At 36.5% G+C, this 64980-nt stretch overlaps 6 protein-coding genes across 14 annotated transcripts; 4 read left to right on the forward strand and 2 right to left on the reverse strand.

Annotated features, from left to right (window-relative positions):
* Nucleotides 1-2777: 2777 nt before the first annotated feature.
* On the forward strand, nucleotides 2778-7390 carry LOC109004224 (RNA polymerase sigma factor sigE, chloroplastic/mitochondrial-like). Of its 2 annotated transcripts, none has more exons than XM_035686709.1 (6): nucleotides 2778-3030; nucleotides 4204-4971; nucleotides 5078-5224; nucleotides 5812-6048; nucleotides 6215-6478; nucleotides 6933-7390. In XM_035686709.1, the coding sequence occupies exons 2-6, from the start codon at nucleotides 4264-4266 to the stop codon at nucleotides 7128-7130; spliced, it is 1554 nt and encodes a 517-aa protein (XP_035542602.1). In that variant the 5' UTR covers nucleotides 2778-3030; nucleotides 4204-4263; the 3' UTR covers nucleotides 7131-7390. The 2 variants fall into 2 exon arrangements, with proteins under 2 accessions (XP_035542602.1, XP_035542601.1); XM_035686708.1 differs by having other exon boundaries at nucleotides 2778-3022.
* A 4026-nt stretch (nucleotides 7391-11416) lies between these two features.
* LOC108982726 (bidirectional sugar transporter SWEET3-like) lies at nucleotides 11417-14296 on the forward strand. 2 transcript variants are annotated; one of them, XM_018954183.2, is made up of 6 exons: nucleotides 11417-12030; nucleotides 12134-12170; nucleotides 12302-12524; nucleotides 12781-12897; nucleotides 13120-13239; nucleotides 13315-14296. In XM_018954183.2, exons 1-6 carry the CDS (start codon nucleotides 11994-11996, stop codon nucleotides 13657-13659), a joined length of 879 nt encoding a protein of 292 aa, XP_018809728.1. In that variant the 5' UTR covers nucleotides 11417-11993; the 3' UTR covers nucleotides 13660-14296. The 2 variants fall into 2 exon arrangements, with proteins under 2 accessions (XP_018809728.1, XP_018809729.1); XM_018954184.2 differs by lacking the exon at nucleotides 13120-13239.
* An 808-nt stretch (nucleotides 14297-15104) lies between these two features.
* Nucleotides 15105-17290, reverse strand: LOC108982725 (pentatricopeptide repeat-containing protein At2g13600-like). The gene has a single exon (XM_018954182.2). The coding sequence runs from the start codon at nucleotides 17245-17247 to the stop codon at nucleotides 15106-15108; it is 2142 nt and encodes a 713-aa protein (XP_018809727.1). The 5' UTR covers nucleotides 17248-17290; the 3' UTR covers nucleotide 15105.
* A 9577-nt stretch (nucleotides 17291-26867) lies between these two features.
* Nucleotides 26868-34615, forward strand: LOC108982724 (polypyrimidine tract-binding protein homolog 2-like). Of its 3 annotated transcripts, XR_004798566.1 has the most exons (12): nucleotides 26877-27146; nucleotides 28036-28280; nucleotides 28845-29054; nucleotides 29190-29250; nucleotides 30262-30324; nucleotides 30411-30484; nucleotides 30836-30931; nucleotides 31258-31315; nucleotides 31657-31761; nucleotides 32060-32141; nucleotides 33264-33376; nucleotides 34005-34573. XR_004798566.1 is itself a non-coding variant. In XM_018954178.2 (11 exons), the coding sequence occupies exons 2-11, from the start codon at nucleotides 28095-28097 to the stop codon at nucleotides 34356-34358; spliced, it is 1341 nt and encodes a 446-aa protein (XP_018809723.1). In that variant the 5' UTR covers nucleotides 26868-27146; nucleotides 28036-28094; the 3' UTR covers nucleotides 34359-34615. The 3 variants fall into 3 exon arrangements, 2 of the variants coding, with proteins under 2 accessions (XP_018809723.1, XP_018809726.1); XM_018954178.2 differs by lacking the exon at nucleotides 29190-29250 and having other exon boundaries at nucleotides 26868-27146; nucleotides 34005-34615; XM_018954181.2 differs by lacking the exons at nucleotides 26877-27146; nucleotides 29190-29250 and adding an exon at nucleotides 28686-28743 and having other exon boundaries at nucleotides 28170-28280.
* A 2012-nt stretch (nucleotides 34616-36627) lies between these two features.
* On the forward strand, nucleotides 36628-53661 carry LOC108982624 (ATP-dependent zinc metalloprotease FTSH 11, chloroplastic/mitochondrial). 4 transcript variants are annotated; one of them, XM_035686358.1, is made up of 17 exons: nucleotides 36629-37490; nucleotides 39306-39459; nucleotides 43489-43581; nucleotides 43766-43851; nucleotides 44005-44128; nucleotides 44642-44761; nucleotides 45198-45248; nucleotides 46645-46706; nucleotides 48878-48935; nucleotides 49374-49499; nucleotides 49568-49648; nucleotides 50355-50484; nucleotides 50617-50765; nucleotides 51318-51599; nucleotides 51849-51986; nucleotides 52077-52130; nucleotides 53121-53661. In XM_035686358.1, exons 1-17 carry the CDS (start codon nucleotides 36790-36792, stop codon nucleotides 53265-53267), a joined length of 2556 nt encoding a protein of 851 aa, XP_035542251.1. In that variant the 5' UTR covers nucleotides 36629-36789; the 3' UTR covers nucleotides 53268-53661. The 4 variants fall into 4 exon arrangements, with proteins under 4 accessions (XP_035542254.1, XP_035542251.1, XP_035542252.1 ...); XM_035686359.1 differs by having other exon boundaries at nucleotides 51897-51986; XM_035686360.1 differs by lacking the exon at nucleotides 49568-49648.
* Nucleotides 53662-54400: 739 nt separating this feature from the next.
* LOC108982625 (abscisic acid receptor PYL3-like) lies at nucleotides 54401-57379 on the reverse strand. Of its 2 annotated transcripts, XM_018954065.2 has the most exons (4): nucleotides 57119-57339; nucleotides 56920-57022; nucleotides 55601-55816; nucleotides 54401-55188 (listed from the first exon to the last, which is right to left on the reverse strand). In XM_018954065.2, the coding sequence occupies exons 1-4, from the start codon at nucleotides 57130-57132 to the stop codon at nucleotides 54970-54972; spliced, it is 552 nt and encodes a 183-aa protein (XP_018809610.1). In that variant the 5' UTR covers nucleotides 57133-57339; the 3' UTR covers nucleotides 54401-54969. The 2 variants fall into 2 exon arrangements, with proteins under 2 accessions (XP_018809610.1, XP_018809609.1); XM_018954064.2 differs by having other exon boundaries at nucleotides 56920-57379.
* Nucleotides 57380-64980: the final 7601 nt, after the last annotated feature.

The raw sequence follows: 64980 nt of genomic DNA on the forward strand, positions 1-64980 counted from the left end.
TTCGAGCAATTAGATAGGTTGGACTATTCCTAGACCTTTAGCCCTGTCATCAAACCTTTCACCATCATAATTATCTTGGCACTTGCTGTTCACCGCAATTGGCACCTCAGGCAATTAGATGTATCAAACGCCTTCCTATATGGGACCTTGGAAGAGGAAGTCTTAATGGAACGGCCACCTAGTTTCATTGATGCATCATTTCCCAATCATGTGTGTAAACTACATAAATCTATTTATGGCTTAAAATAGGCACCTAGAGCCTAGTTTCATCGCCTCTCTCTGAATTTACTCCAACTTGGTTTCTGTGAATCCCACGTTAACTACTCTTTGTTCACTCACCACAGTCCTGGAGTGCATATTTTTATACTTGTTTATGTGGATGATTTGATCGTGACATGCACACACTCATCTTTGATTATTAATCTTATTTCTTGCTTAAAGAAAGACTTTGATATGAAAGATTTGGAATCACTCCATTACTTTCTAGGCCTTCAAGTCACTAGGGATCAATCGGGTCTTTATTTATCACAATCCAAATATATTTGAGATGTGCTACACAAGGCCAAGATGGCTAGTGCTAAATGCTGCTCTACTCCTTTAGCCATAGGTACCAAGCTTTCATAAACCACAGGTAACCCTCTACAAGATGTAGGGCTGGGCTCCGACTCCGACGGAGTCGGAGTGCTCGTTTCCGACCTCCAACTCCGACAAGAGTCGGAGCCAAATTGGAGCTCCGACTCCGACTCCGATCGGAGGTCGGAGCTCCGACCTCCTATAGGAGCTCCGACATAAGATCGGAGCTCGACGTGCGCTCGACGTGCACTCGACGTAGCGCTCGAGCGGAGCTCTTTCAGAGAGGTTCGCTCGACTTCCGCTCGACCTATCGCTCGAGCAGAACTCTTCCAGAGAGGTTCGCTCGACTTCCGCTCGACATGTCGCTCGAGCCAATGTTCAATACAACGTGTGCTCGACTTGCGCTTGACACCTCGCTCGAGCGCAAGTGTACAGTAAAAAAAATTTCAAAGTCGGAATCGGAGCTTCTTGGAGCTCCGACTCCGAATAGATATTCGGAGCTACTCCGAATTCCGACTCGGAATTCCGATGACTCCGACGAAGTCGAAGTCGAAGCGGAAGTCAGACGGAGTCGGAATTTTCGAAATTTTGCACACCCCTAACAAGATGTCACCAGCTACAAACAAGTTGTGGGTGCTCTTCAGTATTGTACACTCACACGTTCTATGCTAGCATTTGTGGTTAATCAACTCTGTCAATTCATGCATGCACCCACTTCTTTTCACTGTTTTGCAGCAAAGTGTGTGTTGTGCTGCTTAAAGGGCACTCTTCATCACAACCTCCACTTTGCAAAAGGATCCCTACAACTTCAGGCCTTCAACGACTTTGATTGGGCAAGTGATATGATCGACCGTCATTCAACAAAAGGTTATGCAATGTTTCTTGGTCCTTGCCTAGTGTCTTGGAGTGCCAAAAAGCAGCATGTCGTCTCCCACTTTAGTACAAAATCAGATAACCTTGCCATGACCTTTGCAACAGCAGAACTCTACTCGATTCGCATGCTTCTCGCTAATCTCCAAGTTCCACTCAACTCTCCTCCTATTCTTTGGTGTGACAACTTTGTAGACCTCTTTCTTGTAGCAAATCCAATTTTCCATGCAATAACAAAACACATTGAAGTGGACCACTTCATTCGTGAGAAGGTTGCTCAGAAGGACATCATTTTTAGATATTTGTCCACTCATGTTCAATTGGTCGACATATTCACCAAAGGCCTTACTTCCTCCCGCTTCCTCTATCTTAGGGACAAGCTTCAGTCCATGAACTCCCTATCAGCTTGAAGGGGATATTAAGACAGTAATCCCAGCAGATCACGCAACAACAAAAGATGTAGCTAGATCTTGCTCCAGTGTCAATTACAAAAGATGAACACAGATTTGATGATGATAAGGATAGAGGCTAGTTGTTATAAAGATAACTCCTTACCTTATATTAGGATCAATCTAATACTTTTATATATAGATATAAGATTTATGTAACCACTATAACAATCCAATACTTGTATACTTCTATCTATATCAATCAAATATACACAAAGCAGTAAGCTACTGCATTCCTCTTCAGCATTATTTTGTTAAATCTTACGAATAGTACATTCCATGCACGCTTGATCGGCAAATTTATGTTATATTTCAAATTATATGAAACATCCAACTTCATTTTTTTCAATGGAGAAAACAAGAAACATGAAGTTTGATAAACAAGCATGAAGTTAGAGCTCTAAGGAAATAGAATTGCTTATTACAATTAAATATAGATATCATTTATTTGATCAATATTATATCGAAAAGCACATATATATATATATATAATAAATCATTAATACAATATATATAGATATAATTAGACTAAGATATACCCATATTTAAAATTTTGGGTTTGGGTATGCAAAAAGAAATGAAGTAATTACAAATCAAAGGGAAAATGCAACCACGGTGATGGTGATCCTCAGCCACGAGTCTCCAAATTCTAATGCTACTTTCCTTTCACATGGTTGCTATTGCGCAACGTAGTGATTCCGCAGGCCGCCACACGAAGACGGTCCCACAAACTAGAGAGTAATATCCCTCGACCAATAACAAAATCCCACGTGTCATAAACTCCATCCATAATTCTCAACAAAATATCTTCTCGTCCACTCCCAAATGGCCACGCAGCGCAACAGCCCTCCCAAAGTGCATAATCTCTGCTCCTCTGCTAGCCACGTTAACGAACTTCTCAAACCCTCCATATTCCTTCCACTTGTTTACCTCATCCACCGTCGATTCCTGAGCCCCAAGTCTCCGCTGTTCATTTTTCAACAGTCGGTTTTTTTTTGTGGTCGCCATAATTCACGTCCTTAATTACGAGTTTCATACATAAACTCTCACACTTTTCCTCATTCTAGAGATCTGAAACCGAAAAACCTTTTCTTAACTCGACAACTCGGATCGGGCAGTGTCTCGTTCAGGTGCGTAGGTCTGGTATTTCTGCATTGAATTCCCTATCCTTGTTTCTATTTCTCTTACGCTAAAAGTTTCCATCATCAGTTGTGTGTATCTTTCTATACAATTTTGATCATCTTTTACACCAAGAATAGGCCGTAACATTTTTCAGTACTGTACTGAATTTAGAATTATATTTTCACTTCAATGATTTTGAACACAAGAAACCCTCGATCACTAATGCAGCTACTGGAGGTTTCCTTCAAAATATTTGAGAAGTATAACGTCGCGAATGAAAAGAAAAGGTGCCCTGATTAGGGTTGGATGTAAAAGCTTTTGATTATTTGAGAAGTGTAACCATGGAGTTTGAGGGTGTGTAGAATAATTGTTTGATCAATAAACATCGAATTCCTTAATGGACTATTAACTAGTACTTCTTCCTTCTTGAGTTTATATTTATCATAACTGCATGCTTTTGGTTTGTAGAGATTCAAATTTGAAAACTGGGTTCGTTAGAATCAGACTATTTGGATTAATTGCTAGTTAGTGCTAAATTTGGGTTTGGAACTTCATGAAGCATGACCTTGATTAGAATGTAATCAAAGAATATTGAGACTGGTTTGCTGATACAATCTGCAAGTATAGGGTCTTGGAATCACATGTACAAAAGAAGTGCCAGTTGGGGGTCACAGAACTGATATTCTGAGTTTTAATGCACATTTGTATGGAGGAGATGTTAGCTTCCTGAATTTGTTGGTATTACTTGTGATTAAATCATGAATTGTCCCAAAAACTTAAACTAATGGAAAGACGTGAACTTATTCATTTAATTTATGTGCTAACAAATCCCAAGGGGTTAGCCCAAGTGATGAAGGCCTTGGTCTTGGGGTATCACTCCCTTCAAGGTCTAAAGTTCAACACTTCATAGGTACAACCAGTCCTTTAGGGTCGCATCCTTTGGTAAAAAGTCAGCGATTTAATTAATTATGTGTAGGGAAACTTCTGAGGGTTCGGTGCACGGGACCGGAGTTTACTCTGCAGGGGTGGGTTCGAAGGGCCCTGCCATGGAGAGGTTCCCGAGATAAAAAATAAATAAATAAATAAAATATGTGCTAGCACTACCATTAATTTTAATGATTCACTAAATTAGTGCTATGTTGCTAGGACAGAAATGAACTTGGAATACATGTTTCTTTTGTACTTGCAGGATCTGGGCAGTAAGGAAGCACTCAATTCATCATTTCAAGCTTTGCTTAGGCAACTTGGCATGGGAGTTGTGACTGTTTCTAGCTCAGCTTCACGAACTCCCGTTGGATTGGGCACGAAATTCTCATCTCAAAGGTCTACACTGAAAAGACCCTTGATTGTAGCATTCAAAGCAGATAAATCCAATACCACTGCGTTGGTTACATCCCAGGAGCAAATCCCTCTGCCCATAGAAACAGGTAAGGATCACCAAAAGAGACTAGGAAAAGCTAACAAAAAATTGAGAAGAGTGAAAGCTGTTCTCACAGATGAAGCTTCTCCGTGTGCCTTGGAAGTGGATTACAATGAAGCCGCCGCCAAGCTCGAAAATTTATACAAACTCACTCCAGCAGCTGATGCTTCTAATGAGGAAAATATAGATGGCATGGTGAGGAAAATACGGGGAAGGAGGAGAAAGACTACTGGAGTTGACGAAAAGCTGGTGGAGAAGAAAGCCAGTGATAATGTGATCAAGAACCAAACAGATAAGGTTAAAAGATTGAGTCTTGATAAGAGGATTGCATTGAAAAAGAATAAGCAAGATGAAGTAGTTGCTCCAAAACGAAAGAGAAAAGATAGTACGGATGAAAGTGCGAAGATTGAAAAGCTAGTGAGGGAGTACTCAGCTTCAACTGATTTGGTTAGCTTGGACTGGAAAAAGATGAAGATACCTCCAGTTCTTCCTTCTTCAGAGCATGCTTGGTTGTTCAAGCTGATGCAACCCATGAAGGTGGGCCTTCTAATTCCAGTTTGGAAACTACAATTTCCCATTGAATTTCTATTTGTTATTTTCTTGAGATCAAAATGTGTGATCTTTAGTGTTTTTTGGAAGTTAGGCACTCCTTCAAGTGAAAGAGAACTTGCAAAAAGATTTGGGGAAAGAACCAACAGAAGGTGAATTAGCTGAAGCAACGGATATAAAGGCAGTTCAAATACGAAAACTCATAGAGGTTGGTCGAGCGGCAAGAAATAAGCTCATTAAGGTAGTATTCTTTTGGCCTTTTTCCCCCACTTCTGTTGTTTATGCGGAATTATTCCAAAATGTTTCTTTGAACTGGTGCAGTAGTGAGATGTGTTATAAGTATGTTTAACGGAGTCCACCATGCGGTAAGATGCAAATAGTTCATGTAATTCAGGTTCTTTTTCTGGCAACAAAATAGACTTGTCTTCTCATCTTCATTTAAGCAATACTCTAGAAATATTCTCTAGTATAGAAAATGATATGAGAAAATGCAAATTCAAAGAAAGTTTATAAAGAAGCGAGAGAGCGTCTGAAGTTGGCATATATCCTTCTAGGCTCAAGTTGACTTCAGTTTGTGGTGCATATAGAATGTAATGGGATTATTCTGGGAGTCACACTTACAACATTTTTGAATTCCAGGCCTAGTGAAATCAGCTACAATAGGCACATTTTAATTTCTTTGTGATGATATGAAAAATGCATTGCATGTTAGCTAACTAAAGCCTCTGTCCTGCTCTGTTCTCTTTTCTCTATGTTACCTATGGCTTCCGTATTCTTTTGATCAATATATGAGGCTGAATTAACACATAATGCTTGCTTGTACTGCAGCACAATCTGCGTCTCATTTTGTTTGTAATCAACAAGTATTTTCAAGATTTCTCGAATGGCCCAAAATTCCAAGACCTTTGTCAGGCTGGAGTGAAGGGACTTATTACAGCCATCGATCGTTTTGAACCAAAAAGGAAATTCCAGCTCTCCACATATGGTCTTTTTTGGATCAGGCATGCCATTATACGCTCCATGACACTCTCCAGCTTTACACGTGTTTCGTTTGGCCTTGAATCGGTATGCATTCTTCCTTCCAAGCTTTCTACTCTTCTTTTTAGCTTAGTGATACACGCATCTTGTAAATAGTAGTCTGAGCTAGATTGAGAAAACCTTTCGGCCTTCTGATTGTGTTAGGATCATCATGGTTAGTTTTGATGGATCTGTTTTAACTTTGACGCTGCAGGTTAGAGTCGAAATTCAGCGAGCCAAACTTGAGTTGTCCTTTGAGCTTCATAGATTACCAACAGAGGATGAGATAATAAAAAAAGTTGGGATCTCCCCTGAGAGGTATCGTGAAGTTATGAGAGCCTCGAAACCTGTTGTTTCTCTCCATTTAAGGCATCCAACCACACAAGAAGAGTACATTAATGGGATCACTGATGTTGATGGTTGTGGAGGTGATAACTGGAGGCAACATGCTCTTCTCAGGCTTGCCCTTGATGATGTGGTAATTATTAATCGCTCATCCTCCCCAACCTTGCATTTCGTACTGCATACATAGCTTGCTCACTTTTTTTTTTTATTATTATTTCTATAGAATTTTCATTTGGATTGTTGAGTTTCCTCACCAACTGTTTTTCAATTCTGTTTCATGCAAAACATGAGACCTGTTTGTGTTTCCATCATATCATCCACATTCCACACTTTCTTTTTTTTCTCCTTTTTCCCATTTCTGCATATTTCTGCATGAGCTATGATCTACTCATAATATTATTCCCCAAGATGATGAGAATGCGAAATCTTTCTCTTCCTGATCTCTGTTGGTTTCCAGCTAGATAATGGAATCATGAGACCTTCAGAGTTTTGTTATTAGGTTTTCCTTTTCCAAGAACTTGCGATCAAATTGATGTACTCATGGTATAAATGATAAAAAAATGGAATTTATTTCTGTTTTTCTGCAGCTTGATTCTCTGAAGCCGAAGGAGAGCGTAGTAATAAGACAAAGATTCGGACTTGATGGAAAAGGAGATAGAACATTGGGAGAGATTGCGGGAAACTTAAATATTTCGAGAGAAATGGTTCGGAAGCATGAAGTTAAGGCTCTCATGAAGCTCAAGCATCCAGCTCGAGTGGATTATCTTCGCCAACATTTAGTATAATAAACATATATAAAAATTACCGTCTCGTACATAACTCCTCCCTCTTAATGGTTTCTGATAACCAAATCCGGCTGTATACTAATGATCTGTATTATAGCGTTTTAAGCTTTAACCACCCAAAAAATAAAAAAAGAAGTTGAGAAAGAAGATGAAGCTAGGCGAACATAGATCAAGTCCGATACTGTATGTGTAATTTAATTTTCAGACAAAACATTCCATATAGCCGTGTTATACGTGATATTTAGTACTTTTTTTTTTTTTTCCATCATAGCAATGTACAGTGAGTGAATTTTTTCTGTTCTTCTAAATATTTTACTCTGAAATTTTAGGATAGTCCCAAAGCTACACTTAAGAGGAGTGAGGGAATATGTGTTATATGCTAAATTATATAATTTAAAAGAAAAATACTTTAGTTACAAAAATATTTTACAAAAGTAAATCCATAAATTGTCGTGTCTTGATATGATTATAAATTAGATTGTAAAATTATTTTTATTGTAAAATAGATATAACATATATATCATACAATCAGATCATTATATATATGCTAGATTCAAAACCCGTCATAAAATAGAAATCTAGTATATGTTTGCTAGGCCAAGCTCCTATGATGGGAGATCTAGCAAATGTAATATTGCAAATCTCATTCAACCAAACGTCTAGTTGGATGTCATGTGAAATATTTGTAGAAGGCAAGTACAATTTTGTGTTAATATTTATAAGAGTAATGTTATACACCACACTACCATATCACTTTTATCCCATTATGTAAGATGTACTGATACATTTATCATCATTATATAATAAAGAATTATCCAATAAAGTATCATCCAATTGTGATAATGTGCCATAAACATGTCACAAATATGCCACATTTTATATAGTGCGATGAAAGTGAGATGATAATGTGGTGTATAGAATTTTTCTATTTATAAACCTAGTATGTGATACAACATGTTACAACAAATACCTATTTTTCCAGAGATAGATTATAGTGGCAAAAATCCTTAATTCCGTGGAAAAAATTATTTTCCCATGAATTTTAATCGTGGGGACCTTGTGAAATAAAATTGGTGATATAAAATATTTTTTTCCACAAAAAACCCAACTTATGAGAAATGCCTATATTTTCCCACAAGATTAATCACAAGAAAAATATTATTTCACAGTAGAAAATATGATTGCTTTTAGTTCTAAATCGTGGGAAAAAAGTATTTGTGTCAAAAATGTTTAGTGAAAAATACTCTTTCTGGCAAAACATTTTGTCGGCAATATTTATTTGCGAAGAACTCTTATCGCGGGAATAAGAACTTGCGGTAAAAAAAAAAAAAAAAAAAAGTATTTGCCGCGAGTAACATTCGCAGCAAATGCTAAAAGATTTCAGAAAAACAAAATTGTTAAAGCAATAAAATGAGACTGAACAAAAAATAATGAAACAAAATTATCCTAATATATAATATATATATATATATATATACAAACCCTGGAGATCCAAAGAACATTTATAACATGTACACCAGCAAAAATACTTTTTAGTCGATAACATCCTAATAAGATAATCATAATAACGAAAAGCATACAACTGACTAAGACTAAGCATTTACAAAACCATATAGACATGACTTTACGTAGGATGCAACATCAGCTTACCCTGTTCAAAAAATTAATAGAGATGGACGGCACAGTCAAATAGTTTCTTCAAACCCATTATATAATCTTTATTCCTTATAATTTATTCTAGTGCCAATCAGACAGGATTAAAAAAAATTATTCATCTGAAAATAAATGTTAGCAAAGTCAACAAAATCAAGAAATAGAAGGATGATGCAGTACTAGACAAACTCTAGCCGGAATCTATGCTATCTTTAAATCACGAGTAATGCTACATACAATCGTAGAGTACTGCGTAAGTGTCGTGCAGTCGTTTTGAAAAAAAGTTGAATCTATTATTATTTATTTTTTCTACTATTAAAAATAAGGCCTAAGACAAAATTTAAGCGAGTCACTCTTAATTATAATATAATAAAATATAAATTATTATATTGAATATTTTTCAGATTTTCAATAAAATGAGGCTTTTTTAAAAATATTTAAATAAAATTTTTTGAGTTAATATTTAATGCAAAAATTTAAAATGAGGCCTCGTTATAAATTTTGTGTCTCAATGTAACATGATCTTAGAAAAAATTATTTAAAAATATAAATTAGTCATTGTATTAAATATTAAGTTTAGTATCATGGCACCTTGCACACATTGAAAAATAATAAATAATTTTTTCTCAAAATATTCAAATAAAAAAACATCTCACTTTTAATTTTGGTCCTTGTGCAATGACCTAAGTGGCATTACCCATGAACCGGTCCTAGACTACAAGAAAACATGGCTATTACGGCGACTTGATTTTCGTTGCAAAAGGAATCGCTACAAAAGCAAACTAATTGCAACGATTTTGTATTTGCGGTCGAATTTTAATAGCAAAGTTCACTTTTTCAGAATGCGGTGACATTTTTAGTTTGTGTTTTAGCAGCGATATTATCTGACTCTATTGCGACGATAAGTAGTGTTTGCGTGTAACATCTAGTGAATTTTCTATGCAACTCCCTCAAGTGGAATCTCGCAAGTGAAGTCTTAATGATCATAACTCAATATTTACATTATTACTTAAGTAAATGCTATTAGAATGCTATTACGTTTTTAATTAGTTAATGGTACTAGGCGCAACAAAGAACTCTCTGCTTATCAATTTTAGGTATGAGTTGGAAGATGTCTTCAAGAAATTAGAAAAGGATACGTAGAAAGAGAAAACAGCTTGAAATATATATAATTATTAGGTCAGGTGGGTCACAAATGTTTTGAATGTACAAATGTTTTAGAAAATACTTTTTGCTGCGAAACGCCAATGATGAATGCAGCTCATGAGATAAAAGCCTCCAAAAACTGAAAGAGATCAGAGCTTTCGGTTAAAACTTCAGCAAAACACCATCTCTCGGTGAGAATTTTGCTCTCTTAATTAGTAGTAGCTTTTCGTCATCATCCCAATTCTCATGCTACTCATCATCTCAATTTTTATCATCCTCTCATCCTCTTATCATCTCATGATGTGGTATTAGATAATTCAAAACTATTTATTATATTTCACGTGTAAACCTATCATCTAATGTCACATCATGAAATAATGAGAAAATAAAGAGAAATTACATAGATGATAAATAGATTTTTTCTTTAAACAAACTGTATATAGAATAGCTATGTACAGTCTTAAATACAGTATCACATTTTTCCTTTTGAGTTAGCTAATGCATGCAGCATACCTATGTGCCATACGCAACATTCGTTCAAGTGTTTGCTTATCTTATGGGAATAAACCCTATCTAGTAGAAAGAGATGGCCACATAAAGTCAGCTCTACAATATTTACTGTTTGTCTGTATAAATATTTTGGATAACATTAAATGAATTAACAACAAATAATATAGGACTCACTTCATAATTTGTCACTTGTCTGCCTCACTTAAAACTCTCAAGTTTGATCCTTCTTTCTAAACCGACTTATGAATAAATCGTCCTTTTTTTCCTTTGGCATTTTAGGCATGAGAAATGCTTTAACCAACAGGCAGCATTACAAAAGTAAATTCATAAATTACTGACGTGGCTTGATGAAGTACTTCAAATTGTAAAATTACTTTTATTGACGTGATATGTTAATGTATTAAATAAAAGTCACGTCAGTTTATAAATTTACTTTTATAAAATCTCTTTATGACTGTAATACTACTCGGTAGGGATAATATCCTACCCCACTTATCCCACAATATAAGGCTCATCGACATATGCCCCAACATCCATCCACTTGAAGAGCAAACATTGCGTTATTCATAATGCTAACTAGACTCTTCATGAAAATTTGTTGTACCAGATGAGCATCTTTTGATCAGCTTTTAAAAAGAAGAGAGTCAGATATTGAGATTGCCTGTTTTAGGGTTGATGTGACCAATCATCAAAAGGAATGTTCTGATACTCATTAAACCATGTTGGGAGCTATATATTAATGTTACAAACATTCACATCAAAGTTATTTATTCTATGCTTTACAACAACAGAATGCACAGCTTGGTATGTTTCTTTAGCTGGGAACATATATATTCTTTATGCTCACATATCATTCAGCTTGAAAACACCAAGAATATTACATTTATAATCACCAATCAATTTCATACACTTGGCCCAACTAACAATTGTGCAATCTGAGCAGTACGTAATGAATTGTCCATATCAACAAGCGGGAATCGACTACACAGACCAAATCAGGATCGAAACATCATTCATCACAAATGTACTCATTTTTCTCTCAAAATCCTCTTAAATTACATTGCCATGGTAATGGTAGTATTTTGTACACAGTCACAAATTTAATACAAAAGACTTGCTTCTCTCAAATATCTTTTCTCTTCAACCAAATAAAGTAAATAATTCCATATCCTATCATTCTTATCGAACATAAGGATGTGCAAAGACACTTGCAAATGCACATATGAATGTGCCAACATCAAGAAGAATAAACAAACCAATGAGGCATTCATAAAAATATGTGGGAGCCTTTTTTTCCATTACATATATCAGCTTGTGTTGATCATAAACCAAGACTTGATGGTGATCATAAACTAAGGAGGCATTTCATATGAATGTGCAAAGACACCAAATGCACATATTCTCTTTTTATCTGTCTCACCATTATATATATATATATATATATATGAAGAGTGCTAAAGTCAACAAATTAGCAGTCTTCATGAGTTATTGTTCAGAGTCTTGTTGCTGGGACCAGTTCTCATCTCAGGAACATCTTTCCTGGCCAGGCCAAATATGGGAGAGAGGTTACGCTTGGCAGTAGGAGTCATGGGTATTTTCCTCTTTGTTTATTTTCTCAGCTCCCAAGCACTATTGATGAACAAATATCACAAAAACTTCACTTTATATTCCTATTTACATGGTGTTTATTGCAGGGAATGCTGCTTCTTTGTTACTCTATACGGCTCCCATGTAATGTCAACATTCTAATTTACTGCCTAGCAGACTTCATCTTATTCAAGTCCAGTGAGCAATACTGGAAAGATTGAATCATTTGACCATTTTAATCAACTTTTTTTACTATGATTTTCTTTATATTTCAGATTAACTTTTTCAAGAGTCATAAGGAAGAAAAGCACGGAGGGGTATTCTTGTGTTCCTTGTGTTATTGCACTATTAAACTGCCTTCTCTATAATTGGTATGGATTGCCAGTTGTAAGCAAGAGGTGGGAAAACTTTCCTGTAATTTCCATCAATGGCCTAGGGATCCTTCTCGAACTCTCCTTCATAGTCATATACTTATGGTTCGCTTCAGCTAGAGGAAAGGCAAGTTTCACATTTCACATTTAATAGTATAGTTTTGCCTGCATACATGATATATTACAGTTTACCATGCTAACACGGGATATATAATTCTGCTCTGAATGTATGCACGGGCGAGTGCCTTATTTATATGTTCCAGCATACTGATTTTTATTTTTATTTTTAAAACATGGGTTTTCTCTGTTGCTACATTAAGATATAGCAGACATGCATGCACAATTACATGAGGAGAATATTGATGTATAAATATCGGGTGCAGATGAAGGTAGCTGTGACAGTGACACCTGTTATCATAGTCTATCATCGAAAGCTATTTGTTCGGAGTGTAGGACTAGTAGCTTCTGTAGCAATGTACGGTTCTCCACTGGTGGTAGTGGTGAGTCATAGTTTCTCATAATTTCATGAAAATGTTCTCTGGAGCAACCTAAATAGCAACAGAAAATGTAGAAACTTTTTTTATTTGTTTCAAATCCATTCAAGACGTCGAATGTATACATGCCACTTTCATTCTAAGCTCATATCTCCTGATAAGGTTTCTATTCTTGGGCATAGCATTTTGTTGTCACTGTCAGCATATAACTTTACTTTTTAATTGCAGAAGCAAGTCATACTTACAAGGAGCGTGGAGTTCATGCCGTTCTACTTATCTTTTTTCTCATTCCTTGCTAGTTCACTTTGGATGGCTTATGGACTACTGAGTCATGATCTGTTTCTCGCAGTTTGTATCATAATTGAGCTCTAGGTCTGTTGTGATGTATATATTTCATAACTTCCATATTTCTGAAATCTGCAGGCCCCAAATCTGGTTGGTAGTCCTTTAGGTATCCTTCAACTCATGCTCTACTGCAAGTACAGGAAACGAGGAATTATGGAAGAACCTAACAAATGGGATTTGGAAAAGAATGATGAGAGATCCAAACAGCTTCAGCTTACAATTGATGAGGAAAAATTTGGAAAAACCAACTGTGATCTTATTAGGTTCAAAACATGCATCAATGCATGCATGCATATGAGCATACTTATGTATCTAAAGGCATGCACATATATATTTTGCCATTTCAGCAATGTTTTGTGTCATTCCAAGGGGTTGGTTTGTGACTGGCAGTACTTAATTTCACAAAGCAATAAATTTCAATGAACCTGGAAAGAGGAGAAACAGCCTCAGCTCTAGAAGGGAATCTTTGTTGTAATGCAATTCTTACGAGACATGAAGCATGCTAATTGAGCAATGTCATTAAAATTAAAAAAAGAATGAGGGAAGAAAAAGAAACAGCATCTTGCACTGAGTGGCTCTGCTCAATCTTAAGTGTAAAACATAAAATAATGGCATTACATAAATTCTTGAAATTAAACTACGCATGCAACAAAAACTATCAATTTATTGTTTCGGTAACAAATAAGCAGAAAGGGGAGAAAATGCACTACTTGGAAAATAAAACTCTATAAATTCCACGCCCATCTTCTGTCTGTCCAAATGCCTCTTTACCAACTCAATCTAATCACTTGTTTCTCCTACGAAACAAAACAAATTGGAAAAAGATAATGTTTTTTCCGGCTTATGTATCTACTCAGCCACCTAAGCTCAGTAGAACCACCCTTTGTCAATAAAGGAACCAAAAAGAATCTTTTTAATGATTCATTAGAGCATTTATATAAGCTCTGGATGGATAACTTCCTTTCTCTTCCTCAAACTAAACTTTTGGAGTTACACTATTCACCTAGGGAAAGGAGAAAAGTGGCAAAGAGTCATTTCTTCCATTTTGGGGGGGGGGGGGATTTTTCTCTTACCTATTAGAAGCAGATTTTTGTTTGCCAAAAACACAAAACCAATAGCTAACTTGCATTGTCATTAGCATCATTATTAATTTATTAGGTATGAGAAAAATAAAAGAAATGCTCTTTGGCTTTACATAGTACATAATTTTGAGAAGAATATATCCTTGGAGTCCATTCAGCATCAACCAAATGTCAGGCAGCTGTCATCATCCAACATGCATGATGATTGACCGCCATGCAATTGAAAAGTGAAAAAAAAAAAAAAAGACATATTGAAGGTTCCATTTGGAATATTCTGTCACCACGGTGTATGGGCCCGCATTGAAGAATATGTAACACAAGTTGAGCCCATTCACAAACATGATCATAATGCTCAACTGAGGGAAAAAGAATATGACCATATTTGCAAACACAATCAGAACCATTTTAAACAGATTAAAAGCCTATGCCTACCCAGGTCACTACATGCAGAGATTTGCTATAGTGAGCTTAATCCTAAACAAAACAATGTTTTTGGCAATGAACAAAAACACAGGATATTTCCCAGAACTACATCTACCTATAGTATAGATGCAAAGAGATAATACTGTTATGATACACTGTAATAAATATGTGACTCATACATATGGAGGAAGATAACCTAAACCGATAATTTCAGATCAATTATTTTTGAACAACTCCATTTAATTTGTTAGCATACCAAAATCTGGACATAAAACCAAAGCCAAGAGGGTGTATGGAGAGAAAAAAAATTAACAAGAAAGAAAAATGAAACAACTGAAGTGAGATCTTCAATGAGTATGTCGCTTTAAAGTAAACAGCCTCCACTATTGGATTTTAGATGCTGCAAAGTTGTATAAATATCATGGCAATGAGGATGGGTTCTATCTTCTACAAAGAACACATGAACTCTGCTGTCCAGCTCAATCCAACTACAACCAGGAGCCTTTTTTATGCCTAAGCCCCTTAATCTCTTCCTCACACTTGACTTCTCCCCCCATCTCCCCAAAATAGAATATATGTTAGACAGAATAACATAAGCAGATATTGGCTTAGGATCCAAACTGAACACTTTCTCAGCCACTCTTCCACTCAACTCTATGTCCATCCACAACCAACAGGCACTCAGCAAAGCTGCCCAGACAACCCCATCTGGTTCAATAGGCATCTTTTTTATAAACTCCTGAGCTTCTTGCAGATGGCCTGAACGACCAAGAAGATCCACCATACATGCGTAGTGTTCTAAATCAGGGGTTACTCCATAACATTTTTGCATTGAATGGAAAATTTGCATCCCTTCATCAACTAGACCAGCACGACCACACGCAGACAAAATCCCCACAAAGGTAGCTCCATTAGGAACAACTCCTTGCTTTAACATATCCTCAAATAGTAAAATTGCTTTGCAGCCAATTCCATGATGTGCAAACCCATTAATAAGAGCTGTCCAAGCTGCCACATTGGGTGAAGAGATGCCACTAAATGATTTTTGAGCATCGGGGATGCTCCCACATTTGGAGTACATATCTATAAGAGAAGTTCCAACATAAGCATTTGATTCAAATGGTGTTTTGATCAGGTGGGCATGAAGTAATTGTCCTAGTTGAAGAGATCCAAGGCATGTACAAGCATGAAATAGAGTAGAGAATGTCGATCTAGTAGAGTATATTGATAATCTGTGCATGGTCACATATAGTTTGAAAGCCTCTTCATGGTGATGATTTTGAATATAACCTGACATCATTGAATTCCATGTCACTGGATTTCTTTCCCCTTTGATTTCTTCAAACAGCCTCAAAGCTTTATCAAGTTCACCCTTCCTGGAATACACAGAAATCATAGTATTCAAAGAAATTATAGTTTTTTGGGTCATTCTATTAAAAATCCTCTCCGATTCCTTGACTTGGCCACTCATTGCATAACCTTTAATCATCAAATTACATGAGATTGGATTCTTTTCAAGCAGTCCATTAAAAATCAGTTCAGCATCTTTAAGCCTACCCATCAATATAAGTCCCCCAATAAGTGAATTGGAAGCATTTAAACAAGGATTTCCCATTCTATCGTACACCATCTTGGCATCCTCAATAGCCTCACAATCACAATACAATTCAATCAATGCACCACCAATCGAGTGATCAAACTCAAATCCATATTTTATCAAAAGTCCGTGGACAGTCCTCCCTCCGCTTAGGCTACCCAATCTCCCAGAAGCCCTTAAAACGCAATCCAAAGTAAACTCATTTGGCATTATCTCACAACTCCTTCTCATCCTCCTAAACAACTCCAAAGCCTTTTCACACCCATCCTCACTCCTCACAAATCCGGAAATCAATGTAGTCCATGCCACAACATCTCGGGATGGCATATTTTTAAAAACTTCCATAGCTTCACTCATTAAGTTACATTGCACATACCCTACAAGCATCAAACTCCACAGCAAGTCATTTTCATCACGAAATTCATCAAACACCCTCTTAGCTCCTTCAATCTCAGTACAGCTCGCATAGAAGTACAACAATGAGCTACCCACAAACTCAAATCTTTCAGACCTACATTTCAAAACCAAACAATGAAGCATTTTTCCCTCGTACACCAAACTCGAACGCGCGCACACACTTAGTATAGAGGAAAAAGTAGTCTCATTTAGCTTTATAGTGCCGTGGTGCATAATTGAAGTTAGTCTTAGAGCTTCATCGTATTTTCCCCATTTGGAGTAACCAGAAATCATGGTGTTCCACGACACAACAGTTCGTTCGGGCATCTCATCAAACATTTTGCGTGCAATGTCAAGTTGCCCAATCTTGCAAAGTTCAGCTACAGAAATGTTAGTGGAGACTATGAGATTACGGGTGGCTTGCAGAGGTTGATAAAGGGTTGTGAAGGGCTGGAAGATTTTCTTCCATCGACTGTGCTTCCAGGTTCCTAGAAAAGCTCGTCTCAGCAACATTCTGTGTTCCTGGAACCTGTTGGGCCGTTGGCTCGTGTCCGACTGTCCCCGAGAGAGAGGAACAAAACTTAAACGCACCGTTTCCCCCATTAAATATCAATGTTTGTGCCACACGACGCGAGCAGCCAGCCAAGAGCCAAATTTCATTTACAAAAATTATTTACATCAATGTACTGAGTTTAAAAAATAAAAAAAAAAAATCATGTGAGATGTACTGCAGCTACATGCTGATGTATAGTCATTCTCTTTCATTTATTTTTTGACATCAACTCATTTCAATTCATTGGATTCATATTTTACATGTGAGATTTATAACTTTTTTCAATTTTTTATAAATATATTTACTTGTCTTAATATCCAAATACATATTAGGTGGGTCCTACAAAATTTACTTCACAATTTCAACTGAGTGCTACCCACCCCCCACCCCTGCATGGGCGGGAGAGAGGATTTCCTTCCCGTTCCCCATCCTCGGGGTGAGGGGGCGGGGTATCACGTCCCGAATAATTTTCGGGGGGGGGGGAGGGGGGGTTTAATCCATCCACCCCCACCCCCAGTTGGGCCTTTGGCCCAGAAACCGCTGAAATGGACCTAAATGGCCCAGAAGCTTTTTCTTTTAGGCCCAGAAACAACTTATGTACTATTTTGAGCCCATAAAATTAGATGTAAAAAAATAAAAAGTTGAAAAACCAGGTTAAAAAAAAAGTTACATAAATAAAAATAATATATATGATATTAATTTACTAATTTAGAGCAAATGAAATGCTACTACAAACTACTAGTCTACTACCTAATAAACTAATAATAATAACTAACCTATTACAAAATTGAAAGGCTAAACAATTACAAAATCATAAACATAAAAGTGTCCAAGGGACATTATATCAACATTACAAATCATTGAATACATAATATGTACAAATGATTCAAATTTCAATATTCTAAATATATAAATGTTTGAGTCTTTGATTGTGACATTTGGGGCGGCCTAGGCAGCTAGTCTTTTTATTAATTAATTGAGATTTGAGGCTTGAGCACATATTCATATTGTAGCAGAGGTAGACGTCATCTGAGTCGTCTTATGTGTTACTACAACAATTAATACTGATGAAATCGAAATGAATATAAAAAAATCAAAATAAAAAAATAAAAAACAACAATTACCAGGTGGTCCAGATCCAAACTGATCACCACCCTCCTCCTCGTCGATCTCCTTAAAATCTAAAACATTCGAAACATGAATATCATTTCCTATCATCTAACTCTGTGTGCATATCAATGCCTCCATAGTTGTAGGAGATAATAAATTATGGAAAAGATCCAATATGCGCCCTCTAGTACTAAATGTTGACTCTGAGGCAGCAGTGCTAATAGGGATGTCTAAAATACAGCTGGCCATCTCAGGAAGGATGGGATATTTCTTTATTGTCGCCTTCCATCATCCTAATATATCGAAATCATCATCAAATTGAATAAGACCCCCTGACAAATAGTTGTCTAACTTCGAAACCACCTCCGTAGATTGACGGACTAGTATGGGATTCTGTGCGAGGGTTTTAGTCCACGCCAATCTACGCTTCTTTATTGGCCCAGTGTCTGGATGAGGCGCTGGGGTAGGTATAGGTGTAGTAGATGCAGTATCACTCTTAATCGCATTAAACTCATCATACAATTTAGCTAGAGTATCTCGGGCCATATCACCAATAAGATCAGCCTATGCCTGATCGTGCGTAAGTCTCAAACCATATAACATACCTGAAATTTTCAAACGGAGTCAAGAATAACAGCCACATATAACAAAATATTTAGTCTACTCAAATCTCTCCAATACTTGTCATATTTGATCCTCATGGTCAATATCATCCCCCTCATCCTTAGATTGGAACCCTTACACATGTCATCTAATTCTTCTTTTACCTTATATATTTTTTGACAAAACTTATGGGATGTAGGGTACAAAGAACCAGATAACTTCAATGTGACATTGCAAAAAAGTCTGAAAAAATCAACAAAAGTAGAAACTACCTCCCAATCATTATCATTAGGCTTTCCTAATCCCTAGTGCTCATCAAAGTATTTGGTATATTGAATGTCTTCATTACCCAATAATAGAAAGACTGTCTTATATTCTTGGGCCACCTCCAACATCAAGAAGGTTAAGTTCCATCTAATAGGAACATCAGTACAAATACCCTTCTTAGATGTTATACCCACAGTTTTCGCAGCAACCTCGAATTTCTCCAATCTAAAATTAGAAGACCTCACAAACTTCACATCCATTCTAACTCGTGCAATCGAGTCATCAACATCTTTCAACCCCTCAGTCACAATTATATTCAAGATAAGTGCAGCACATCTAATATGCAAATACTCACCACCCAAGAATGTCTTATTTGCCTCTCTAAGATAAGTTTTCAGATATCTCAATGCGACATTATTAAACGAGATATTATCAACCGAAACTTTCAAAACTCGTGCCAACCCCCACTCCTTTATCGCGGCCTCCAAGACCTTTTTAATCATATCATCCTTGTGATCAGCAATTTAACAAAACTTAATAATCTATTTGTGAAGAATCCAATCATAATCAATAAAATGCATAGTCAAAGACATGTAATTCATATTTTGGATAGAAGTCCAAGTATTGGTAGTGAGGCAAACTACCAAACCCGCCAATTGGCTCCTCAAAACATCTTTATATTTTCTGTACATATTTATAATATCCTTTGCCACTGTGTGGCGAGAATGAAGCGTAAATCTAGGTTCCAATTCTTGAACAAGTTCTTCAAACCCTCTCCCCTCCACAAATTGAAAATGTAGCTCCTCTATAATAATCATACAAGCTAACTTCCTTCTACACTCATCAGGATTATACTTTGTATACCCCTTTAACGTTGGCACCACTACTCTCATCCGCCATTTTTTTAGTCCAATATCTAGTTTAGATTGACTCTTCTCCATTAATGATCTTAATATTAGACTCTTCTTGCATTGTTCCTCTAAATTGACCTTTTAACTGGAATGCATTTAGCTTGGGGGTTATTGAGGTCACCACTCCTCTAGTTTGGTAAAGTGAGACCAAACTATGGAAACATTTTTCTTGCCCTGTGTGGGTTTGGGGGCGGGGCTAGGGGTGGGCAACAAGGCCCCGCACCCCACTGACCCGCCCCGTTTTCCCCGCCCCGCCCATGCGAGACGGGGGTTTCGACCCACTCAAGCGGGGTGCAGGGGCCCTCGCCCGCACCCCAGGACAGCTGCGGAGGCTGGGGACGGAGGAGGCGAAGCCCCACTCCGCTTTTCCCCCGCCCCGCTCAAAATATATATATAATTAAAATTATATATATATAAACCCATGAGTAAAGTAAAACGGTGCCGTTTTGTCATGGATAAAACGGTGCCGTTTCACTTTTAGACTTGGTAAGCGGCAAGCCTCAACTAAAAGTGAAACGGCACCGTTTCAATTTTTAGTGAAACAGTGCCGTTTCACTTTTAGTTAAGGTTCCCCCCTCCCCGCATCTGTTTCCCTTCCCACTTCCCAGACCTTCTCGAACTCTCCTCTCTCACTCTCTCTGACTCTCATGCTCTCTCACTTCTCAATTCTCAGTCTTCTCTCTCTCCATCTCGCACGAGTCCACGACTGCACGAGCAGCACCACCGCCCACCTAGTTTCCACTTTCCAGTCACTGGTGTGAACTTAAAGTTAATTTTCACTTCGAATTCGCCGCCACTCAAAGGTAAGAAATCCGAAACCCATTCTTTTTTGTTTTAGTTTTGGATTGGAGATTGGAGGAAGGTTGGGTTGAATCGGAGATGGAGGATGGGAATAATTGTGAATTTGTGTGCTGTGGAGAAATTTGTGCATGTATTTGATTCGTGTGTTTGTTTGTTTGTTTTTGTTTTTGTTCTTGTTTTTGTAGATTAGGACCCTAAATCAATTTAGGAGTTCAATCCAAAACCTTGAAATTTAGGGATTTCAATTTTAGGGTTTCAAATTGAACCCCTGATTGAACCCCTAAATTGATTTAGGGGTTCAATCTGAAACCCTAAAATTTAGGGGTTTCAATTGAAACCCCTTAATTTTCAATTTAGGGATTTCAATTGAAACCCCTAACTCAATTTAGGGGTTCAATCTGAAACCCTAAAATTGAGTTAGGAGTTTCAATTGAAACCCCTAAAATTTTAGGATGTACGAGATTTGCACACTATCGTTTGATCTGTTTTTTCATGCTCTACCGACATGAGTTTCTTCATTTTAAATAGCAAGTTAGAAATATTCGGAAAAAACATAATAATACACCTACAACTTTTTTATAATTATTTTACTATTTAAAGGTCCATAAACTAATATGATTGTAGCACTTCATTAAAAAGTATTTTCAATCTTACATAATTACTCTTTATTTTAAATTGAATTACAAAATAGTTGTAAACTAGTTGTAGGTTTATCTTTAATATTCCAAAAAATGCATATTATAAAACAGTTATATATGAATATGGCTTGTTTACATGAAGAAAGATAAGTTTAACTATTAAGTTTATTTAGAAATCAATGTTAATGGAAATAATAATGTGTTTAAGTGCATGTTTGGAAGGTAGTGGAAAATATAACTTATAAATTTGAGGCTTATAACTTATAACTTTGAGGCTACTCATCATCCCATAGTACCATACCATACACTTTATGTTCCACTTTGCCTTGTGCGGTGTATTATTATGATTTTCGTATATCGTGTGTTGATTGATTTTATAATTTTTTATTGTGTTGTGAAATCAGGAATGTCTTCTCAAAGAGATTTCACTGATAGCTCTCCTACCCGTACCAGTACCCCTACCCCTACTAGTACCCCTGCCCCAGAACATAACCCTACTCTAACTCCTAGGAGTGGGAATACACCTTGCCCCGCCCCGAAGCCCACACAAAGCAAGAAAACTGTTTTCGTAGTTTGGTCTCATTTTACTAAACTAGAGGGTGGTGACCCCAATAACCTCCAAGCTAAATGTAATTATTGTGAAAAAATATAAGGATGTCACTATAGAAAACATGGTACATCCCAGTTAAAGGTCCATTTAGAGGAACAATGCAAGAAGAGTCCAATATTAAGATCCTTACTGGAGAATAGTCAATCAATGCTAGAAATTGGACTAAAAAAAATGACAGATGGGAGTAGTGGGGGTCCAACGTTTAAGGGGTTTACAAAGTATAATGTTGATGAGTGTAGAAGGAAGTTAGCTCGTATGGTTATCATAGACGAGCTACCTTTTCAGTTTGTGGATGGGAGAGGGTTCCAAGAATTTGTCCAAGAATTGGAACCTAGATTTACGCTTTATTCTCACCACACTGTGACAAATGATAATAAAAAGATGTATTTGAAAGATAAAGATGTTTTGAGGAGCCAATTGGCGGGTTCGGTAGTTTGCCTCACTACCAATACTTGGACTTTTATCCCAAATTATAATTATATGTCTTTGATTGTTCATTTTATTGATTCTGATTGGATTCTTCATAAAAAGATTATTAAGTTTTGTCAAATAACTGATCACAAGGGTGGGACGATTGGGAAGGCCTTAGAGGCCTCAATAAAGGAGTGGGAGTTGACACGAGTTTTGACAGTTTCAGTTAACAATGCCTCGTCTAATGATGTCGCCTTGGGATATCTGAAAACTTATCTTAGAGAGGCAAATAAGACATTCTTGGGTGGTGAATATTTACATGTTAGATGTTCTGCACATATCTTGAATCTAATTGTGACTGAGGGGTTAAAAGATGTTGATAACTCGGTTGCACGAGTTAGACTATCTGTGAAATTTGTGAGGTCTTCTCCTTCTAGATTGGGGAAATTCAAGATTACTTCGAATATTGTAGGCATAACATCAAAGAATGGTCTTTGTACTGATGTTCCTATCAGATAAAACTCAACTTTCTTGATGTTGGAGGCGGCCTAAGAATATAAAAAAGCCTTTCAATTATTGGGTGATGAAAATATTTAATATGTCAAATACTTTGATGAGTACAGGGGTTTAGGATTGCCTAATGATGATGATTGGGAGGTAGCTGCTACATTTATTGATTTTCTCGAACTTTTTTACGATGTCATGTTGAAGTCATCTGCTTCTTTACATCCTACATCCCATGAATTTTTTCAACAAATATGTAGGGTGAAAGAAGAATTAGACGACATGTGCAAGGGTTCCAATCTAAGGATGAAGTGGATGACATTGACTATGAGGGTCAAATTTGACAAGTATTGGAGAGATTTGATTAAACTAAATATTTTGTTATATGTGACTACTATTCTTGATCCACGTCTAAAAATTTCAGGCATGTTATACGATATGGGACTTGCTTATGATCAGACATGGACTGATCTTATTGGTGAGATGGCCCGAGATATCCTTTATAGATTTCATAATGAGTTTAATGCAATTAAGGGTGATACTGCATCTACTACACCTACACGTACCCCAACACCTCCTCTAGACAACGGGGCAACAAAGAAGCATAGATTGGCATGGACTGGCATGGACTAAGACCCTCGCACATAATCCCACACTAGTCCATCAATCTACGGAGGTGGTTTCACAGTTAGACAATTATTTGTCAACAGATCTTATTCAAGATGATAATGATTTTGACATATTAGGATGATGGAAGGCAGCATCAAATAAATATCCCATCCTTTATGATATTACCCGTTGTATGTTGGTCATCCCTATTAGCACCATAGCCTCGGAGTCTGCCTTTAGTACTGGAGGGCGCATATTAGATCTTTTCCGTAGTTTATTGTCTCCTACAATTGTGGAGGCATTGATATGCACACAAAGTTGGACGATGAGAAATGATATTTATGTTTCGGATGTTTTAGATTTTAAAGAAACCGAAGAAAATGGTGGTGATCAGTCCGGATCTGGACCACCTGGTAATTATTATTTTTATTTTATTATTTTGACTTGTTTATATTCATTTCAATTTCATTAGTATTAATTTTAGTATTGATTGCTGTAAAACACATGAGACGACTCAGACGATGTCTACCTCCACTGCAATATGAATATGTGCTCAAGCCTCAAAAGAGTCAAAGACTATCCATCCTGCCGCCCCAAATGTCACAGTCAAAAACTCAAACAACTCGCCTCTTTTTTTAGATTATTAATTTCTTAGAATATTGAATTTTGAATCAGATATATGTATTATGTATTTGATTTGTAATTTTGTAATGTTGATACAATGTTCTTTGGACACTTTTTTCTTTGTAATTTTGTAATTGTTTAGACTTTCCATTTTATTTTTGTAATAGCTTAGTTATTATTATTATTTATTAGTTTATTAGGTAGTAGACTTGTAGTTTACAATAGTACTTCATTACTCTTAATTATATCAAACTGTGTATGTATATATTATTTTTATTCATGCAACTTTTTTTTAAAACTCTCTTTTTTTTTTTTTGAAAAAAAAAATTCTATTTTTATGGGCCCCATTTTAAGCCTATTTTTAGCTGTTTCTGGCCAAAATGGTCCAGAAACCGCTTCTTTGGCCCATAAGCAATGCGGGGGGCGGACGGAGGACCCCCTCCACCCGCACCCTATTATCCTGCCGTAGGGGTGGGTAGCACCCCTAGGCAGGGCAATGTGTATTCCCAGGGATTGAAGTATGGTTAGGTTCTAGGGCAATAGTATTGGTAGGGGAAGGGGTATTGGTAAGGGTAAGAGAGCTATCACTGAAATCCTTTTGAGAAGATATTTCTGATTCTCCAACACAATAAAAAATTAGAAAATCAAGTAACATAAGACCTTAAGGGTTCAATCTGAAACCCTAAATTGATGTAGGGGTTTCAATCCAACAAATTCGTTCAATTTCAAATACATGCACAAATCAGAATTCATAGCACACAAATTCACAATCATTCATATCCTCCATCTTCGATTTGACCCATCCTTCATCCAATCTTCAACCCAAAACTCAAGAAAAAAAAAATCTAGGTTCCAATCAAGGTCCGAAGTAAGGAGTCTTACCTTTGGTGCAGCAAACGATGGACGGAGAGACAACGAGTCTCAATCTTCAGATGTTGTGCTCGTGTGAGAGAGAGAGAGAGAGAGAGAGAGAGAGAGAGAGAGAGGGGGATTGGAGTAGGGTTAGGTTCTGGGGCAATAATACTGGTTGGGGCAGGAGTACTAGTAGGAGTAGGAGAGCTATCACTGAAATCTCTTTGAGAAGATATTTCTGATTCTCCAACACAATAAAAAATTAGAAAATCAAGCAACATAAGACCTTAGGAGTTCAATCTGAAACCCTAAATTGATTTAGGGGTTTCAACAAATTCGTTCAATTTCAAATACATGCACAAATCAGAATTCATAGCACACAAATTCACAATCATTCATATCCTCTATCTCCGATTTGACCCATGCTTCCTCCAATCTTCAACCCAAAACTCAAGAAAAAAAAAATCTAGGTTCCAATCAAGGTCCGGAGTAAGAGACAGAGAAACAAATAGAGCGCAAGAAAGTCTGAGTCTGAGAGAGAATTCGAGAAGCTAGAAGGTTGAACGGGCCAAAAGGGTGGGACTTAACAGGTAAAATGAAACGACGCAGTTTTGTGATGGACAAAACGACATCGTTTCACTTGTGGAGTGTTTTTTTATTTTATTATATATATATAATATAAATATATTATATATTATGCTGGGCTGGGGAAAAAAGAAGCGAGGCTTAGCCCCTTCCATCCCCCACCTTCGCTGGAGGTCTCTGGTGTGGGTGGGGCCCCCCGCATATGCGGAATGGAACCCTTGCGTCTCATGGGCGGGGGCAGGGTGAACGAGGCAGTGTAGCGGGGCCCCACTGCTCACCCCTAATCTCAACTTACTATTATTCATAAAAAAACTCAATTCATCTCAACTTAGATCAATATCCAAAAGAGACCTATTCTTTTCAATGTTAAAGGACTTATTAAGCATATATGCCCCCCAAAAAAGGCACATATGTATATTGTAACTCTCAAATATGTCTATTAAATATATTTATTTTTTATTTTCATTAAAAAATTAATTATTAGTAAATTTATATTTTTTTAATGATTACAAATATTTTTTAAAAAGAAAAAAATTCATTTATATTTATATGCATATTTGAGAAGCATATTTTGGTTTGGTGTACACCAAGCATTCTCCCATTAAAACCCAAATTAAATCAAATCAAATTCAACAACCACAAACCACCACGAATCCATCATTATTAATCAATGAACCGAGAGATTTTTATAATTAATGAATTGAGAGATTTCACCTCTACTAGAAGTGCTATCCGCCCCTAAGAGATGGGGCCACCCCTTCCCCCCATCCCGCCTCGCATGGAAAGGGGGGGTGGGGTTTTCTCCCCGCACCCGAAATGTGGGGGTAGGGTACCCCGCCCTGTTGGGTTGGACTGTCTACTTAAAAAAAAAATTATATTTTACTTGATTTAAAAATTATTTATAAGTCTAAAAGTAATTAAAAATATATTTTTAGACCTAAATTATAAATTTAAATGTTGTAAATATGACTATAATTTAAAAACTATATAATTTTAAATTTGCTAGTCCATATTTTGTATAAATTGTAATATAAATTGTAAAACGGGACCCCCCCGCCGCCCACCCCTGGTCCTCTACTTAGCTCTCAAGCTCTGTTTCCAGTTTACTCCCTTTCTTTCTGAACCCTAACCAAAATAAATAGATAAAAGCTCAAAGCTATTACGCTCAGCCATTTCCCCTGCTACTTCCAATTCCATTTCCTTTCTCTCCGCTTTCGCCTAATTTTTTACCCTTAATTGCGTTTCATTAGGCTCAGCCATTTCCTCTGCTACTTCCAATTCCATCTCCTTTCTGTTCGCTTTTGCCTAATTTTTACCCTTAATTGCGTTTCTGTGTACGTTTATGCTGAATTCTTTCATTTCTCTCTCACTTTGTACATAAACATACATGTAGAAATTAAGATTTAATGCAGATTTCTTTTTTCTTTTTTACTTTTGCAATTTGAATGTGCGTTGGTTAATGCATTGATTTTTTATTTTCTCACTATAGGGTTTATCGTTTAAGGCTATAAAGAAGTTGATTTGTTAAGGATATAAAGGTCCTTTATTTCAATGATATGTAGTTACATAATCAATTTCTTTATAGGGGTTCGGGTTCTTGAGGAATCGATTGGAATTTCGGTATTCAATTTACGTTGTCGGGGTTATCTATATTTCTAATTTCTGTTTGATTTGGGTATGTGTTCTTTTACCGATCAAAAAGAAAATTGTGTTTTATTTGGATATGTGCGGATTCCTTTCGCTGTTTGCCGTTAACAACAATACTTAGGAATATAGTGTTACCCATGGTTAGTTTTCCGCGCAATCTAGTTTCTGCTTGCGGTGGCTTGTGTTTTGGATTGTTTGCTTCCATCTTGAAACATGTATTTTAGGCCTTCGAAAAAATGAGCTTGAAAATAACTTTTTTTGCCTCAATTTGGAAAATTTGATTCAAGATTTGTTTTTCTCTGACCATGAAAGGCCCGGTTTTGAAAATCCTATGAAGCCCTTGTTAGACAGAAAAGATGATATATTGTTCAAATCAAATGTTTATAATATTGAAATGCGTTCTTGATACTGAAAACATGATGGGTTGTAGGACAAGCAATGTGTATGCGACTGTAATACGTAAGACATGCATGCCTGGAGTGTGAAATTAGAAGTATATTGTAGCTGGACAGGAAAGAGGTTTTAGTCCATGATTCTATTGCGTGTAACCTGACTATGAAATGGGTTTCTTTGTAGGGGTGGTAGTGAGGACACATTTTTGCGGTGTTCTAGAATAGGGTGGGGTTATTGTTCAAATGGCTTCTGTGTCGAGTCAGCAACAGTTTCGTTACACCCAACCTCCATCGAAGGTGCTTCATTTGCGAAACTTACCATGGGAGTGCATTGAGGAGGAACTGATTGAACTTGGAAAGCCATTTGGTAAAGTTGTGAACACAAAGTGCAATGTTGGAGCGAACAGAAATCAGGCTTTTATTGAATTCGTAAGTGCAATTTTGTAGTATCCTAGATTTATAATGATTTCAAATTCAAGAGACACTATTACTGTAATCGTGACTTTTACTAGTAAAGGCTTCATTTGAATAGTGAGATGAGATGATCTGTGAATATTAGTGAAATGGTTTGTGAATAGTAGTGAAATGGTTTGAGTTAATATGTTTTATGGGGTTTTGGGAAATGAGAGAGAAAAAGTTGAATAAAAATATTATAAAGTTAAAATATTATTAGAATATAATTTTTTAATATTATTTTTGTTTTAAGATTTGAAAAACTTAAATTGTTTTTTATATTTTGTTTGAAAGTTTAGAAAAGTTGTAATGATTAGGTAACGATTAGATGAAAAAGTTGAAGATTTGAAATTGAGAAGTGTTTGTGTTTGTGGTGTTTAGATATTGAGATGAGATGGGATGAGTTGGGAGCACTTTGCTGTCCAAACCAGGCCTAAGCGTATTTCCTTGGGTCCTTACAAACTTGTATTGGTTTTTATCTTTCCTCCTGCTATTTATGTTGTATGACATCCTTCATTTTCTACATCTTGGTTTCTTCAGGCTGATTTAAATCAAGCTATTGCAATGATATCATATTATGCATCATCCTCTGAGCCAGCTCAAGTGCGTGGCAAAACTGTCTACCTACAGTACTCAAATAGGCAAGAAATAGTAAATAACAAAACTACTGCAGATGTTGCTGGGAATGTACTGTTAGTTACAATAGAGGGTGCAGATGCACGCCTTGTCAGCATTGATGTGTTACATTTGGTAAGCAAATTGCATGCTTTCCTTTACCGTTTAAGAGGTAAACTTGTGACTATAAGGATGCGTCCACTGAGTTATTGTAATAGGTTGTGTCATGTTTTGGAAAGCTTTTCTTTGACATAAATGTAAATGGATCAGCAGGCCCATGTCAAGGCAATAACTTCGATGGCAGCTTAGTGCATCGTGAGAAAGAGCACATGTGTGTTTGTCTTCTTTCTCCTTTCCTTAACACTGCCTCTTTCTTCCCTACTCTTCCTCCTCAACTTCCTATTCCTACCATAGTTTAGGCCTTAATCATTTTCTTTTCTCTTGTGCATTCCTCTTACTCTATTTTTTGCGATTTTTGCTAGTAGCATAGCTACATCCAGTATAGTTGTTATGGAATTTTGTGTTACTCAGTTATTAATCTTTGTGATTCTCTCGTAGTCATAGTTTTAGTTGGTTTTGATAATTTAGGTTTGTGCAGCAAAGTCCACACAAGCTTTATGATGCTCTGATCTTCCTCTACTGGGAGAATATAAAATTTCATGGGAAAAGATTGTTCTCCTACCCTTCTTATTATTGAGCTAATGATTTTCTGTGAATTATATGAGGTATTATAGCCTTAGACACTAGTTTGTAGGTGAATAAATTTTTAACCTTGCAAATATTTGATACCGATGGACATGCCCAGCAGCATGATCCTGTTAGCATTTTTCAATGTGAATATGGAAGGACTTCCAGAAGTTGTTAGTTAGCCACTTTTGTTTTTCCTTTATTCACATATAATCATTGGGTTATCTGTGGGAATTATTTATTTCATAAACACTAAGTTTAGCTGAAGTTCGAGCTTGAAGATTTTTCTTAGAATTTCTTTGGCAATAATGTGGATGCTTAGCTATATTATTTTCAAACTTTTTCTTTTTTTTCATGTCCTACAATTCTTTGTTATTTTTTCCAAATATATAAAATGCTAATTCCTATTCCTAGTGGCATGTGTAATTGATAAAATCTGTCAGTTGTCCTTGTTTGCTCAAGGTCTTGAAATTTTGAATTTATAAGACCTTCCTGTTTTCTGCACTCATTCTGGAATGAGTTAATAGATGCTATTGGTTCTTGAGTTCACAGGATTTTTGTTTTTGTTTATCTTTCTGAAAGTTATTTAGTGGTGCAGTTTTTTTTTTTTTTTTTTTGGCTCTTTTTACCAATCAAAAAAAATTTGGTGATGCAGGTTTTTTCAGCTTTTGGGTTTGTGCATAAGATTACTACCTTTGAGAAGACAGCTGGATTCCAGGTTTCTTAAACTTTCTTTTTCCTTCACTTTGTTCTCCCAGCATTTGAATACATGCTCATTTTGAATATCTTCCTTTTTCTTTCCAGGCGTTGGTACAATTTTCAGATACAGAAACTGCCTCTTCTGCAAAGAATGCCTTAGATGGAAGAAGCATTCCTAGGTGACAGTTGTATTGTTTGTTTGACATGGTATTTAGTCCAACTTCCATGAAACGTATGGCTGTTATGTGGCTCATGCATTGAGACAAGTAGCCCATTGGACGTTAGACAGCAGTTGTGCTATAACTGATCTGTCAGACTCCAATTGGACTTTTAAACATCTCTTGCTCTACCTGTTTCTATATATTTTATAATTGAATACACGGAAAATATTGGTATGCTGTGTTGTGCCAACAGGTCCTTGATCCCGGCATTTTCATGTGCTCCATGGACAAGCTGTGCACTTTATATACATTTTTCTGTTAGCTGTTCCTGCATTGTGATTTACTGATATTTTTTGACCCTGGCTTCAGGTATCTTCTTCCTGAGCATGTTGGACCCTGCAACCTTAGGATCACGTATTCTGCACACACAGATTTGAGTGTGAAATTCCAGAGCCATCGGAGCAGGTAATTCTGTCTCTTCATCTGAGCATCAAGTATTTTGATTTTTTTTTTCAATTTTCTGGAAAATAGTTTCCGGGCCAACAGCTTTATAGATTTCATGGAATTGTGTTCTTTTTCTTCATCCCTATGGTTTGGTGTTTCCTATCCTTGTTCTGTATTTGGGTTGCACCCCTTTGCGATTTGAATTAAAGTTAATATGACTTATCCAAAAAGACAGTATCCTATATTTCTGTATTTCTACTTGTTTTGTACTTAAAATGTATCTTTCCCTCATTGATTGTAGACAAGTCATGTATGCAAGTTTCTTATCCCTTTTTCTGTTGATTCAGGGACTATACTAATCCTTACCTTCCTGTTGCTCCTTCAGCGATAGATGGAAGTGGTCAGGTAAGGCTATGGGAATTGACACTTCCTGTAACTATGCAGACATCTAGGTGGTGGCACTCAAATAATCTATTGGGCATTCTTAGTTGTGGCCATCAAAGGTGTTACACAGGCTATTGATTACTGATTTTGAGATAAGAGGGCTCTACTGGTAGAGGCTATCACACTCACAATCATACACAATCTGATGATTTTTTTTTTTTGGTATCATTGGGTCACTACTGCAAAGCATTGTCATGCATGTCAATACTTAATAAGCTTAAATTTTTGTTTATGAGAGATCTTTAAAATGTTAGATATTTCTTGTGGTTTGATTAAATGGATTTTTTCCCTTGTCATTGCAGTTAACTGTGGGTTTGGATGGGAAAAAACTAGAACCAGAGAGTAACGTGCTTCTTGCATCTATTGAAAACATGCAGTACGCCGTCACCTTGGATGCTTTACATATGGTACCTATCATAATACATAGCAATTGTTAAATTGGCTCTCTTGTATTCGCATTTCACCCTATTTACTTGGGTTGCGCTCCACTGCTCTTCTAATATAATTGAATTATAAAAAAAAAAAAAAATTATGGCTGACCTTGCTACTGTTACTTCTCTTTTTCTTTATTTGAAGTCATGTTCGACACTTCTTTTTCATTATATTTTATTCATACCTTTCCTTTGGGTAAGTCGTACTTTTTTTTTTTTTTGGTGCAAATTCATACCCAATTCTGATAATTCGCATGCTTGCTTTCTTGGCTAGGTGTTTTCTGCTTTTGGGCCGGTCCAGAAGATTGCCATGTTTGATAAGAATGGGGGCGTACAGGCATTGATTCAATACCCTGGTAGGCTTTAAACCCGATTTTTTTTCTTTAGTCGAAAGGCTGTACTTACAAAGCGGGAGAGAAAAATTTTGAAATAATTTTAAAAGGATAATATGAAGATGTGCTTTGTCGGCTAGTGTTCATCATTTTCTTGTATCCATATGTAGCTCCTAACTTGCAACAGGCCTCGTTTTGTTACATGCGATGAGAAATCTGTGAATAGTAGTGAGATAATTTGTTAATAGTAATGAAATGATTTGAGTTAAGATTTTTATGGGGTTTTGGGAGAGGAGAGAGAAAAAATTGAATAAAAAAATTATAAAGTTAAAAAGGGTTAGAATATAATTTTTTAATATAATTTTAATTGTTTTATTTGGAAATTTAGGAAATTTAAGAAAGTTGTAATGATTAGATGAAAAAGTTAAAAATTTGAAATTGAAGAATGTTTGTGTTTGAATGGTGTTTAGATATTGAGATGAAATGAGATAAGATGGTTTCAAAAGTTTGTGAATTCAAACCAGACCTAAGTGTACTCATTGTATATATTTTCTGTGTACTTGGTTACCTACTCGATTCAATAAAATTTTATTTTACCTATAAAAAAGTTAAAGATGTGCTCTGTCGGCTAAGTGCTTACCTGCTAGCCTATGGACTTGTATAATTGCCCAAAGTGAATGCCAGTATTTATTTTCTGCGGCATGGTTGCTTGAAAATCTGTTTCTAATTGTCTAATCAAGTGGCTATTGGATTGTGATTGTGTGTTTGTGGCGTGTATGCTTACCCTAATTTCTCGAGTTTGTTCATTTACATTGAAGAAAACTTCCAACAGGCAACAAGTTATGCTGTTACGAAAATGCCTTATTTTTGTAAGCAAATCAACTTCAAAGAATGACAGGATGATTGCCTTGTGGAAGATAAATATCATGTTAATCTACCCAACACCTATGCCTTTTGAGTTTGTTGTTCGTTTCATATACATGTGCGTTTTAGATATGCTTGTATGTCTGTCTGTCTACTGTAGCACTTTCATGTTCTCATTATTGCTTTATGGGTATTGTCTACGTCCTTGGTAAGAAAAGATTGCAGCCTTCCATATATAGTAACAAGGATACATAACTGATACCGATGGTGCCATACTTGCAGATGTTCAAACTGCCGTTGTTGCCAAGGAAGCTTTGGAAGGACACTGCATCTATGATGGAGGATTTTGCAAGCTTCACATCTCATATTCACGCCATACTGATCTCAGCATTAGGGTAATCAGACTATATCCTTTGAGAAGAATCTTGTCTTATGTTTTATGGTAGTCATTTACATTAATTAGCAGAAAGGGTAAGGGGGTTTCTGGATACTACTTCTGATACGTTGTGATATGTGCAAAATTATACATTGATCTTCAAAAATGAGATGCACGATTTGGTTTTTTTAACGGAAAGAAAGGCAATCCTTGGTAAGGAGAAGGCAGGGATTTTTTATATTTTATTACATGAATTTACTGCTGCCCTGTTGATACCTTTATGTTGTTGCCCTACTGCCCTGCGACCCTGGGCTTTCAGCAGAAGTAACACTTATCTTTTTGCTTTTTTCTTCTTTCTTTCCCTTTTTCTTTTGTTTGGGTTGTGTGAAGGGGAAAGATTATTGACTTGCCTCAGGATTGGAAAATTAGTTCTACAACCACAGTACACCACTTAATTTTATATTTTGTTGATTATAGTATACTTGCAACCGTGATGCATGTTTTGGGCCTTGATGTCTTTGGTTTACTGAGCCGGGGAGGAAGGGAGGGATGTTATGAACAATCATGGGATGTTCCTTATCACGTTTCATTGATTTAAACTTCAAATGAATAAATGTCACATTTGGTGTTTGGTGTGTTGATTACAGGTCAATAATGATCGGAGCAGAGACTATACAATCCCAAACAATCCCGTGGTGAACCCCCAGCCCTCGGTTCTTGGGAACCAGTCAGTTTCGGTAATGGGTCCTACCGTTCAGTACAACAGGACTCCATTCACTCCAACTCCAGAGCACCCTGTGATGCCTCAGCCTTCAGCTGGGTGGGGCCATGGTGTTCCACCAATGCCGCAGTCCATGCCAATGCAGATGCATAATAATCCTTACATGCCACCTGGGACAATGCCGTTTCAAGTTTCCCCAGGAATGATGCAGTCATCGATCCAGAGTGGCATACCACAGTCATCGATGTTGCCCCGTTATGGATCTGGCCAGATGCAATAGTCGTAAATATAGGCAGGTGGGGATGTGAGTGCGCTTTCTTGAAGGATCTGCCTTAATTTATCCGTCTTTTGCTGTTTGGTATGGCTGGCTATTCGTGCCCGTTTCTTTGGTTGTAATTCCTCGCTCAAAATACACACGAAATGCATTTTCTTGTGTTTGAACTAATGTTTTAGCCTCTTGGTTCTTATATATCATCATTGACGGTTGCTTTTCGATGCAAGTGTTATGCTAGTTTACTGCTTATATGTGGTGAACCACTTTTATATGTGCTCCACTGTGCATACCTTCGACCTCTGGGCTACCCATAGTTCACAGGAACCACTCCATTGAACTTCCTAGAGGTCAATTTTTAAGAAGACACCATAACTGTCAGTCATCGCATTAGTGTGGGGCTCACAATTTGACGAAGTCGTGTGTTCCACGTGACGTGCCTCCAACGCTTAGACGCGTCGTACCAATATCTTCACATTTACACCCCACTCCACCACCCTCAACTCATCTCATTGGGCTCATGCGGCCTTCGTGTTGACACTGTATGCATTCATTGAGTGTTGCCAAAGATTAGAACTTTCCGATGTATCCCAATGGTGTAACCCCGTTGATTCGTTGGGAAAATGGAGCAAAGTCACTTTGATATCTTGTTTCGGAGAAATAAGTGGCTCACTAGGAATGGAAAGAAAAATATTCTATTTGATCTTGAAGTCCTCATATAACACTTGTTTCAATCTTGAATGGGGAATCGCTTGTAGGAATGACATAATGTTAATAATCCATGTTCCACACGGCAATAAAGGATCGTTTTTTAGTCTCATTATAACTTGGTTTGGGTGTTCGGAAGAGATTACTTCTTGATCAGAATAGTGAAATGAAAGGCATTACAAGAAAGATATAACCATTTTCAAACTGCTTTCAAAGATGTTCAGAAAGTTTATTGAGATTGTCAATCGCATAGAAGAAGCAATATCATCTACTAAAATTTTAACTTACAGTTCGTTCTCGATGGTTTGTTTAGTTTAGTTAGCCTTTGAAATATACTTGGAATCCCTTTCGATTCAAAGGAAGAAGAGTTACAGTTACAATAGTGCTTCTTTTGAACAATACAATCGGTATATTGAGTTTTTGTTTAATAATGGCAAGGAGTTGTAAAGTTATCATTTTCATTTATTTTGGCTTAACTTTTATTAGGAGAAAAAAAGAAAATGAAAACAATCTCATATCTTATAAGTCTAAATTATATTTAATTATTCATGCTCGCGATTACATTCACATATTCGACCCTAAAAGATTTGTCTAGTAAAGAAATACATAGTAATAAAAAAAATAAAAAATTCAAATTACAAACCAACTATCATATCAAAAATATGAGTTGGATTACCTTTCCCACAATTTGCCTTTAATCCCTTGAGATGAGCTTTAGCTATTCACATCAGACATAAAATTATTCCTCACTTTAAATAAAATTTCTCTTCATCAACATATTTCTAGATTGCTAAAAACAAAGAATAATAAAATGAAAGTATCTCCCACGAAGCCACTTATTTTAGCACTTATTGGGTCTTAGTCCTTAAAAAAAAAAAAACCACAACTTGTAGCAATAATAAAAATACCGTTTAATATAACAGCTCTGCTATATGCAATCGGGGATGCGTAACCGCCGGGTAACGGGCTGATGTGGCAACTGCCACGTCATCATCTGATATGATTAGAAGAAGACGCATAAGACGAATTAAACTATTGAAAATGTAGAAAATGCAGAAAATAAATTAAATTATAGAAAATGTAGAAGAGGAGATCTAAGTGGGACAAGAGAGATCTTAGAAGAGACAAACCCATTTTGAAACCATCTGACCAGCATTTCGATTAGAACTGGAGCATTCGGCTGGAGCGTTTTGTCTGGATTTTTTTTTTTTTTCCTTGCAAAAATTGTATCGTATTGAACAATTGAAAAACTTGAGTTGTGCTTTATCATTAACCTCAAGGTTCAATCTATCACGTAGGAAAAAATTGATTTGAGAAGGAGAATGAAAGAGTAGACGAATGAGAAGAGAGAGCTAAGAAGGAGACACACGAAGGGGAGATGTGTTTTGATTCTTTTATATGATGCGCACTGTTTTATTAATAATCTGAGTGGCGGTTACCTGCTGGCCCTCTCAGCCGGTTGCATTCAGCATTTGTTTTTTAATATAAATTAATACTCAAAATATTTTTTTCCCAAGTAATACTCAACTGTAATACCATTGGCGGTTAAGTTTAACCTACAACAGTCGGCTCCCACGAGTCACCCCACCAAAGCCGGTACCAAATTCAATCTAAATGATAAGGCGCTCTCTCTCCCAAAATTCTCTGTAGCTCTCTCTCTCCCTCCGTCCCTCGTTTGGTGAGGGAGAGTGCAGCTGGAACACAAAGCGAATGTGATAAACCCCAAGCAGCAATGACCACTTCTCTGCAACCGTTTCTTCTCTGTAAACCCCCGCCGTCTTTGTCGTCTTCGAAGCGTTTTCATCTTCCTCGCTATGCAGCTTCTTCTTCTTGCCTCTCTTTCAATCTGATTTCTTTCCCTACTTTCACTTCCTCAAATTTTCTTAAATCCCGACTTTTTTCCCGGACTCTATCGGTTCCTTGCACGTTACGCCCCGAAAGTGGGGGCTTAGATTCCGAAAGATTGACATTTTCGGATAATTTCAAGAATTTTTACGGCGATAGCTCGAGTCTCAATGTGAATAGTTCGTTTTCCGAATTTGGAATTTCGAAAAATGACGAATTGGGCGGTGGAAATTCTGAAATTCGGTTAAAGAGTGAGTTTGGGGAGGTGGGTTTGGAAAATGGGGAAGCGGGTAGTGAAAAACTGGAGCAAAGTGAGGGAAAGGATCAGAATTTGGCCGCCACTGAGGGAAAGAGTGGGACTTTGAGTGATTCTGGGATAAAGAGTAGGTTACCGTTGGTAATGTTCTTGATAGGGACGTGGGTAAGGCTGAAAAAAGGTTTTGAGAAAGTATTGGGTTGGGAGTGGTCGAGTTGGTGGCCCTTTTGGCGGCGGGAGAAGCGGTTGGAGAGGTTGATTGCGGAGGCAGATGCAAACCCGAAGGACGTGGCGAAGCAAAATGCTCTGCTGGCTGAGCTCAATAAGCATAGGTTAGGTGATTGAGCTTTCTGTTCTTTTATTTTGTTATCATCTAATTGGTTGCGGGAAGATAATTTCAAGGGAATGAAGTTGGGGTCCGTGAAGTTCATTTTCTTCTCGTTTTGTTTCTGGAGAATGCAATAGTTAATTCCAGAAAAGAGTTGCTTAGTAAGTGTTAGTTTGTTGGGCAATATTACAGCTAGTGGGAGTCAAAATATTAACGTATAAGATTCCCTTTCCATGTTTCTGTTATTCGTGGTTGCTAAGAATATGGAGGAAAAGAGAAGAAAATAAAGGCTATAACGCCTTTAATACACACCTGGTTTAATTCTCTTTTAATGTCAACCATTTATGACTTCTCCTTGGACCAATATTTCTATGACACCGACATTATTATTATTATTATTATTTTTAACAAAAAATGAGGTTTAAGCCTCTTATTATAAAAACCCTCACTTAGGCGAAGGAACAACCATGAATACAAGGTTATCAAAAATAAACTTTACATCAAGTTCAAATATAAGGAAACCTCAATTTATCCAAGCGAACTAAACCCAGAAGTTTTCCTTGCACATGATCTTCTCCCATAAAATCTATAATCCATCCTTTTGTTCCTTCTTTTGCCAGAAAATCCGCAACCATGTTGGCTTCTCTAAAAATATGTTGAACCCGAACCTTAAGTAAACGAACAAGCATCTTAATTTCCTCCCAGAAGTCCCATAGAAACCAATATTTACAAGTACCCGATTTTAGCCATCCAATGATGACACTAGAATCTCTGACACCGACATACCATAAGAAATACAAATATCTAGAACGTTGTTCTAATTCATCATTGTTTTTTTGTTACTATTTTAGAAATATACTAAACCAATGAGTTTTAGATTGGAAGATAAATGACTTTGTATTAACACAAAACTTGGCATGCACAGTAACATATGGAGTACATGTAATCTAAAGGTAGACTTGACAAAATTTTAACCTAATATTTTTTTTTTGATAAGTAAACAAATTATATTACTCCAAGAGTAGGCCTAGCCCAGTATATACAAAGACAACCCTGCCTAAGAGGGTGCAAGAGATATAAGGAAATCATGAAGAGCCATCCCGTTGAAATCAACAGCATAGGACCAAGTACATAACGTGCTATAAAAGAAAACTATAAGTTCCTCTATCGATCTCTCATTATCCTCAAACGTCTGCGCATTACGTTCCTGCCATAGACACCACATGATGCATATTGGAATCATCTTCCATACTACTGAAATCTGATGTACCCCTCCAATATTTGGCCAGCTGGCCAAAGCTGCTACTACTGTCTCTGGCATAACCCAACCTAACTCTACTCTCCCCAGCACCCCATCCCAAAATACCCGTGCTATCTCACAATGTAACAAGAGGTAGCCTACCGACTCGCCCCCATCCCCGGCACAGACAAAATTTGAACCTAATAAGAATTATTTAGTGATATAATATGGCCATATAATACATAAATATCCACAAATATATATTTTTTTTAGAAGTAAAAAGAGATTTTATTAATGCAAGTAGTTAGGCATAACCCAAGTATACATGAAGTATACACAGGAAGTAGTTAGGCATCCACAAATAAATACAATACGAATATAGACCCATACAACTATTGATGTATATGTGCGTATAATATTATTGAATCAACTCAAATCTCTTCATTGGGGTGTGAGATAAGGTCAAAATCAGTGGATGTTTAAAGATAGTTCCAAGCAGGAATAAAAATATATTCTTCCTTTTCTTTTCCAGTTATTAACTAAAATTTGGTTGCAACTTTGTTCCTTCTCATTTTGCAGTCCAGAATCTGTCATCAATCGATTTGAAGGAAGAGATCATGCAGTAGACAGTAGAGGAGTTGCAGAATATCTTCGAGCTCTTGTAGTCACGAATGCTATATCTGACTATCTTCCAGACGAGGAGACTGGGAAGCCCTCTAGTCTTCCTACATTGGTAATCATGCATGGACTAATGCTCCAATTGTTGTCTTTTGTTGTTTTTATCTTGTGTTATGTTCTTCTAAGAGTCCTTATTGGTGGTACGACTTGGAATCGATCTATACAGAGAAATACATAGTAAAACTCCATTTGGACCAATATGGAAATGTGTGTGTGTGTGAGAGAGAGAGAGAGAGAGAGAGTAGAATGGATTTTTAATGTGTTTTGCATACTCTAATAGAATCTAGAGGTTAGAATAAAAAAGAAAGAAAGAAAAGAAGTGGAGGTTGAACATACCTTACAATTCTCCGTGTCCAACAATACTACAGAATTAGAAACATTTTATGCTTCTTATAAAAAAGTCACCTCTATATCTCACTGTTAATTACCTTCTCATCTTACCAAAGTGGAACTTCAACATGGGTAGTTCCTTTAAAAATATATAAGAACTTGCAACTTTGTTGTAACACCTGCTTCCCAATGAGGTTAGGATTTCAGGTGTGGCACTTCATTCAGTCGTTTTATGTGTTAACTATGTGTTGGTGGTGTAATAGGACTTGTTTGTCACCTATGGCTTGAAAGTGTGTTATTTTTTTGTAAGTACACCTTTATTGATAATAAATTGGTATCTAGGTACACAAAGTGCATGCAAGATTTACATCTTATCTGAAAAGATGTAATAGAAAATTTGGGAAGCTAGACATTTGAAAAGAAGATTGAGCAGCCAACCAATGGAAAAGGCTTCTAAAGAAATATCTTTTAGTTCTTCCATCATCTTCTCTCGATCCTCAAAATTCAGATTATTTCTTTCCTCCACACATACCGCATTCCACAAGACTCAGCTTCCATAAAGTATCCCTCTAAGGGCTAGAAAACTTGCATTTCTGACATGCCAATATGCCTACCACCCTGTACAACATGACCCAATGAAGCTTAGATAGTCCAAATATAGTGCTCATAAAATATTGGCTACTAATAAAACTAACATACAGAATATACTTCTTCCTTAGAGTTGTGGTGCAAACAAATAAAGCCACTCTCAATGGAGCCTTATTCCTCCAAATTTGCTTCTAAGGGGAGAGGGAACTACCCTCAGGAGATTACCCATTGTAGAACAATCTAACTTCAAACTCTCATCGCATAGACAGAACCCAACAAAACCTTCCCTCCCCGCCCTTTCTCAACCTCATGGATTATGGTACATCCTAGAAAAAAAAGTGAGGCTTTCCAACTCCCAATCATGTGCTGCTTGAATAAACTCAACATCCCTTTAGTAAGTGCCACTGGACAAAAGTAGAAGATTTGCTACTGAAGTTTCCTTGTGACGAGCAATTAAAAAGGCTCTGAATAAAGTACCTTAAGAACCTTATCAGCACACCACATATTAGACCTGAACCTTATCTAGAGGTATTTCCCACCTCAAATCTTGTAAAGCAGGATTAACTCCCCCCGATCCCTTCCAATTTTTTTTTTTTTTTTTTTCCAAAGACTGACTCCATATGAAACCATTAACTTCAAGGAAACACCACCCACTCACTAACAACCATGTTTTGCATCCACCACCAATTTCTCTCTCTTTCATAAGCATACGCCATAACCACTTTCCACATTAAGGCTTGGTTAAACTGGATAAGGTTTCTGACCCACATAAACCGCCCCCCTCCCCCGCCCCCCCCGGGGGACTCCTAGGACTGAAGAGCATATCATAGGCCTATTTACCTGAAATGGGACCTCTTCATTCACACCTCCCCACACAAAGTTTTTGATAAGTTTTTTTTTACTTGTACCTCCCCACAAAAAGTCTCTCTGTAACTTTCCAAGCAATTGGAAACTCTCACTAGAAGAGGAAAAAGTGACATGAAGTCTATTGGGTAAATTCAACAAAGTGCTCTCAATCTAAATGATCCTTCCATTAAAAAAATTAAAAATATAGAACAGTTCCATTCTGACCATTCACGCAAGCCTAGCATGATGGAAGCCTGTTTTGCACACTGCCGGGGTTGATCCTCTTTTTTCCCTTTCAGAGGTTTGGAAGGAGGATAGGTTCAGCAACTTTAGATATATCTTTGTATAACGGTATTGAAGGCTTTGTAGTTTCTTGTGCACTTTAGGTCATTGATAAGGGATTTCTTATGGAGTGGATTGGGGGAAGAGTTCAAATTCCACCTGGTTAATTGGTCAACAATTTGTATCCCAATTTCGGGGGGAGGTTTGGGGATTCGCCACTTGATGAAATTCAATCGAGCTCTCTTGGGTAAGTGGTTGTGGAGGTACCAAAATGAAAGGGAGGCACTATGGAAGTCCGTTATAGATTCTCAATTTGGGGAAGCTTGGGGAGGTTGGTGCTCGAATGATGTACGAGGTTCTCATGGAGTGGGCTTGTGGAAAAACATTAGAAGCCTTTGGGGGACATTCTGGGGTCATGAACATTTTATTGTAGGCGATGGTTTGCTTGCCCCTTTTTGGCTTGATAAATGGTGTGGCAACTACTGTCTACAAGATACCTTCCTTGCCATCTTTGCGCTTGGTAGAGTAAAGAAGGCATTGATTGCCGACCTTTTGGTCTTTTCTAATGGCACCCCTCAATGGAATGTTGATTTCATTAGGGCAGCTCATGATTGGGAGTTGGAGTCTTTTACGGAGTTCTTTGTGGCATTATATTCTGCAAGTATTCCAGGGGGTTCTGGTGACAAGATGCTTTGGAAGCATTCTAAGAAATGTACTTTCTCTGTCAGTTCTTTCTACCATAAGCTCACGAACTCCGGTTTGTCTATGTTCCCGCATTTGGAAGACGAAAGCTCCTTCAAAAGCAACTTTATTTGTCTGGACAGCTTCTTTGGACAAGATTCTCACTACAGATAATTTGAGAAAACGTCGGGTTATTGTCCTAAATTGGTGTTGTATGTGTAAAAAGTATGGGGAGTCAGTTGATCATCTGCTTCTACACTGCGAGGTGGTAAAGGCTATATGGGATGATGTCTTCTTAAGAGTCGGATTGTCTTGGGTTATGCCTTGTACTTGTAGATTGGTGGACTTTCTCGCAAGTTGGAGAGGACTTCTTGGAGATTCTCAGGTAGCGGCAATTTGGAGATTGGTACCAATATGCTTGTGTTGGTGTATTTGGAGTGAGAGAAATGCTAGATGTTTTGATGATCTTGAGAGAACATTGGTTGAGCTTAAAGCTTTCTTTTTTAAGTCATTGTTCCTTTGGGCGGGGGCTATAGTTTGTAATGGATTTAGTGTCCATGATCTTCTTCTTTCTATTGTAACCTCTAGCTAGGCGGTTTGTCATGTATACTTCCTATGTACCTGGGCCTTGCCTATTTCTATGAATACAATATCCTTGATTACCTATAAAAAAAGAAAAGATAAGAGTATTAGTCCCAGAGTTTGTGATAACTATTATTGTATGTCTGTTTTAAGATGCCTTCTCATGTATTTGAGGCTACTCAATAGGAAATTGCTCATATTTTATCCGTGTCTGGCTAGATAGACATATATCCTCATCCACTACTCTTAACTCTTAGGCCTAGGCCTGGTTTGGATAATGAATTGAGATGAGATGAGTTAAAATGATTTGTGAATAGTAGTGAGATGGTTTGTGAAATGGTTTGAGTTAAAATGTTTTATGGGGTTCTGGGAAAGGAGAGAGAAAAAGTTGAATAAAAATATTATAAAGTTAAAATATTGTTATAATATTATTTTTTAATATTATTTTTGTTTTGGGATTTGAAAAAGTTGAATTATTTTTTGTATTTTGTTTGGAAGTTTGGGAAAGTTGTAATAATTAGGTAATGATTAGATGAAAAAGTTTAAGATTTGAGATTGAAAAGTGTTTGTGTTTGTGGTGTTCGGATATTGAGATGAGATGGGATGAGATGAAAGCATCTCTCTATCCAAACCAGGCCTTAATACTTCAATTATGCAAGAGCATAGTTTCTGATCAAACAGCTTGCAGTCCTTTCAAGTTATTCATCTTTAGTAATTTCTGCTTCATATCTACATAGAAATGTTACTAGGCTAATAATTAATTTTATATATGTAGTTGCAAGAGCTGAAACAGCGAGCATCAGGTAACATGGATGAGGCCTTTCTGAACCCTGGCATATCTGAGAAGCAGCCATTACATGTTGTAATGGTAAGTTTTAATGGAAAAGGTTTGCTCCAATATTGCCAGAGGATGTCATCAAAGTCTTCTACTTTTTGCATAAAGATTGATTATATGAAAGAATCAACTTTTTCTTTTACTTTTTCTGTGGATTCTTATTTTCCCGTTTTTTCGTTTTTTAAATCAACATAATAAGAGTTGGTTTTTCTTTTAGGTTGAGCCTAAAGTTTCAAACAAATCACGTTTTGTGCAAGATCTTATCTCCACTATCTTGTTTACTGTAGCTGTTGGATTAGTGGGGTACGGACTTTCTCTTCCCCAAGTCTCTCCACCCCCCCCAGCCCCCCCACACACACACACTACTTAGTGCTTGCCTGCATTCCTGAGTCTTAATCCATGGAAACATGACTTTGATTTTGAATTTTGATTTTGATTTTGATTTATTTTTATCAGGTTAATGGGTGCCGCTGCATTTCAAAAGTATGTAGGGAACTTGGGTGGGATAGGAGCATCTGGTGTTGGATCAAGTTCTTCCTATGCCCCAAAGGAGTTAAATAGAGATGTTATTCCAGAGAAGGTAGATATGTGGTAGTCTATACTCTCCATATTGCTGACCTTTTAAGAAGTTGTCACAGTTCCATGAAATGGCTGTTTTCTTTTTTCTTGGAGGTTGTGTCCCCACCTCTGTTTGCCAAGGGGGGTTAGACTGTGTCTCCCCATTAGCCTGTGGATAGGTAGAAGAAAATCCAAAAAAAAAGTTTGAATCACTAGAGGAGCGAATGCCAGAAAGTTGGATAAGTACCAAGATTTTTGTTTGGAACCTTTTACTAAAACATATCGATTTCCAATGGGAGACTTTCTTCTTTATGTCTAGTTCTGGCTTCCATGTCCAGCCGAAAGTTACGGTAGGGATGTGATATTATTATTACCTAATAATTTCTAGAGGTAGCTTAGTTAAAAGGTTTTTTATTGGTTGCTTAAATTTTTTATGGGACTGATTTTCTAGAAGGTTTGAGTGTTAATCTCTTACATGCGTCACACTTGCATTGAAGAATACCTTAATCATGCTGAGTAATTTGTTGTCTTGCAGAATGTTAAAACATTTAAGGATGTCAAAGGTTGCGATGATGCAAAGCAGGAGCTTGAGGAAGTGGTGGAATATCTGAAAAACCCATCTAAATTTACTCGGCTTGGTGGAAAGTTACCGAAGGTTTTATCAAGATTATTTTTATTTAAATTACAACTATTCTTTGGAATTCCTTTTGTGCATATATTGTGCTTCAGGTGTTCCTCGCTGCATATGAAGTGTAGTATGTTGGTTCTATGTATGTGGATCATGTGGTGTGCAAGTATATAATAGTTCATGGTTTTACTACTTAAGAATGAAATTGCATATGTGCTAGATTATGGCATGCTTCTGACATTAAATGAGTTCAAAGATCTATGTTAGTTTTGTAGTCAGTGTCGTCTAGATTGGTTGTTTCTCATATTGAAAGATATTTCTTTGTCATGGATTTTTCTGTTCAATTTTTTTAATGGTATGCATATGAGTGGAAATGTCTTTCTGATTTTATCTATTTGTAACTTTCTTTTTTCTGTGCTTTATAGCTTCTATACTGTAGAGCCTGACACATGCTTATTTGCAGGGAATTCTTTTGACTGGAGCACCAGGAACAGGAAAAACTCTGCTTGCCAAGGTTAGGTGTTTGTATATTTCTGCAAATGCTATTTATTCGTAATGGAGTGTCTTTTTTTCGATCCATATATGGACTTAACCCTACTGCTGTTAGGATCAGCATGATCCTTGGAATCTTGTCTGAAAGTTTCGTACAGGCTGCCTGTGGTGGCCAGGCTGGTGGCTGCTGCGTTTAGGGGTGGGTGGTGGAGCACCGCCACCCCGCATCCACTGCCCCGGCCCCGCCGCAGGCAGAAAACCCAGAGGGGTCGGGGGACGGTTTGAGCCCAGGCTCGCACCCCAGGCCTAGGCTTAAGCCCAACCCAATATATATATATACACACACATATATAAAAATAATAATTTCGATACCAAACGACGTCGTTTTGGTAACAAATTTATTAAAAAAAAAACAACGAAACATCGTTTTGGGAACCCCTCCCCCCCTCTCTCTTTCCTCGCTCTCTCATTTTGGTTCAACTTCTTCTCTCAGAGCCTCTCTCCCTCACAGCGGACGTGTCTTCTCCTCCTCCTCTTCTTCTCTCAGACCGTCTCTCCCTCTCTCTTTCTTTTTGATTTTTTGTTTGCGAAGGATTTTTTTAGTAGTTTAGGATTTTTTTGTTGTGGAATGTGGATTTATATTTTGAGTGGATTTTGTTGTGTTTTTTCCGGTTGTGTCACGGCCATGGGTGGCGGTGGATGGTTTTTTTTGGGGGGGGGGATGGACGGACTAGTGGTCCGCCCACGCCCTGGCACCAGAACAGGGGGCCCCGCTCCTAGTGTGTGGGGGCAGATTCTTGGGGGCAAACCCCACCCTCTTCCCATGCGGAGGTGGGGTATGGGAAGGGGCCGGCAGGTAGCACCCCTAGCTTCGTTTCTTTCCTTCTTTTATTACTATCATATTATTAAAAAATATATATTTTTTTTAATTCATCAAACCTAACAAAACCTCATCTTGAAATGATTTTACCTCTATTCACCAAAATGCAGACCAATTTTCTATTCATGATCTCATATTACATCCACTATTCACAAACATCCAGGGTGAATTAAAGCACAATATTTTGAATTAAAGCACAAACATCCCTAGTTGTAATTGTATCTGCAGCAGCCTTATATAAATGGGTTTATACGCGATGGCAAATTGTTAGTTGCTAGTTGATGGGTGCAAAGGAAGGATCATGGATTCTGCATTGTTGTGATTGTGATGTTGAGTTTTCAATCATCTATGTCAGACCTAGGTGTGTGTACGTTTTGCATAACACCTTCCACTTGTGTGTTGGTTTCTTTACGATGTAAGAAGATGTTCATATTTTATGATATTAACATGTTTGATGTGATGTTAATATGTTTGATGCAATCTAGTTATTGTTTGTAATGTTTCCTGATATATTTTTGCTTTCTCTGGGAACTTGAAGGCTATTGCTGGAGAAGCTGGGGTACCCTTTTTCTATAGAGCAGGATCTGAATTTGAGGAAATGTAAGCTGTCTTACTGTACAGAAATGGGCCAACTTCAAATATACAACACAGTTTTACATATTATCCTCCTGTCTTTAAATTATAATGCTGGTTTTTCTATGGGGATATGCAGCCAATAGTTGAATATGCTATTTACCGATATGGAGACTAATCACTATAGGCAATGTTTCCAGTTTTGCGTGTTGAAGGAAAAATGTGTTAATTGGCATATTCTTGTGAAAACCTATGTAAAGTTGAGTTGTAACAAGTGTTGATGCATTGGTACATGAAAAATATTGAAGTGTGCTCAACATGGCTCGACTGGCGCTCGACTGGCGCTCGAGCGGAACCTTCCAGAGAGGTTCGCTCGATGGGCGCTCGACATGGCGCTCGAGCGGAACCTTCCAGAGAGGTTCGCTCGATGGGCGCTCGACTAGCGCTCGAGCGGAACCAAGACAGAGTGGTTCGCTCGAGGTGAGCTTGACGTAACGCTCGAGCTGAACCCATCCAGAGTGGTTCGCTCGATGTGCGCTCGACGTGGCGCTCGAGCGGAACCCAGACAGTGGTTCGCTCGAGGTGAGCTTGACGTGGCGCTCGAGCAGAACTCATCCAGAGTGGTTCGCTCGATGTGCGCTCGACGTGGCGCTCGAGCGGAACCCATCCAGAGACATCCAGAGACGCTCGCTCGACCTTCGCTCGACACCTCGCTCGAGCGGTTTCAGAAGATAACGTGCGCTCGACCTTCGCTCGACACCTCGCTCGAGCCAATGTTCAAAGACAACCTAAAATTCATGTTTTGGGCGCCGTGACTTGCTGGGACTATAAATATAACAGATCATTTCTGTTGTGTGGTGTGGAAAAACAGAGCAAAACCTTAAGTGTTTCAAGAGCCAAAGAGAGAAACCTATTCCTCACCTTGTGAATCTCTTTTGGACAAACACAAATCCACCACACCACTATCAAGATCAAATCTCATTCAAAGTCCATTGAAGTGGACGTTTTGTTGGCCGGAAGGTTTCCGGAGCTGCTGTTGATGCAGAGATCGAGAGGTTCTCGTGGAAAGCTATAGAAGGTCGGAGTTCCGACACTACATGCGTGTAGAGATCGAGTGGGTCACTCGTGATGTTGCAAGCCAAGTTTAGGAACTACAAAGGTTTTGTGAGTGTCTCTAAATTGGTTGTAATGAACTTTTTCTATAGTGGATTTTAGGTGGTGGCTTACACCCGGAGTGGTTTTAGAATTTGAAGACGTTCTTCAAATGAGTTTCCACTTCGTGACCAAATCCTTGTGTTGATTATTTGCATGATTTGTGTCATCTTTTATTTGCTTCTTGTCATTAAATTTTATTAGTCCACATAATTTGAACTGCACCTATTCACCCCCCCTCTAGGTGTTGTATGGGATAAAACCACTGCTTTTTCATTGCGTTTTTGTTTTTGTAAAATAAAGTTAATGCCTTTTTTCTTGGGGAGTCGATATATCAGTCTTTCACTTTCCTACCATTGAAGAAATAAGTTGTTTTTAGGTATTTGCAGAGCCGAGACCTGCTGTTGTTGATTTACAGCATAATTTGATTTGAGCAAATGAGAAAGACATATAGTTTGATTTGATTCAAGAACTATTGTTTTGCATGATCCCTTTCAAAGATAGTCTCATTATAGCTAGGCCATTTAATGGATACATGTATTAACTCTGTGCCAATGCTCATACCATCTACTAATGATATAAAACTCTGTGATAGTCAATAATAGGAAGACCTTATATGTTACTGATCATTCAGAGCATGAACTGGATCCGCAGAGAGATTCATGGGATTATTTTTTTGATGGAGTATACTGGTTTCTTTATTATATTAAAAAAATGACCTTATAGAACACATTTTACGCTTTAATTTGTAGCTAATGGAATGATGCATTCAGTGTTTGTAGCACCCTGTAATTTTATTATTTTGACTATAATTGATGTTTGTGGCTCTCCATTGATGGGTTAATTGATTTCCCATTTTCTTCTTTTGTAATTTCCTTGTCTTCTTGGATAGTTTGGCCTTCTCTTGGAGGAATCCTAATGCTCTCTGCAGTGGAAATGCCCTCTTTTCTGATTAATCCATCATTTATCGTTCTCAGATCTTGGAATTCCTCGAGTAATGGTCCAGGTGTTGGGATACTAACTTCTTGTTATTTTCTGTATGGCAGGTTTGTTGGTGTTGGTGCTCGGCGTGTAAGATCCTTATTCCAAGCTGCAAAAAAAAAGGTTTGTTCTTTTGGAGGTGTCCCTTGTGATGTGCAAGCATGTTTTCGGTTTTGGGTTGGGGGGTAGTTGATTTTATAAACATACTAGAAGTCCTGATATATAAATGGAGATGGATAATGTTTTTATCATTTCAAAGGTAGTCGATGACCTTGTGCCAGGAAAACGTAGAGAACAATGGGAAATGCCTCTGACTCTGAGACTTCTGTAAATAATACTGGGACATTTAACGTACTAAAAACTAAAATTACAACAGCAAACTGAAACTTAAATTGAGGGAGTAAACCTCTGTAGGCAGGGTACACCTACATATTATAGTTAGCTGTCAGATGTCGTAGGCATTAATATTATGTTGATAAAGTTGCTGCATTGAAAGGCAAATATATGTTGCTTTGTTATATGTTTCTGATCATGTCATTCACACTGTTCCATATTTCTTAGGCTCCTTGTATAATTTTCATCGATGAAATAGATGCTGTTGGGTCCACAAGAAAACAATGGGAAGGCCATACCAAGAAAACATTGCATCAATTGCTCGTTGAAATGGATGGCTTTGAACAGAATGAGGTACATCTAGACATGTTACAGTTTTTAGAGTTTCTACGTTTCTAAAGATGAATGACATTTTTCTGTAGGGTATAATATTAATGGCTGCAACAAACTTGCCTGATATTCTTGACCCAGCTTTAACAAGGCCTGGTAGATTTGATAGGCATGTAAGTTCTTTCATCTATGGACTACCATGTAACATTTTGACTTTATCTTGACTTTGCAAATTTAGGCCATTTTTAGGCAGTTGTTACTGCCTAAGGACTCTTATTGTCTTATGGAAATGTTTTTCTACTTCTGACAAAATCTTTCTGCATTAGAAATTTGGTCTGCATTTTTGGTTTTTGTGGCCATATCAATCTCTAAATCTTGAGAACAAAAACTATCAGTTGTCAAGTCTAGCTACAGTATCTAGCTCAAATACTTTTGTGAGTATTATTTTCTGAGCTTTGCTACTCATCATCCCACACACTACACACCACATTTGTTTTTATTTTTTTTTGGTTTTATTTCTGCTAAATTAATTGAGTTTTTCTACTCATCATCCCTACGCCACATACTTGCTAAGGGGGGAAAAAAACAAAAAAATTATGTGTGGGGTGTGGTGTAGGGATGAATCATGAATCATGATGAGTAGAATTTTTCTTAATTTCTTCACTAATCCTCTTGACCTTTTAGACCTGCCACTAGTTAACTCTAGTCTTTTGACTAAAATTAACTCTTGTTGTAGGGTTGTTCAAGTTTGTCCACTTCAGTCTATAGTTTCATCAAATAGTGTCTGATTAGATATATCTGGATTTTTCTATCAATTTATTTTTGCTAAAGTTCTCTATACTTTCAAAGTGAAATCACTAACAAAGATTCTTGTTTTAGATTGTTGTTCCAAATCCAGATGTACGAGGTCGTCAAGAGATATTGGAGCACTATCTACAGAATAAACCATTGGCTGACGAGATAGATGTAAAGGCAATTGCTCGTGGTACTCCGGGATTCAATGGGGCAGGTGGTTTCCCATATTGCACTAAACGACAGTTGATTTCCTTCAGTTCATGAAACTAATATTTCGTTTCATTTCCTCATGAAATATTCCAAGCGTCCTGACAACTTGAGTTTTCCCCACTTTTTTCTCTCTCAGATCTTGCAAACTTGGTTAATATTGCTGCCATTAAAGCTGCTGTTGAAGGTGCAGAAAAGTTAACAGCTTCTCAGCTGGAATTTGCAAAAGACAGGATTGTGATGGGTACAGAGCGGAAAACAATGTTCATGTCAGAAGAGTCAAAGAAGGTGCGGGTGTTTCCTTATGAGCCAGTTCAGGGTAACCTGTGGCTTATATTGCTGAAGTACGATTTTATATACCCATAGAATCACTTGTTCAATGTGTTGGGTTGAGTCTATTTTTTTTTATAAGTAGGTTGAGTCTGTCTTACAACCCATGGTTTTGAAAAATTAGAGCCTCAGTATATCATTTGATTTTGCCATCTCAAATTTCTATATGATCTTTGATCAAGTGGATCAAAATGCTGGCATACCAACAACTTTAAAGCACGAGGCACAGGAATAGAAATATCTTCAGAACATCTTATATCGTAGGTAGGTCATGCAGATGATATCAAACATCTTATTGCTTGATGGAACAAGTGCAGTTTAGTGCACAAAGAAGTGAATAGATAGGGGGTTTTGGCAGATGATATCAAGCCAACGATGACTGCATGCAGCATGCAAACTATAGAATTGCATCTGCATGACAATAAACTCTTACAGTTTCCTGGGAATTCATCTATTTAGAATCCCCAAATGCACAGGCATCCTTCCTGACATTTCTTAAGCTTCTCTCAGCTCACTGCATACCATGAGAGTGGCCATGCGATTGTTGCCTTCAATACAGAGGGCGCACATCCGATACACAAGGCAACAATCATGCCACGTGGATCTGCTTTAGGAATGGTCACTCAGCTTCCTTCAAGTGATGAGACATCAATTAGCAAAAAGCAGTTATTAGCCCGTCTCGATGTTTGTATGGGAGGTAGAGTTGCAGAAGAGCTCATCTTTGGTCAGGACCAGGTCACAACAGGAGCTAGTAGTGACCTTCACACAGCTACAGAGCTAGCCCACTATATGGTATTTTCCATTTTAATGCCTTGAACAATCTATGTTCGCCTGAAGTTTGGGATCATTTCCAATATTCTTGGAACCTATAAAATTTTGCCATTTGGTTATAAATATAATTTAAGTAGGTTCATGCTCCATGGTAATGGTATTTACACTATAGTTTATTGTCTTCTCAATTCCTGCAACCTACTCGTTTGGCTATGAAAATCAGCATATAAAAAAAATTGTGACTTGAACCACTCTGTGTGCTTTAAACAGAAGAATTTCCTATTTCAATTGCTTCTTGAGTGCATCTTCCTATTTAAGGTATCAAAGTGTGGGATGAGTGACACGATCGGGCCAGTTCACATCAATGAGCAGTCAAGTTCAGAAATGCAATCACGTATTGATGCTGAAGTATGTTTATGGAATCTGGGGTTCTTGTGATTTATTAATAATGGTAGACATACGTTTAGTTTATTTAAATTTCTTGCATTGGTTGTGCAGGTGGTGAAACTCTTAAGAGAAGCATATGACCGTGTAAAAGCCTTGCTAAAGAAGGTTTGTCCCTTAGTTCTCATCTGTTTGTTTGTAGTATTTTCTTTCTTTTGAAAAATGAGAGCTGCAATATAAGAAAAAATATATTCGGTTATCCTTATGGTCCAGAGGAGAATTGGCCATTCAATCTTGTAAACTAGTTGCGACCGAAATTGGGAAAAGTGATACGAATGGAGAGGAATAACCAATCGATTTGTTTCTCTAATTCTTAAGTCCAAGTGAGTTCCAACTGATCCAAGTGATGGAGTTATATTTTTGTGGAGTTGAAAATCCATGAGATGTAATACCATGAAATTAGATTCCTAGATTAATTATATTTCCAAGCCTAATGCAGCATCAGTGCACTGTGAAGCTTAGACTAGAGTGGGAACTGGGAAGAGACTCCACACATAACACCTCATTCTCCCTTTATAAGGCCTTCTCTTAAAATATTCTGGAGACAAGTCCTTCAATATGGTTTATTTCAAAGGCTTGGGAAAGGTGATTTATCCATAAATGTAAAGGTGCATTAGCAGTTTAAAAGGTATGGTTTAATTCAGGTCATGTTAAGCACTCGTTGAACCTTGTAGACTTGGGGAACTGATATTGAGTCACCAAATAACATGATCTGTGTCATTGTGCATGACCTTGAGATCTGTCCTAAAGTTGCACTTCATTGTAGCTTACTTTCTTCCTCTCCCTTTAGTTTTGCATCTCAACATATATGAAGGCCACTCCAATTGAGTATGTATACATTTTAAGAAAACCTAGAACCAGCTATAAATGTGAATGGTATGAATCTAGGTCCCCCAAGTTTAGCCTGTCATTGGCATTGCTCAGAAGGATCTGGGTTCCCAAGTATATCTATCGTGCTGCATGCATGTCTCTGGAATTTTTCATTTTGGTGCTTAAAATATTGTCGACCCTGATCCTTCCTTGTCTATGATGGACATTGATGGTTGGAATTAGCAAATTTTAGTATGGGCTAACTTTTGTTTCTACACTTATATTCAGCATGAGAAGGCATTACATTCGCTGGCAAATGCACTTCTAGACTATGAGACACTAAGCGCCGAAGAAATAAAGCGCATTCTTCTTCTGTACCGTGAAGGAAGGCTGCCCGAGCAACAAGAACAAGAAGGGAACCTTGTATTGGTTTAGAATTTGGCTCCTTTTCTTTTTCAGAAATCTGCAACTCCAGGGGAGCTCTGTACAGTTTATTGAAAGCACCATAGATGGTTATTTGTACCACTACCAATCCCCCTTTTCTCTTTCTGCTACAACATACACCAATGGAAGTCTATTCATACACACTCCCAGAGTATCTCTGAAGCAACGTTCTGGCCTCTTGTCTGACACACAGCCAATGTGATGGATAATGTATTAGTTGGAGAAATCCTGTATTGTTTAAACTATTACCCCATTTTGGGTGAAATTTTGAAGTTAAGGACAGATTTGAGATTACAGGAACTCTTGTATTGTACTCTTTTTTTTTTCTTCTTCTTGGACAAAATAGAACCTTTTATTAATAAATCAACTATTACATGCTTTGTCATTAATGACCACTTCAACTATATCACTCTGATAGCCCTCCATCCATATGAGCTCTGCCTCCAGAGCCAGAGCCTTTTTCGCCTGCAGCCTCATCTGCTTGTCTTCTTAGCTATTGTATTGACTACTTCATCTCCCCTTCGAACAGCTTCCACAACCTGTAGAGAATCCCCCTCCAGGACCAAGTTAAAGCTTGCTATCATCTTGCAGAAATCCAGAGTCTTCCAAAGGGATACAGCTTCTACCACCATGGGGTCTATGATGTTTTTGATTGGAACACTCATTGCAGCTAAGACCTCTCCTTCGAAATCTCTTACTAGGGAACCCATACCCATCTTTTATTGTACTCGTGAGAACGATCTTTTAAGCATGGTGCATTCTTTATAGACTCACCACCTTTTTAGTATAGCATCGACATCAGGGTGGAATGGTTGAAAAGCTCTTCTCAGAATCAGCCTTTCCAATTAATTTGATGTTCCGAATCATTTGAACTGCCCATTAACCATTTCATTGTTTCTTGTAGCCATTGTTGAGAATCCCGAACCGATGACTGATGCAAGAGGTATGAAATTTTTAGTTTTAAGCCTTAACCTCGACAGAACAAATCCCCATTCCCAACTGGATAACCAGACTTGCATAACAATGTAGAAAGCTGCAAACCTCATATCAACACCTTTACCTACAAAACATATTTCCTGCTGTTTTACCATTTCAAGATCAGAAGCCTTACTCTCCCAACCATCTTTTTCTAACATGAAAAACAGGAGCTTTGATACAGATAAATAGCAATTACAGGCTCAGAATATATATATATATATATTATATAAATAGAAATTACAAGAAACTCTACTTTGAGTCACTCCTAGTTTTCGCCAGAATTTCACTAAATGCAATTTATAACCACAATTAGTACAGCTTATAGCCAAATATACAAAAATAGCTCTTTCTGGCACATATGTACAACCACAAAAGCATACAACCACTGAACACGACCTGGGAAAACAGTGAGAAAGAAAGCACAGAATAGCTTTTTTCCCCAGTTTGTTTACTTTTATAGCCTTTTCCATTCATGAACAGTTTTAGAAACCGTTAAAAATGCTGTGGATCTTGACCTAGTAAAGATGAGAAATCCAGAATATAATTCTGGAAGCAATTCAAATAACATAACAAAGACGAGGAAAATGTGCACGTATGTATTTGAAGATGGAACTAGTACTATTGCCAGTCTGTCTCCAAAGCTTCCAAGAAATGAAAGCCGCAGAATCTTCATCCATGGCAGTCCAAGCTTCCGCCACATCCTCAACCCCAATGCTCAGATCCGATCAATGGGTTCAGTTCGATCCTGCACTGCAAGCCGCTCTGACACATCAGCAAGTGATTTCAGATTGCACTTGATCAAGGCCTGCACAAAGTAGCATGTCTCGTCCTTTGTGTTCCCTTCAGGCACATCCACAACAAACGACTCAATCACAAGAGTCCCTGGTCTTCCATCAATGATCTCCGGATGGAGGGAAATAATGGACGAGTAGTTCTGAAATAGCCAAAGAATAAAAAAGAAACAGGTTGGGGCTCTTTTAGGCTTATGCATGATAACATAACTAAAATATCAAGCTAGACAGCAAACTGGATCTAACTTATCCTACTAAGATCCTAGGTCATAATAGCCCTCCATGAAGAATCCTCAAACTTAGCCCGTGGAGCTGTGATTGATTCATATCAGCAGAACTCTATTGAAATTTGTATAATTACAACTTTTTCCAACCGCTCACTTTTTAAAACTAATCAATTGATTTAAAATTTTCTCAACTCATTATTTAAACTTATAAGCAACATACGAGCACCAGAGCTTGATTTGTATGATATGAGTCCATATTTGCTCTAGAGCCTTCTTCTTTTTGGCAAGTGAATAGAGAATTAAATAAGAAAATTAAGAGATTTAATACCCTAAGTCTGTGATCCCCTCCAATTATCTTGATGCTGAGTATATGCTCATCATCATCAAGAAGTTCCAGTCTTTCTGTACTTGTAGTTGCAGGAAGCCCAGACTTAACATCCACTTCTCTGAGACTCCCAATCTCAAGGTTCCCCTTCACAATGCACCTACTGATAAATGGCTTGTATTTCTGCGGTTGATCGAATCTCCTCACCAAAGACCAAACCTGGTTAAATATATCAAACATCAAAAATTAAAAGGCGCGCTCAAATACAACATTCCAACAATCACGTTTCCAAAAAAGATTGTATTCAAGCTCTAAACTTCTCAATGAACAAAACTCGTTTCTTCATCAGCAAAAACCTATCTTTATCAATATCCCCTTTGATGTATACTCATCTTAAGCAGTCAGGGTAAGGCAAATTTATTTATATCCCCTTTAATGCGTTTTTTTTTTTTTTTTTTATAAGTAAATCAAACGCACGTTAACCCAGTATTCAGTTGGAGAGAAAGCATAAGATATTTTAAGGCTAAAAAATAGAACGTCATGCAAACATTTCTTAACGTTAAATGCAGAATCTAACTTAGTCAAATATCTTTCCTTGGCAACCAAAAGAATCTTCCGCAAAAACTACCATAGATACCATTGCAGCCAATCAGAACCAAAGGATGTTCAAGTTACAAAACCCAGAAAGCCAAGATATTACAAAGATACCAATTACTGGCACGTCTAGGTATAGGAAACAATTTCAAGAAATGAAATTCAGATTTTCGAAAAGTCGAAGTTTCACTTTGTAGAACCCAAGAAAACCAAAAACTTGAATTAAAGCAATGTAGCCATTGTAATTAGTTTCGAAAGTCAGCAGAGCTAAAAAAATTACACCTTTACGAAGATTTCTAGTTCCTAAGTTTTAAAGTTCGCAATCTCTCAGAAACTTGAAAACGCTCCCCTCAATTTTCTCAGCAACGAAACATATACAGAAGGAGAGAGTATAAATTGAAAAAAGAAAAGAGTATAAATGATCGTCAAATTCAGGTATAAGTATCAAGAAGCGCAAACGATATATATCGCAGATCAAGATCAACCACTATAAAAACTTTCGGTCAAACATTAGACGAATTACCAAGAAACCCCCCAAGGAATACCAACAATAACATATTCAAACACCGATCCCCCAAATTCTTCACGGAACTGACCCTCCAATGCATCCGCCAACCTAAACAGACACATACTCATAGATGTGCACCTATACGGCTATACATGTATATCGATGTAACACATAGACATGCATATATACACGTCGAGAGAGACAGAGAGAGAGAGTATACGAGGTGAACTGGGGCTTTGATGCGCTTGACAAGCGCGGAGCTACACTGATTCTCGCCGGGCTGGTGGCGATGGAACTTCCGTATGAATTCGCACTCCACACCGCTGAATTCGCCATTTCCAATCCCATTAAATTTCTCATTCATCTTGATTGATTTACACAAATACTTAACCAAACCAAACACTATTAGCTTTTCTCACTTAAAAATCAACATCTCACTAAGATTGACTCGTCTGGCCGGGAAACAGAGCTCCGATAGCCGGCATAAGAGGGTCTCCAATAAGAGCTCCTGAGAGAAATATCTGGTAAAGAAGAAGACGAGGAAGAGGAGGGGGGGGGGAGGAGGAGGAGGAGGAGGAGGAAGAGCGTTAATGAGAATCACACCGCCATTGCAGACCTGCGGGCTCAAGCCTTCCTATTATCAATCAAGAGGAGCGTAAAGTATAATCATGTAATATAATAAATTTATTAATTTACTTTTGTTTTATTTATCTAGTAGTTTTGTATTGTAAATATTTAGAAATGGGCTTGCCATGGCTTAGATTTACGATCATGCCACAGTTTTGACTGCAAGGCCTTATATTTATTAGTTTTATTTTATGTTTGGCTCTTTTATCATGAGTCGGGCTGCACAGCCGCCAGATAACCCGCTCAATTGATCCGCCTGCTGCTTTTATGTTATTTTTTTAAAATTTTTTTATTTAAATTTTTTTAATATATTTTAATATTTTTAAAAAATAAAAAAAATATACTAATACATTTTAAATTATTTCTTTAGCCGTTAAGTAATTTTTTTTTTTCGAGCACTCAAGTAGAGCGGTAAAAATTGACATGCAAAATAATTTTTTTTATTTATTATTGTAAACTGAATAACAAATTATTATTATTATTATTATTATTATTAGCAGTATTATTTTCTGAACCTAGAATAATTATCAGATAGCTTTTAAATAAAAATAGGTAGGATGAAATCAAGATTCTTGTTTTGGGAAACAAAGTACATATAAGAGGATAAATTATTAAATTAACGTCAAAGTCTATATAAAATTATATAGATGTAATTTAAAAGTATAAAAAAATAAATTAAAGATGGTATTACTTATTCTAATTGACTTTCTTTTACATGTACTTTAATTTTTAAAGTTATATTCAAGTTTTAAGATTTAATAGATAAGAGATAGACATATAAAATAAGTCGTACGATATTTATTTGAACGATTATAAGAATTATAGAATTCAAATTACATGTCCATAACTATCTCAGTATAAGGCCTGATAGTGATTTGAATCTCTTTCATCTAATAGATGTTAACCAGCAAAACATCAAGACCTAATTTATGAACAAATTTCTCTAATTTTATGTTGGATGTCGATATATTCTGTTTAGTTTTAATGCATAAGTTAAAAAAAAAAAAAAAACATTATTGTCATATCTGAAACTTTATTTTAGTGTTTTTAACTAACACTTATCATCATTCATCTTATAGCTTTGAGCTCCCTTCAAGAAAGTGTAATAGTGTAGTCCCTCTTTTTGAAGGATCATCCAACTGACTTACAATGGATATTGCTAGCAAATAATTATTTTATGGGAGATATATGCATGGCAAGAATTAGGGCATTGAAATTTGATCCCACACATTCCCTATAAAAAGGATGCCATCTTAGATGATGATTTTTTTATGGTTTGTTGTGCAAACTTTGCTGCAATTATTGGAGGCGATGGTTGTTGGTGGCACACTAAAATTTGTTGCCATGAGGTTTTCACAAAAGAAATTGAGGTTCCCAACCTTGAAATCTTGGATTAGGAAAAGTTAAAACATAGTAGGATTACCAACATCGAGTGACCTAATCCACTGACAATAGTGAGATGGGGTAGGTCAGATCTGATAGATTTTGGAGTGATGAAACTATTGGTATGACAAGTGTAGCCATCAAATATGTTTCGACGTAACGGCGCGTGGTGGCTATGCGCGGGGCAATCTGCGTGTGAGGATCACATATCGATATTTTTGCTCCGACTCCATACTATACAAGTAGATTGCCAACTTAAAAGTAGTATGGTGGGGTGCGCGTAGACAATCGATCGTCAAAAAGCGACAGACCAAGCTTAGACCAAACTGGTGGAGAGGAAAAGTTAAAAAAAAAAAATTAAACGAAGAATCTATGAACAAGACGATGCCAGAAAATAATGGAGGCAAGGCCTCATCCTCCTCTTCGATGGAACAATTGATGAATAAGAAGACGAGGGACTTTCTGTTTTTGGAGAAAGAGAAGTGTGACTTAGTAATTTGCTTGTTTGTTATATGAATAAAACTACTTTACCTCTTCACTTTGACCGCTCGTAAAAAATTATTATTATTATTATTTTACTTAATAATTAAGGAAGTGATTTTAAGTGTATTGGTGTATTTTTTTATTTTTTTTAAATATTTAAATGTATTAAAAAATGTAAAAAAAAAAAATACTAGACGGTACACCCAGCGGTAAAAGTGGGGCGGCATAGTAGCCCCACTCTTGTTCTATTGCTATTTACTTTCAAAGTATTTGTTTTTTACAATCTCTTTTGAAATAAAATGATATGAGATAAGATGAGATGAAACGAGATAAAAATTATTTCTAAACATTCCCTTACTCTAAGGAGATTCTTGAGGAATGAGATAAGATGAGAATTTTGTGAATAGTAGTAAAATGGTTTGTGAATAGTAATGAAATAATTTGAGTTAAGTATTTTTTAAGTTCTGGAAAAGAAAAAAGAAAAAGTTAAATAAAAAATATTATAAAATTAAAATATTGTTAAAATATGATTTTTTAATATAATTTTTGTTTTGATATTTGAAAAAGTTGAATTGTTTTTTGTTTAAAAATTTGAAAGTTTGAAAAAATTATAATAATTAATTTAAAAATATTTATATTTAAGTAATGAAAAAAAATAAAATAAAATGAGATGAGAATTATTTATAAAGATTCTCTAAATCAGAAAAGAACCATGAAACAAAATTAAAAAAAATAAACAAAAAAGGAATGAAACTCGTTCGAAAGACAGGTCAAGTTCAACCTGTCTTTGTTTTTTTTTTTTGGACTAATCAATTCGAACTAGTCTTCGATTTGTTAGAACTCGTACTTCTCGAAACTTCCCCCGTCTTACGTGGGTTCCACAGAGTCATTCAAAACCCATATCCTAAAGGTTAATGGTAAATACACACTATTTTTTATAATATATATTATAAAATAAAGATATTTTTATAAAATAATATTTATTTTATAAGATATTTTATAAAAATATCTTCTTTTTTTTTTTTTTAAATATTAGTGTATAAAATATTTATAAAATATTATATGTTTATCATTTTTTTACCTCAAGTGCTTTCAAGGAACGTGTACAACACTCTCAAATCCTCATTAATCTACGTAAAAAAAAAAAAAAAAATCGATTAAATTAAAAGATAGTCTTTGTGATTTGTTTTTGAATAAATAATCTTTATGTTCTAATTTTAAATTCTTTACTCTATATGTTTTCAACTTTTTATTTATATATTTAGAATTTGTTGGGATATTTAGAATATCTCAAAATAGATGTAAATAATAGTGAAATAATTTATAAATAATATTAAAATAATTTGAGTTAAGAAATTTTATTGAATTTTTAAAAATGAGAAAGAAAAGTTGAATAACGAATTAAAAATATTATAAATTACAAAAACATTTGAATATATTTTTTTATATTATTTTTGTATTAAAATTTTAAAAAGTTGTATTACTTTTTATGTTTTATGTTTGGATAATAATTAGATAAATATTATATTATAAAATTGAGAATTTAAAATTGAAATGAATTTTTGTATTTGAATAATGTTTGAAAATGAAATATGAAAATACATTAGTCTCCAAAATAGTCCAATATTTTCGTGATCTTTAGTATTTACTTGAGTAATTCTACAGATCAATCACTGTAAATAGTGGTTGATGAGAAATTTTTTTTTCTTATCATCTAATCACAGTTTGAAAAAAAATATATATATATTTATATGTATATATCTAAATATTTATAAGTTGACTTGTTGACATATAAAATATATTTAATGTGAGAACTTGCCACATCACTTATACAAAATTATTTGCCTTTTGATTTTTGTTTTTAAAATTATAATAGGCTTAAAGTAAATGGTATATTTGTACATTGACTAGTGAGTAATATAACGATCAAAATAATCTATTTTTAGAAACAAAATGATCAAATAATACTTTACTCTTATATTACAAATGAAATTGAGAGATTTTATTCCGTCTAAAAAAAATAAAAAGAACCGCATATTTCTCATAAAATAAAATAATGGAGAGTACAACACACTCTCGGTAAAAGAGAGTGTGTACTGTGTAGTGCGCTTTTTTCCAAAGTTAAGACGATGTACCGTGCGTGCTAGGTCAGATGCACGTGATAGGTAGCAGGCTCTAAAGGGTCAACTCTTAGAAAAATGCTACTTGCAACCGCCCTGGGGAACCCCCGCGGCATCGCATTTGACGTGGCAAGTACAACGACACCGTTTCTGTTCCCTCGAAGACAGAAGGGGCTCTGGTGGCCACCTTTGCCATTTTGCCCCCATCCTCACGAAAATTACTATTTTCATTGTCTTCGTCTTCGTCTTCTACATCCCCACAAAGCTCCATCGTCTTCTCCACAAAGTTACCGCCCCACGAAGCCACAACCCAGTTTTCGTCTTCTACACAGTCAGTGGATTTTGATTCTAATGGGTATTTTTTACAAATTTTTTGCTTGCATTATATGGCTGACTGGAATGGATTTTTCTAAAAATACATGATACAACTCTGTTCTGCAGCAACCATTTTGGGTTTGGGAGCACTCACAGCCGGCCATCATCAACGAACAGTGATTTATCTGGAAAGATAAAAAAAAAAAACAATAGAAATACGTTGAAAATGAGTTCAAGAAAAACCTAGGAAATAGGTTTGGCAAAAATCTAGATATGGGTTTGGAAAAAAAAAAATTAAGAAATGGGTTTGAAAAAAAATATGTTAATGATGAAATCTAAAGGATGATTTTTTTTTTTCTTGGTGGAGAAATGCTTCAACGTACCAAGTTCATTTGTTTTGATAGGCAGCTCCCTCAACCATTCTCCTGTTCCATCTTGAGCCAAATCCGCCCAAAGGCCTCACTTTATGCTGTTGTTAAGAGATGGGAGAAATATGATGAATCGTCCAATGACCAGCTATCAAAGAAGAAAAGAAAGGCCCCTTTTGATCCACTCTCACGTAGGCCTTAAGAAAAAGCTGCTATGTGGGAGAATACCCTCTTGCTCTGGTTTGCTAGCGCTTGAAGAAGAAAAACTCAGCTTTTTGGCTTCTCATTTTTTTCTTTCTTTGCTTTTTAAGTTCAATTTTACTTTTTTAGTTTTTTCACTTCCACGTAAGCTAGCCGGTTACCCCACGTTTGTACGTGCCGGTTGTACCTAGCAGTTTTGTTATTATTTTACTATTCAGTTTTTTTTTTTTTCCCATTTTGTTATTTGAATTTGGATTAAAAATTTTAGAACATAACATTCTTTCATAATCTAAAAAATTTTAATCAACTATGTAATTTAATTAAAAATAAATCTAATTTTATAAAAATTTACCTTCTTTTAAGTATTTTTTATAAAATTAAATTTATTTTTAATTAAATTACATGATGATTTGGTTAATTGAATTTATTTATTTTTAAATTATATAAGAAGGTCATGTTTCAAAAATTTAAATTTAAATTTAAATAGTAAAAAAAAATAGTAAATAAGGTAATAATTTCTTTTATGAGAATTCCTTCGGACCGGTCGGGTTGGTTTTAGTCAAATAACAGCCCGCTAATCACATACCAATACCTAAGACTTCTACCACACTTATCTTGGACTAGTACTACACAAGAAATTGTGCACCTCTCTTCATGATTTCTCCAAGCTGCAGAAATCAGAACCCCTCGAAACCCCTGCAAATCTCTTCTTTGCGATTTCTCCAAGCTGATTTGAGCCCTGTGATTTCTCGAAACTTCGGCGTTGCACCCAAGCCCTTTTCGTCGTGTCTCAGCCCCCTCGTGTCTCGTCTCAGCCCAACCTATAGTGCCTCTCAGCCCCCTTGCACCCCCTCGAAGCTCAACCCGAAGTGGTTTATGTTGTCTCTCAGCCACCTCGCACCCCCTTGAATACAACCCTTTGTGAAATGCTTTGAATTCCCTCTCTTGTATGCCCTTTCACCATTGTTATAAAAAACCCTAAATTTGAATATGGGTATCAGATTACGATATAAAATGAGACCTTTTTGTTGGTATGTTTCGTTTGAAACCTTTATGTTTTTGCTTGGAATGTAAATTGGTTGGAATGTAAATATATTTGCTTGGAATGGAAACTGGTGAATAAGAAAGAAATCACACGATGGAAGCCATATAAATACTATTTGTTTTTGCATTTTACGTGTTTGATAAAAGTTCTAAGAAGAAGAGAGGGGCAGAGAGGGACTGAGATTGAGGAGGTGCAAACAGAGGCAAGAAGGAAGAGAGATGCAGAGATGGGCGGTGCAAATGAGAAGGAGGAAAGAGGTAGCGAGGAAGAGAATGGTGTGATTTGAGGGGGTGTTTTTGAGCTACATTTTTGTCGGTGTCAGACTGAGATGGTTGAGTGAGCGTCAGACTGAGATGCTTGCGTCAGTGTTGGTATCAGACTGAGGGCAGAGAGAGCAGCAAGGAAGAGTAGGCAGATGACGGTACAAATGATGAAGAGAAGGCTAGCACATACGAATTGATTGTCTGTGGTGGAGTGTATTTCTCTTAGAGTATTTTTTTTCCTATGTGGCTTGAGATGAATGAAGGACTATTTTTGTGGAAAAACCAACCCGATCGGTGTGAAGTAGTTCTATTCTTTTATTATGCCACAATGGTTGTCTTGATGTATTTTGTCGTCTTACACAGTTTTCCTGCATTTTCCTATATTGAAGGAATTAAATGCACAAAAGTATGACAAATATTTTGAGAAGCAAAAAAAAAATTATTATAAACTCAAAAAAGTATGTACACTTGTTGGTTAGATTTCAAAAATCCTCTCAACTCATCTCAACTCATCATTACAACTTTTTCAAATCTCAACATAAAATATAATAAACAATTCAATTTTTTCAAATCCCAAAATAATAATAATATTAAAAAATAATATTCTAACAATATTTTATCATCTCAACTCAACTCAACTCAACTCACTTCAACATCCAAACACAACCTAAAAAATTATTGAGATTTTTTTAAAGAATTTGAATATATATTTTTATTGAATTTGTGAGATTTTTTAGAACTTCTTGAATAAGAATTTGTTAATTCTTTTTAGATATATTTTGTTTGGAAATAAAAATTAGTTTTGAGATATAATTTATTGTTATTTTTTAATTTTTTGAAAAAGTTTTTTTTTTTTTTTAATGAAATATAGTCAAATTATTGTATAAGAGTTTTTCTAGGAAAATAAATTTCTTTCGTTAGATCTAAAAATGTTTGGATTAAAGCTTCTGTTAAAAAGTTTTGGAAATTCTTCAAACCTTTTCAATTCCCAAACATGAACCTAATCATGAACCTTTTAGTTTTAGTGCACTTTATTAAGGTAGCTACACATCGTTTTCTAAAATTATCTCTTGTCTTAAGAGATTTAATGCCACTCACGAACATAAGCTTACAACCGGTAGATAAAAATAAGTATATATAAAAAGTTGTATCTCTTGATGATACTATATAAGTGTTACAAAACCTAGATGAATTATGTTAACACTATTATATATAAAAAAATAATAATAACTCCCTAATTTAACATGATTTTTAAGCATGTACATTTTATTTGTGAGGACTAATAAGGATGATGAATAGGCTGAAAGTAAGAACTATCTCATATCATCTTAACTCAATTCACTATCCAAACTAACCTGATAATTCTTTGCTTGAATTAGATTATCTATTTATCTGTATTACCCTACAATATTTCATACTACTCATGTAGGCAGTTTTGAATAATGAGATGAGATGAGATGGTTTTAGATGAGTTGA

The sequence above is a fragment of the Juglans regia genome, chromosome 16 (genome assembly GCF_001411555.2).
Source record: "Juglans regia cultivar Chandler chromosome 16, Walnut 2.0, whole genome shotgun sequence".
NCBI classification, from domain to species: Eukaryota; Viridiplantae; Streptophyta; class Magnoliopsida; order Fagales; family Juglandaceae; genus Juglans; species Juglans regia.

What these genes read in the sequence shown, in the direction of transcription:
- LOC109004224 (XM_035686709.1), top strand. Translation starts at nt 4,264, where the DNA reads ATGGGAGTTGTGACTGTTTCTAGCTCAGCTTCACGAACTCCCGTTGGA. An exon ending in CAAGAAATAAGCTCATTAAG is followed by an intron (nt 5,225 to 5,811) that starts GTAGTATTCTTT and finishes CTTGTACTGCAG; the next exon opens with CACAATCTGCGTCTCATTTT. An exon ending in GGCTTGCCCTTGATGATGTG is followed by an intron (nt 6,479 to 6,932) that starts GTAATTATTAAT and finishes GTTTTTCTGCAG; the next exon opens with CTTGATTCTCTGAAGCCGAA.
- LOC108982726 (XM_018954183.2), top strand. Translation starts at nt 11,994, where the DNA reads ATGGGAGAGAGGTTACGCTTGGCAGTAGGAGTCATGG. An exon ending in TTACTCTATACGGCTCCCAT is followed by an intron (nt 12,171 to 12,301) that starts GTAATGTCAACA and finishes TTTATATTTCAG; the next exon opens with ATTAACTTTTTCAAGAGTCA. An exon ending in GTTCTCCACTGGTGGTAGTG is followed by an intron (nt 12,898 to 13,119) that starts GTGAGTCATAGT and finishes TTTTAATTGCAG; the next exon opens with AAGCAAGTCATACTTACAAG.
- LOC108982725 (XM_018954182.2), bottom strand. Translation starts at nt 17,247, where the DNA reads ATGTTGCTGAGACGAGCTTTTCTAGGAACCTGGAAGCACAGTCGATGG.
- LOC108982724 (XM_018954178.2), top strand. Translation starts at nt 28,095, where the DNA reads ATGGCTTCTGTGTCGAGTCAGCAACAGTTTCGTTACACCCAACCTCCA. An exon ending in ATCAGGCTTTTATTGAATTC is followed by an intron (nt 28,281 to 28,844) that starts GTAAGTGCAATT and finishes TGGTTTCTTCAG; the next exon opens with GCTGATTTAAATCAAGCTAT. An exon ending in GATGGAAGAAGCATTCCTAG is followed by an intron (nt 30,485 to 30,835) that starts GTGACAGTTGTA and finishes CCCTGGCTTCAG; the next exon opens with GTATCTTCTTCCTGAGCATG.
- LOC108982624 (XM_035686358.1), top strand. Translation starts at nt 36,790, where the DNA reads ATGACCACTTCTCTGCAACCGTTTCTTCTCTGTAAACCCCCGCCGTCT. An exon ending in CCTCTAGTCTTCCTACATTG is followed by an intron (nt 39,460 to 43,488) that starts GTAATCATGCAT and finishes TTATATATGTAG; the next exon opens with TTGCAAGAGCTGAAACAGCG. An exon ending in GTAGCTGTTGGATTAGTGGG is followed by an intron (nt 43,852 to 44,004) that starts GTACGGACTTTC and finishes TATTTTTATCAG; the next exon opens with GTTAATGGGTGCCGCTGCAT.
- LOC108982625 (XM_018954064.2), bottom strand. Translation starts at nt 57,063, where the DNA reads ATGAATGAGAAATTTAATGGGATTGGAAATGGCGAATTCAGCGGTGTG. An exon ending in TCAAAGCCCCAGTTCACCTC is followed by an intron (nt 55,817 to 56,919) that starts GTATACTCTCTC and finishes ATATTTAACCAG; the next exon opens with GTTTGGTCTTTGGTGAGGAG. An exon ending in GAGGGGATCACAGACTTAGG is followed by an intron (nt 55,189 to 55,600) that starts GTATTAAATCTC and finishes TGGCTATTTCAG; the next exon opens with AACTACTCGTCCATTATTTC.